Source organism: Impatiens glandulifera, chromosome 6 (assembly GCF_907164915.1).
Source record: "Impatiens glandulifera chromosome 6, dImpGla2.1, whole genome shotgun sequence".
Classification (NCBI taxonomy): domain Eukaryota; kingdom Viridiplantae; phylum Streptophyta; class Magnoliopsida; order Ericales; family Balsaminaceae; genus Impatiens; species Impatiens glandulifera.
The window spans coordinates 47,366,000-47,438,088 of NC_061867.1; positions in this window are offsets into that span (position 1 = coordinate 47,366,000).

The following is a 72,089-nucleotide window of genomic DNA, read 5'->3' on the forward strand; positions in this document are numbered from 1 at the left end:
ACTTAATCATAAGCTTTAAAATACTTAGAAAAATATTTATAAAACTCATCAAATTCATAACATAAAATATTTAATTTTAAAATATATAAAATCCACTATAATTAAATTAAGTAAATATGTATTGTGGGATGTAAATGTAATTGTAATTGGTATAATTTCTCTCGAAATGTGATTAACTGATATATACCATATTATTTAGGTAATTTGATGATTAACTTTAATATTAAATAAATTATGATATTTCAAGAAGTATGATTTAAGAGACTAAAGATGTTAGCATTTAATTTTCAGTTATAAAAATAAAATTTATTGTATTGAATTCAAAATAATAATATTTAATTATCATAATTAAGTGTCAAAGTGCTGGTTATTCATTACTTATATTTAACAAAAATAATTTTTATTATCGACACTATTTCATTGGTTTGCTCGGTTTATCTATTTCTTCACTTATTATTATTTGTGTGATTGTTGGATAATTTACATTAAAATTTTAGTCTTTATTTGACCCAGGCGTGACAAATTAACACCCATGCCTGACGATTCCATGATGAAGGTCCTAGTCAAGTCAGAAAATGGTCAATCGTGCTTCCAACACAGACAACAATCGCGGGACACTCACAGGCTAAATAAGAACGTATAGCGTGACGTGAGGTTTTGGCCTTCTTTCCAAGACGACAACGACGACAACATGAAAATTTTCCATCTTTTGAAGATGACAACTTTTCTGTTTCTCAACCAATTGTTTTCATTTAAAAAGAGAAATGATCGCGAAAGGGCCATGATCATTTCTCATAATTTCTTGCATGAAACTAGCGACTGAACATATCCGATTTGTCCGATGAATGTTTGAAATATTTTGAGAAATCGGGGATCTAAAGTTGTTTGGTGTTCATTTGATGCAAGGTTGTCCTTCACACTTCCATTACATCATTTGTGGTAGACGATAGAGGCTAGAGAGAGTTTAAAGAAGATAAAAAAAACTATTGTTGTTCTTAGAGCTCTCGATATTTTTTACTTTTGTAGTTAGAGTTCTATGTTCGTGTTCTAGTCAATTAGAGTGTGTTCCTAGACTCTTTTGAAAAATGTGTACCAATTTCAAGTAATGCTTCTTTCTCACAAGTATTTGCATTTTTCTTATAGTTTAGATTTAGAATATGACAACAACGTAGACGAATGCTTCTCTGAATAAATTGATACCAAAACTAAACACGAAACACGCGTTTATGTTTCAATTCATCTTTAAATGCATGTTATAAGATGAAATAAATCAATAAAGTGTAAAATAATATTCTTTAAATGGTGAAGAGTTTAAATTAGAGATCGTGTAACCAAGCACCGAACTTAGAATAAAATCTATAAAACGCGTTTGAACACACATTATATTTTTCTTTCATAATTTATCGATGAGTAAAATATGTGGCGACTCTACAAAAAAAGAAAAAACTAGTCCAAAACGAAAGTTTTAAATTCACTCTAGTTGCACCTACCATTTTAATTTATCGTTTCATCAAAATGATATCGTTCCTAAAACTTCATCTCATGTCGAAAATTTTCAATATAAGTTATTTCTACCTTTTTAGTTTTGTAGCTGTAAGTTATATGTATTTAGGTTTTTCAGTAAACAATTTCATGTGCAACTTCCTATAAGGCCATGTACATCGTCTTATAAGGCCACGTGCATCATATTTTGTGTTAAAAAAAACTTGTTTTTTCATTTAAAAATGTCATGTGCAGAACCTTATAAGGCCACGTGCAGCGCCTTATAAGGTCATATGCAACACATTTTTTCTGTCAAAAAAACATATTTAGCCTTTTCATTTAACAATGGAATGTGCAGCGCCTTATAAGGTACATCGCCTTATAAGGTCATATGTAGCACCTTATAAGGAAATGTGCAACACATTTTTCTATTAAAAAAATTATTTAGTTTTTTCAGTTAACAATGCAATGTGCATTGTCTTATAAGATAATGTGCAACACATTTTCTCTATTAAAAAAATATTTAGAGAAATGGAACTCTTTAATATATAATCTGACTGAAGATTGTTGATATTGTAATTAACTTCTGCAATATTTTATTTTTTTATTACCTAGTCATATGACATCTTAACGTGAATATGGGACTTTCCAGATCTTCATCCTTATTATTTAAAGTAAATATTTTTATATTTTTCGCATCAACATGACACTCAAAAACTTCCAAATAATGGGCAACCTTCTATTGTTAAAATAGACAAAATGGGAGGATAAATATTTGACAGTTTCAAACCTAGTAATACGCTGAACATATTTAAAATTTAATCGTTCAATTAACATATAATCTCTTTCACTGTTTATAATTTTCTTTCCTTGGTAAAATAGAACCAAGAATTTGTGGATTTCATGGAATGAATAGTCTACCGCTTTAATAGCACAATTCCAGGTCAAAGTTTTAAATTTTTTTATGACAATCACTAAAGAATAAAACATATTGTAGAATGTACTACATAAGACACATGGAGACTTATACTAGAGATGAAATAGAATGACATCATAACATTGTAATTTATACAGTTTTAACATGTTTGACTATTTGAGAATTCTCTATACTAATTTGTAAGACTTGTTTTTGTAAAAGTAAAGGGAATAATTTAGACACTTAGAATAAAATACCATGCAGTTATAAAGTTAGAGCTCAACACTTTTAGGAGATTATTGCCAAAAATAAGTAGTGACTTATACAAGAAGATCAATAAACGAAGGATGCAGTCGAATACATGAAAGTAGTGACTTGATGAAAGTTTGACATTTATAAAGTGATAGAAAAATTAAGTAGATTAATTTTGGAACCGGCCAGACAAACTAAACAGAAGTTAAACTTCATGTGCAGGTACTGAACAAACCGGAACCGGAAATCTTGCATCAATAACCAGCTGCTATTACATCAAAGAAACCGGCTTCAAGTGATCAAGACAAATGATCACAGGAACCGGCTTCACTTTCTCAAGCAACCGGTTAGCAAAGAACAGAAGACTACACTTCAACCGGATCATAATGCACAAAGACACAGAAACCGGAAAGTACAGAACAAAAGTCAGAAGATTCAAATCTCAAGAGTGACGTACTGTGACGGAAGAAACGTGTCTCGAAAAGATAAAAGAAGATCGGATCCGATCAGAAGCATGGGAGGAAAGCAATGATGCCTTGGTGATCCGATGCTGACGACCGGAAGCGGATGTTCAACACGTGTATCAATCTGAAAACCGGTTATGTCATCATCTGCTCAGAGTCACCTGCATGAATGCCAGGTGTTGAGGAAGTTGAAGCGTGCAAGAAATCCTCCTGCAGATAGGCGTGCTAATGATCAACCAATCCGCAAGAGAGAGAAGAAAGTAGCCGTTAGCTACTTTCAGCTATAAAAGGAAGATCAAACGTCTTCATTTAATGCAGCAGTGAAAACGAGAAATCGAGTAGTTGAAATTGTGAAAGTCATAAAGCATTCAATTCTAGAGAGATAAAGTTCTATATTCTAAAGTCGGTTTGCCTAAAACCGGAAGTTACTTGTGTGACATTGTATTGAGTTGTTGTATTACATCAAAGTGTGAGTTTGGTGTAACCGGTGAGTAGCGAAGTTGGGCTCGACCGGAAGTGTAAATTGTAACTCTAAAGAGTTAGTGGAGATCCTTCTCATAATCTGAGAAGAAGGGGTGACGTAGGAGGGTTTGCTCCGAACATCCATAAACAAATTTCCTTGTCTTGTGTTCTTTCATTTCGCTTTCATTTCCTGCTGTCTTACCATAAACCGCAAACCAATCATACTTCCAAAACCGGTCACTCATTCTCGTTAAACATCCTCCTCCTTAAACATCATCTAAAAGTCGCAAACGTTGCTTCAACCTGAAACAGACACTTCCGCCCTTGAACACCGGTTCAAGAGTCTGTGACAGGCTGTGCAGTGCTGAGAACGGTTTTAGTCTCTAACCGGACTATCACCAAGTTGTGTGTGTTGTTGTAAGCGGCCTCCCTTACTCAAAACCGGAATTCACCCCGGTCCTCCAAGGGCGTCCCCGATCCTAACAAGTGGTATCAGAGCGAGGTTCTTAGCACTCAAGCAACCAAAATGGTGGGAAGCATGACTCACAGCGACAAGCCGCCAATGCTAAACAGCGAAGCATTTAGCAGTTGGAAGAAGCAGATGTATCTACATCTGATAACGCTAGATGATGAGATGAGCCGAGTCCTGAAAGAAGGACCGATCAAGATTAACAAGGAGGAAAGCCAGTGGACAAGTGAAGATCGGAGAAGAAGCAACCTGGACAACCATTGCATGAGGCACATCTATAAAGCCATAGATAACAACACTTTGAACAAAATATCAGAGTGCGAAAATGCAAAGGAAGCCTGGGAAACGATCATCCAGATCCACGAGGGAAACGAAAGAACCAAGGAAAATAAAATCTTGGTGGCTACGCAGAAGTATGAGAACATAAGGATGAAACCGGGAGAAAATATGAAAGAATTTAGCAACCGGTTCACCAGCGTAGTAAGCGAGCTTCAGACACTCGGAAAGAAGTATGACAACCGAGAAGTGATAATCAAAGCTCTAAGATCCTTGCCAAGCACGTGGGATATCAAAACCATGGTGATGAGGGAATCCAACACCCTTGGGCAGATGAAGCTGCACGATGTGTTTGAGGACTTGAAAGCCTACGAGTTCGAGATCAATTCTCGGATCGAAGATGAAACATCAACATCTACTGCAACAAGAGCTTTGGTTACATCGGTGGAACCGGCGGCTCCAGTATCAACCGCACCGGCTCCAGTCAAAAATACCGATCAAATAACCGATGATGTGATGGCGATGCTAGCCCAGAAATTCGGAAAATTCATGAAGAAGAGCCAGCCACCATCTAACAATGACTTTAATTATAACTATGTAGATAAATCAAACAAAAGATGCTATAACTGTGATGGCTTTGGACATTTCAGGTCGGAATGTAGAAAACCAAGAAGAGATGATAGAAAACCGGAAGGAAACTATCAAGGGAATAATTATCAAGGCAACCGGTATCAGGGAAACAATTATCAAGGAAACAATTATCGGGGAAACAACAATAACCAACGAAACGACTACCGAAGAAATGATGATCAACGTGCTGATGAAGGAAAGGAGATCCAAAAAGCTCTCATTGCATCAGACGGTGGAAGCGAATGGGCATATTCCGACAATGAAGATGGTGATGAGAAAGTAACATGCTTCATGGCAAACGACGAAGAGGTATTTGATTTCTCTTCTGATGAATTTACTAAGGAAGATCTAGTTTCTGCACTCAACCAAATGGTTGCTGAGTTCAGAAATATATCTGCGTATATGCCAGCATCTGTAGAAACTAAAAACGAACAAATAAATGATGAAAACGATAAAACATATAAGATTAAAACACATGAATCGGATGAACTGTTCTCGGATGATGAGAAGACAGTTCAACCGGGAATGGAAACTAATGAGCGAGCAATGTACGTTACGGCTGCGTGGGAGAGATCACGTCAAGCAGTAAAACAAATGTGTAACTATAAACGACATCCGAAATGTAGATATGGTATCGGTTATGATCCAAGTAAACAAAATGAAGTAAAACAATCTAACGGGATGAAACTAACGAAAAATAATCTTCCGTTCATAAAATTTGTCAAAAGTTCACAAACAGAAAATGAACTAAAACCGGAAGAAACGCTTAAGTATGTAGGTCCCAACGAATCTGAAAAATGGCTTCATCCTGAGAGAAAGAAAGCCAACCGGAAACCGAATAAAAATAATAAAAACCGACATCAACGAAGTCCATCACCACATAAGGCATTCTTGAGCAATGACCAAGAAGTTAAGCCAAACATTATCAAAACAATAACCGGGAAAGTGATCCGACTAATTCAAGTCTGGATCCCAAAGGGACTAATCAACCATGGACCCAACTAAATGTGGGTACCAAAAAGTTGTAAATAATTATTTGCTGCAGGTTAGGAGGAGCAACCGGTTGAAGAATTCTGAATGGTACTTGGACAGTGGATGCTCAAGGCACATGACCGGAAACAAGGAGCTACTAACCGACATCAAGTATGAAACCGGAGCACTCATCACATTCGGGGATAACTCAAAAGGTAAAACTGTGGGAAAGGGTAAGATTGTCCATGGTGAACTTTCCATAAATAATGTGTTATTGGTAGAAAAGTTGAGCTTTAATTTATTAAGCATAAGTCAGATGTGTGATGTGGGCTATAAGGTTGAATTTCATAAAAACTCATGCTTAGTCAAGAATCAAAATGATGAAACCTTGTTAACCGGTAACCGGATAGGAAACATTTACAAAGTAAACTGGAAAACAGATTTCGAAAAACCTGTGTGTATGATAGCCGGAAATGATCCAAATTGGCTTTGGCATAAACGGTTAAACCACTTGAACTTCAAAACGATTAACTTTATTTGTTCCAAGGAACTGGTTCACGGTTTTCCAAATGTTAAATTTTCAAAAGATAAAGTATGTGCTGCATGTCAAATGGGAAAACAAGTGAAATCATCTTTTAAAAGTAAAGGAAATTATCAATCTGAAAGATGTTTGGAACTGTTGCACATGGACTTGTTCGGTCCGGTTAGAGTAACTAGTTTAGGAGGCATGCATTATACTATGGTAGTTATTGATGATTATTCTAAATTTACTTGGGTTACTTTTCTAGCTTCTAAAAATCAAGCTGCTTCAAACTTGATTAAACTGATTTTGAGAATACAAAATGAAAAATCTATTCGAGTAAACAAAATTAGAAGTGATAGAGGAACTGAATTCATTAATAGCAATTTAACTACTTTTCTTGATGATTCCGGTATTAGGCACGAGTTGTCTAGTGCCAGAACTCCTCAACAAAACGGCCTGGCTGAGAGAAGAAACCGAACTCTCAAGGAAGCCGCAAGGTCAATGATAGCTGATTCGGGTATCGCTCAAAAGTTTTGGGCTGAAGCTATCAACACTGCTTGTTATACACAAAATCGATCTCTAGTAACTAAACGGTTTTCAAAAACTCCTTTTGAAATCTATTTTGACAAAATTCCAAATGTACGGTATTTTCGAATTTTTGGTAGTAAATGCTTTGTTCACAATAACGGCAAGAAGTACTTGACTGCTTTTGATGCTAAATCCGATGAGGGAATAATGTTGGGATATTCAGCTGTAAGTAAAGCGTACCGAGTATATAATACTAGGACTTTAACAGTTGAAGAAACCGCACACGTTGTTTTCGATGAATCGGTTGAGCGAAACACTGCATTACCCTTCGACCTTCACAACAGAATGGAAAATTTCAATATCTATTCTGATGATGAAGACGAGGTTCCGGTTTTTAGACGTTTTGTCAAGGACCAAGCGGTTGATGTTGAAATTCAACCTGATCAAGCTGCCTTACCGCAGAAAGTTGACGCTTCAGTTTCTACTGAAGAAATCGGTCGGTCTGACTCTGTTCAACCTACCGATCATTCTAACCTTGATCAGCCAGTCGAAAGCTTGGTAGACACGTCTCGGATTAACCTCAGAAGGAACAAAAATCATCCTCTTGAACTAGTAATAGGTAACATATCCTCACCCGTCCGAACTAGGCAACAAAATTTGGATCACTATGGAAACTCTGCTTTCATATCACAAATTGAGCCGAAAAAGGTGGATGAAGCACTGTCAGATCCAGATTGGATCTTGGCAATGCAAGAGGAATTAAACGAGTTTGAGAGAAATAAAGTCTGGTACCTAGTTCCTAGACCGAAAAATAAACCGGTTATAGGCACACGATGGGTATTCAGAAATAAACTCGATGAAAACGGTTTAGTTACGAGGAACAAAGCCCGGTTAGTGGCTCAAGGCTATAAACAGGAAGAAGGCATTGATTTTGAAGAATCATTTGCACCTGTAGCTAGACTTGAGGCCATTAGAATATTTTTAGCATATGCAGCTTTCAAAAAGTTTAAAGTTTATCAAATGGATGTAAAAAGCGCTTTTCTAAACGGTAAAGTAAATGAAGAGGTGTATGTTAATCAACCTCCAGGTTTCAAAAATTCAGAACACGAAAATCACGTTTACCGACTGAATAAAGCTCTTTACGGTTTGAAACAAGCACCAAGAGCTTGGTACGATACTTTGACTCAATTTCTTTTTGATCACAAATTTACAATCGGTTCAGTAGATAAAACCTTATTTAAATTTGAAAGAAAGGAGCAAATTTTACTTGTTCAGATTTATGTTGATGACATCATATTCGGATCAACCGATCCAAAGCTATGTGACAAATTTTCGAAAATGATGACTGATAGATTTCAAATGAGTATGATGGGGGAAATGAGTTTCTTTCTAGGACTTCAGGTTAAGCAGATGGAAGCCGGAATCTTCATAAGCCAACCGAAGTACACAGCCGAACTGCTGAAGAGATTTGGGATGGATACTTGTGCCGAAGCGGCTACGCCAATGAGTCCTTCCGTGAAGCTGGACAAAGATGAAGATGGTCAAGCCGTTGACATCACAGCATATCGAGGAATGATCGGTTCGCTGTTATATCTCACAGCCAGCCGACCTGACATTCTGTTTGCGGTTGGAGTATGCGGGAGGTTCCAGGCAAATCCAAAGCAATCTCATTATACGGCGGCTAAGAGAATCTTAAAATATCTAAAGGGAACTCAAGAAGTGGGACTCTGGTATCCAAAAGACTCGAGCTTCAATCTAATAAGCTATTCCGATGCCGATTACGCGGGATGCAAAATCGACAGAAAGAGTACAAGTGGAACCTGTCAGTTTCTGGGTGACCGGTTAGTTACCTGGAGCAGCAAGAAGCAAACGTCCGTTGCAACGTCAACCGTAGAGGCGGAGTACTTAGCGGCTGGAAGCTGCTGTGCACAACTCCTCTGGATTCAGCAGCAACTCAGGGACTTCGGAATAGAAGCAAAGGAGTCGCCAATTTTCTGTGACAACACCAGCGCCATAGCAATCACATATAATCCGGTATTGCACTCAAGAACGAAGCATATCGACATTCGACATCATTTCATCCGGGAGCATGTTCAGGAGAAACACATCCGGCTGGAATATGTGTCAACCGAGCAACAAGTAGCGGACATCTTCACAAAACCGCTACAGGAAGCTAAGTTTTCACATTTTCGAAATATTCTGGGTCTTACTAATTTAAATCAATTGATATAATCATGATGCATGCTTATATACAAAACCGGAATATGTGTTTAGGGAGAAGCTAAAAACTTCTCAAACCATACTCAAATAGGCCATTAAATAAATCAAATATGCTAACCGGGAGGAAAACTCCGGTTATGCCCGATTACTTCAAATTTTCAAATCAAATGTATGTTTACTATGCGATTGAAATAACCAGGTTGAAGTGGATAAGAAAAATCCAAAATTGAACAATTGTTGATATTAATCAACTATTTTTCATAAACGGAAATATTCTACTAAAACCGGTCATGGAAAACCGCTTAGTACGTATGCACTCTGATCTGATGAAATGAATTTTTCCGGTTAACCTGAGATGACTAACCGAGTTTTCGTGCATGCTTTGATAAATGAAGCCTATGATAAATTAAAGACAAGTCTACCACAATCGAGATGACGACATATGTCCATCATCAAGAGAGGGGACTTACATCTTGTCAATAGATATCTTTCATCATTACTATCTTAGTAATTATTAGATTTACCTTGGAAATAACCATTAGTTACTTCAACAAGTTAAGTCTATTTAATAGGCAATGACATCATCAGGCATGCTTAACTTCATTTAATACCAAGCCGAATCCACGGGCTATATAAACCATGCTTAATCCTTGTGAAAACATCACAAGTTCACTATTCACAAGAATCATCCTTGAGATAAAACCCTCTTGTCTCTCTCAAAACAAACATGAACTCCAACCCTTTAGCCAAGAAGATCTTACTGGCAGATTTTGAATCAATCTACCAGTATGAGGACCATGAAGTCAAGGAGATGTTCTTAGCCATTGAAAGGAGCGGGCTAAGAAGTTTCCTTGAGAACAGGTTCATCATCGACTACCTTGTAGTTGAAGAACTGTTCGAAACCGCAAAAGAGGTGCATCGAGAGATACTCGTCGCACAGGTTTACGGGCAAAAGTTCCTCTTCAGCGAGACGGATTTCGCTGTATACTGCGGGTTACCCAATGAAGGGGTAACCGACCTAACCTATTCATCGGTGACAATGGAAGAGATGTGTCGCCGGTTTTCTGGATCTAACATCCCGGTTAAGCCCTGGGGTGCTAAGAGTAAACTTTCTCATAAGTACCAGATTCTCTGCGAGATTCTGGGAAAATCTGTGTTATGCAGAGAGAAAAGTTACTACTACACTCAGAGGGTCTTCGAGATGATGATAGCTGTAACGGTTGGGACACCGGTCAACTGGTCCTGGATCATCTTCAGCAACCTGAAGAGGATGATTCTCTCCAACAAAACCGGATACGCTCCTCAGCTGAGCGGTTTCTGCGCAAGTCTGGAGATCCATTCTGGAGCGTTCGTCACTCTGCATCCAAGGCACGTGCTCACCAAAGAACGAGTACAGGAGATGATCGACCGATGGGAAGCGGTTAAAGCGAGAAGAATTGAAGCGGCTGAGGCTTCAACCGCTCAAACAGCTGAATCATCGAACGTCTAAACCTGTCCTTTCTCTTGTCTTTCTTTTTCCTTACAAAACCGGTACTTTTGATGTACTACCGGTTTTAGACTTCAATTAATGAAATAGATTTCATTCCCTTTCCAAGTCAAAAATCTACAACATTCAATGCGTCGTATCAAAAATATATCATTACATTCTTGAAAATATAAACTTCAAAAGCATGCCTGAATTGATTTGACAAGACTTGCTTTTATTCTCTTGGAAAACTGCAAAATCATTAATACCTAAGCATAAACGGCTAGATTTTCAAATCCTAGCATTAAATGCTCTCATTCACTCCAGGCTATAAAAGGGGTTCAACCTCCATCTTTCAAATCACGCCTTCAAGCATTCCTCTCTCTAAGAATTCAAAGCTTAAGAACTCTCCTAAGTTTTCTTCACTATCTCTTCATCATGTCTACTGAAATCAGAAACACCTTGATCATCGACTTTGAGGACATCAAGCACAGTTCTTACTATGAATGCATCTTTGAACACATCATAGCTTCTGGCCTGAAAGGCTTCCTTAAGGGTTCGGACCTCATTCTCGTGGATGAGGTGTGCGAATTCTTCAACAACGGTCACGTTCTTGATGATGGCAGCATTCGCACCATCATTGATGGTCAATTCCTCCAGTTTTCTGAGGAGGAATTTGCCACTTTCTTTCACCTTCCAACGGAAGGTTTCTCCGACTTTCCGACGCCGCATCTACCGGCTAAGGAAATCTTCTTCAAGATTTTCTCTTCTTCCTATGCTCCGGTTAAGGACTTCGGGAAGAAGGAAGACCTCGCTCCCCATTATCAAGTCTTTCAAGACTTGGTCCAACGGTCTATCATAGGCCGAATGCCCAACCAAAACTACAGCCGGGAGGCATTCGACATCATGATAGCCATCATCCGAGAAACCGACATCAACTGGTCATCCTATCTATTCAATAAGCTGAAGCTGCTTATGACCGGTAAGAGGGGAAAGATCAGCTACGCCCCTCAGATCACCCGGTTTCTCATGTCCAAACGTCGCAACCTTGGGAAAGGTGTTCCGGTTGGATCTTTCAACACCATCACTATAGACATGATCTATAAGTGTATGTGTAGGATCAAGGAACGGTCTCCTCAGAACACCATCGACAAGTGGTACGAAAGAAGGCTGGAAGGAGGATGGTTCACCGAATAAACCTCTTTCTTTATTCTCTTTTCGGTTTCTGGTCATTTTGTTGTACGACCAGAACCGCTATTATGTCTCTCCTTTCCTATATTAATGAAATACTTTAGTTTTTCGACTCTTCATCCTCATTATTTCATTCCGGTTTCTCAAACTCACACTCAAAATTAAAGTTAACTTAACAATTTCCGGTTAACAAAATGTAACAGAAACCGGAATTTCAAGCAAAAATGAAAATCTGAAAATCATAACCGCCCATGGTTTTACCTTTCAAAATTTACCGCCCATCAAATTCCGCCTTTACCGCCGAAAGTTACGGCAGTAACTTTTGAAGGGGAAAATTGGCGCCAAAAACTTCAAGTCGACGGTTCATCTTCAAAACTGCCTGGAACCGCCATCTATATAAACTAAAATCAGCCCATTCAACATATGCGCTTTCTCTCTCTAAAGATTTCCAGAACTTCAAAGACTCTCTCTCTCCGATCATCATCAATCTTCATCTCCCTTTCTCAAAAATCATCAATGGATCTAGGCAAAGCCCCGTTTCAATGGATGTTGCAGGTTGATTTTGAAGACATCGACCAGCACGCTGAAGACAAGAACAAAGCTGTTCTTCAACTCCTTCGAGATTCTGGGTTGGAGAAGTTCCTCTCTGGTCCGTTCACCCTCTATCCGGCGGCAGTGACGGAATTCTTGGCGACGGCGACACTGTTGAAAAGAAAAGTATCGGCTACCGTCAACGGGAAGGCGGTTCTTATAACTGAAGAAATTTTCGCGGAGGCTCTCGGTCTGCCCAACACAGGTTCAGACCTAAAGTTCGACTTAACCGACGCAGAATCAAATGCTGCCCGGTTGGTTGTATCCCTTTCAGGTCAGGACCTGGTGCTCCACAACAGCCGGAAAATCAAGCTGAAACCGGAATACAAATGGCTAGTGACCATCATCTCCAAATCGCTCCAAGGAAAAGGAGGTAACTTCGATAATCTCACAAAGTTTAAACTCAGAATGTTGTTAGCCATCGTCCGCAACGATAAGGTGGACTGGGGATACGTGCTATACGAAGAGTTCTGTCAAATGGTAATCAAGAAAGAAGGCCGGGTGCAGGCCTATGCTATGCAAATCGTGAAGATTCTTGAGTTCCTTAATGTGGAACTAGGTGAAGGCGTACCGCTTCCGATATCCAACATCCTTGACTCTGAGTCAGTGGCAGAGAAACCGGAGAAGACGATCAAGCCAAAAACCTCAAAATCAAAGTCATCCAAGGGAGCCAGCTCATCGGTTCCGGTTGAAGAAGAAACAAGACAAAGGAAACCGTCCAGAAAAGCGGTTGAGGCAGAAGCTCAACCAGAACCGAAAAGGAGGAAGAAGGTATCAGCGAAAAAGAGCTCAAAGAAACCGGCGGACTCCGAGAGAACTCTTTCCTCAGACAATCCACCTGAAAGAACCGCAGATGTCTTCCAGCCAATCCCCATTAACACCGTTGTTCCAACTCCCATCCCATCCGATTCTCCAAAGCAAACCGAATCTTCGGGGAGCAAGGAGAACAAATCTAATTCTAAGGAGGAAGCAGAAGAAATTGTTCAATCTGCAACCTCCAAGTCTCCAAGCAAGCAAGCCGATGAAGTATTAGCCGAAGTGGGCTTGAATACTTCTGAAGCCATTCAGAATGTGGTCCAGGAGATCACAAGAGAAACCGAAGAAGACGACGCTTCTAGTCGTCGGAAGCCAGAAAATCAGGTTGAAGTACCTGATCAAACAGAAATCCAACCGGTCGATGAGACGACCAAGTCAACAGAAACAACACCTCCGGCTCAGGAGGAAAACATTGAAGAAAGGGAACCTTCCGGTTCCGCAGGAGACAAGGCAGCTCCAGAAGGTCCTACTCAGGCAGATAAAGGCAAGGGCATTCTGATTGAAGAACCAACTGAAACCGGAACGGGCACATTGCAGATTGACCCTCAGACTGAAGCCACAACCGAAGAAGAATACCCATATACTTTAGAGCAAGAAAATGAGTTGTTCGATGAATTCATCCAAGATATGAACAAAGGTGCAAGTGAGGCACTAGCTCCATATATGCGGTGGGTAAAGCTCCGGAGCGAGACCAAATTATCTGACATGCTTCCAGGTTTCAGTGGAAACAAGCAATGGGACGCTCTCGTCCAGCTAGAAGAGAGGGCACTCGAGTTGGCTAACACTCAATTGATCCAACCGGCGTTTTCCAAAGCTCCGGTACTTCTCGAAAATGTGCGGCTACAGGCAGTTGAGAATGCCTTTCAAGAAATCCAAGGAAAGGAGCTGGAACCGATTGAAATGAAGATGGCAGAGCGATTTATTGGAGTACGAGAACAGCTTCTGCAAAGATTCGAACGACTTGACAAGAAATGGTGGGACACTTGCCAACGACAATTCAATAATCCTGAGTTATTTCAGAGTAAGCCCTTCTTTATAACTAGTGAAACATCTGGCACTTCTGAAAACCGGGAACAAGAAGCCTCCCAACCGGCTAAGGCTCTGGACATCGAGCAGATCAAACAAGCAGTGGTAGACACAGCTGATTCTTGCCTTGGGAACTTTAAAGCAGTAACCGAAGAAAGAATCTCAGCGGCTGAAGATAAAATGGTAAACTCTCTACAAGCTATGATGGATACAACTATGCAATCAACAGTTCAAACTATGATTACCGAGTCTGTCAAGGCTGCAACCGCTCCACTTTTGGACATGCTGCAAGCCATGGCAATCCAGATCGGTGAATTGTCAAAAGTTCAAGTCGGCTCAACCCAAACCCAAATCGAGAAGGACGCTGAAACCGCTCGGAAGCTGCAAGAAGAAGAGATTGAAAGAGAACGGGTACAGAAGGAACTTGAAGATAAGGATCATGAGCTTGCCCAACAATGTAATGAAGAGGAGCAGGCAAACGCTCAGGAATCGGCACAGGGTCAATCATCCCACTCCATGAGCACAAGGAACAAGAACAAGAAGAAACGGAGTGCCATTAAAAACGTGATGAAACGGGCAGAACTGAAGACAGCCGAACCGGTTGCACTGAATGCGGAACCGCTGGATGAAGAAGAAGAAGAAGACTCGGAGGAACTCAACAGACGGAAAAGAAGGTCAACCGGAGAATCCACTGCAACTCCAAGCTGCAGACCTTTGACTGTTCCACCTCGTCCACCGCCAAAACCAATTTGCGCCAACTTCAACCTTAAGAAGAAGGTCCTCGGTCATTCAAGTGTATGGGCCGGTTTGGTAATCGATGCTGACAGACGTGCTAGAGAGCACAGAGCAAGAATAGAAGAAGCAAGGAAACGTCTGGACAAAGAACTGGAAAAGGAGCAAGACAAGGGGGGATCATCCAAGCCTTAAACTCTATTTCCATAATTACTTTAAACAATTATGTCTTTGATGTGTTTCAGAACTTGGTCACTCTTGCTATCTTTTGTGTTTTTCAAACATATTGTCTACGTTTTTCAAAACATACAAGTTCACCTATCTCTCATATTTTTCAAAACATACACTTATCAAAAATCAAACACATGTTTTTCAAACACGTTTCTCTCAAACAAAATCTTTAAAACCGGCCACACATTACAATTTTTGAATATTTATTCTAAATAATCAAAAAGGGAGAAATTGATAGAAAAATTAAGTAAGTTAATTTTCTTAAAACCGGCCACACATTACAATTTTTGAATATTTATTCTAAATAATCAAAAAGGGAGAAATTGATAGAAAAATTAAGTAGATTAATTTTGGAACCGGCCAGACAAACTAAACAGAAGTTAAACTTCATGTGCAGGTACTGAACAAACCGGAACCGGAAATCTTGCATCAATAACCAGCTGCTATTACATCAAAGAAACCGGCTTCAAGTGATCAAGACAAATGATCACAGGAACCGGCTTCACTTTCTCAAGCAACCGGTTAGCAAAGAACAGAAGACTACACTTCAACCGGATCATAATGCACAAAGACACAGAAACCGGAAAGTACAGAACAAAAGTCAGAAGATTCAAATCTCAAGAGTGACGTACTGTGACGGAAGAAACGTGTCTCGAAAAGATAAAAGAAGATCGGATCCGATCAGAAGCATGGGAGGAAAGCAATGATGCCTTGGTGATCCGATGCTGACGACCGGAAGCGGATGTTCAACACGTGTATCAATCTGAAAACCGGTTATGTCATCATCTGCTCAGAGTCACCTGCATGAATGCCAGGTGTTGAGGAAGTTGAAGCGTGCAAGAAATCCTCCTGCAGATAGGCGTGCTAATGATCAACCAATCCGCAAGAGAGAGAAGAAAGTAGCCGTTAGCTACTTTCAGCTATAAAAGGAAGATCAAACGTCTTCATTTAATGCAGCAGTGAATACGAGAAATCGAGTAGTTGAAATTGTGAAAGTCATAAAGCATTCAATTCTAGAGAGATAAAGTTCTATATTCTAAAGTCGGTTTGCCTAAAACCGGAAGTTACTTGTGTGACATTGTATTGAGTTGTTGTATTACATCAAAGTGTGAGTTTGGTGTAACCGGTGAGTAGCGAAGTTGGGCTCGACCGGAAGTGTAAATTGTAACTCTAAAGAGTTAGTGGAGATCCTTCTCATAATCTGAGAAGAAGGGGTGACGTAGGAGGGTTTGCTCCGAACATCCATAAACAAATTTCCTTGTCTTGTGTTCTTTCATTTCGCTTTCATTTCCTGCTGTCTTACCATAAACCGCAAACCAATCATACTTCCAAAACCGGTCACTCATTCTCGTTAAACATCCTCCTCCTTAAACATCATCTAAAAGTCGCAAACGTTGCTTCAACCTGAAACAGACACTTCCGCCCTTGAACACCGGTTCAAGAGTCTGTGACAGGCTGTGCAGTGCTGAGAACGGTTTTAGTCTCTAACCGGACTATCACCAAGTTGTGTGTGTTGTTGTAAGCGGCCTCCCTTACTCAAAACCGGAATTCACCCCGGTCCTCCAAGGGCGTCCCCGATCCTAACATAAAGATTAAAATTAATAAAATTTATATTTATATAAATAAAATTTTTAGTTTTAATAATCCATATGTTATTATTTATATAAATAAATGGCTTAGTTTAATAATCCATATTTGTTGTTAATTTTTTTAAAAGAATATGACCTTATATGGCGTAGCACGTGGCCTTATAAGGCACTTCCCATGACATTTACTTGCACTAAACATATTATTTACATAAGAAACTCTCAAGTCTTTATAATGTCCTTACAATGTACATAAATAAACATCATAATCTTATGTGTTGTGAATGTGATAGTAGACATTCACGTTTGCTTGTGTATTCGTTGTCGATCCTATCTGCGAAAGTTGAGATGATAGGAGAAACATCAATGAAGTGTCAAACATGCTCAAACTTTCATTTCAGGGATGTGGAGACGATGTTGACATTGAAGTTGTAAGCAAAAATAAAAACACAATTATAACACTTTTATTAAACATAACATAAATCACATAGAAAATAATTAAGATACTCAATAATGCAGCCAAACCATTTTTCCGAATCTTGAGGCCGATTTACTTACAATTTTCTCAATGAAAGTTTGTTTTCGAAAAACAAATTTTGCACACGATATTGTTAACTGAAAAAACTAAATATTTTTTTTATCTGAAAAAGTTATGCACATATGGCATTATAAAATGTTTCACATGACATTGTTAACTTAAAAGCAATATATAATTTTAACAAAAAAAAATGCGCTCGTAGCATTATAAGACGCTACACATACCATTGTTCACTAAAAAAACTAAATAAAAATTAACAGAAAAAGGTGATGAACAATGGACACTAGAATCTAGCAACCAAACTATAAAAGTAATAAAACGGTACATTTTGGGGTCAACAAATGATTTGTTTAATGCTTCATCTTTTGCGACATTGTCTCTATTGTATTCCGAAAATAAAATCTTAAAAGTTCATTATCTATATAAAAAAGTTTGTGCATAACTATAACTGAAAATCTTACCATTTAGTGAAAGAATTTGTCTTTGAATTCACGCAATGAATAAATATTGTTTTTTTTTTTGAAAAACGACTTATTGTCATTTCATTAAAAAATTCCAAAAACGGGAAAAAACCCACGAGTTTAAGAGATCATTCTAGACATGCCTATAATGATTTTGAAGTCGTAACATTCTAATTAAAAGTTAAAAATGTAAATGAATTATCTAATTACAATGTTTTCAATTCTAGCGAGTTCACTTAACGGTAAATTCCAGTTCCTGCAGATATTCCAGTTCTGCTATGTGCTTGTAATTCTTCTCCACGTTCCCGCGAGGGCGCTGCAATCGGAAATAATATCTTTTTATAACTCTTCAACGCTCCTGTGGGTTCTGCCATACACATTGCCAAATGTTATACACCACTACTCCAAATCTGCACTTGAACACGCTTGTTGTACATCTATTTCCATTGGATTTGAGTAATGTCGCATCTTTGATTTCATTACATTCGCTCAGGAAACAGATCAGCTCCAGACTTTTATAGAATTTATCTTAAAGCTCCGAAGCAATAAAGCAGCTCCCGAATATGTGATCTATGGTTTCTTCATGTCCTCTACATAGAAGATAGCTCGCGTCCGGGATGCTCATATACTTGCTGATACGATCACGAGTGTTGAGTCTTTCCTAGAAGACGAGCCATAGGATGAACTGATGTCGAGGGATAATCTTCGTTGACCATACAAGAGGAGCCCATTCTACTTTATGCGTTTTTTCCCGGGTTACCTCCCATATTTTCTTCGATACTAGTTTCCCATTGTCCTTAGCTTTCCATTCATGAATATCTAGATTGTCGTGTAGTTGTATGTTACTTATATGATCAAGTATACTCTGTCCTTTTGGATTTCTTCTTAGGAGTAAGTTCCGATTCCCGTCTTTAATGTCTCTGATTTTCACTTCTGTGTAGTCCCTTCTAATACGGGTATTTTGAAACTCCTCCTTGTGGATGATAAGCTGGTTTTCAAACCAGGGGTCGTGCCAAAATAGAGTGCATTTCCCATCTCCTAGCCGAATGTCATAAAGATCTACAATATTGCGTTCTAGTTTAAGAATCTTTTTCAGAGATCAACTCATACCTTCATGAATTTTGCAGGTCCAGATGCTGGTTTCGTATTTCATAAACCTCGTATGCACCCATTTGATCCATATTGACTCATGATTGCACTTCAAAGCCCACAAATTCTTGAAGGTGAGAGCTTTGTTCCACACCATACAGTTCTTCAAGATGATGCCTCCCTCGTCCTTTAGTTTGCAGAGAGTGGTCCATTTGACTTTCTTTCCTCCTCTTCCGTTACTGCCCTAGATAAAGTTCCATATCAGCGTGTCGAGCTCCTTCATTACCTTCTTCAGAATGACCATCTGCTGCGCCTAGTAGCCAACTATGCCTATGACCACGGTTTTGATAAGTTTGATCCTCCCTGAATAAAAAGTTTTTTTTGCTGCCCAGCCAGATATCGTGTGTTTTACCTTTTCAATTAGTGGCTTGAAGTATGAGATCTCGATCTGCTTCGTGGTTAACGAAATTCCTAAGTACCTTACGGGAAAACTTCCTTCCTTGATGCCCATGATGTTGAAGATGTCCTACTTTGTTTCGTTCTTCACGCTTCCAAAAAATTCCACACTTTTTCTTTCATTAATAGTTAAACTTGTAACCTCAGAAAAGAACGTTAGTGCAGCCCTAATAGTTTTAATGGAATTAATGTATGCGTGTGCTATAATGAACAAATTGTCAGCAAAGCATAAATGAGTTACCTCCTCTACCTCACAGAATGAGTGAAAGATGTATGGACAATTCTTTCGGAACATTGCGAAGATGCTCTCAAAGATCGCCATGATAGCTACGAAAAGGTAATAAGAGAGGGGGTCCCCTTGCCTTATCCCGTTTCCCCCCTTGAAATACCCTCTATGGACTCCATTGACGCTATCAACAAAGCAAGATGATGAAACGCACTGCATAATCCAATCAATAAAAATCATAGGAAAAGTAGAAACAACCAGAAAGTCCCGAATGGCTTCCCATCTAACAGAGTCGAAAACTTTCTTGATATATATTTTGAAAGCCACTCTTAGGGATATTTTCTTTTTCCGTAGACTTTTAAAAGACTCTAAATGAGAAGAATATTATGAGAGATTGTCCTACCGGGGATATATGTAGATTGGTTAAGATTTATAATTTTTCTTATGATATTTTAAAATCGTTTAGAAATGATTTTTGAAATTATTTTATAAATCACATTGTTGTAGGAAATTGGTCTGAAATCTTGTACTTCTCGGGTACCGTAGTTTTGGAGATCAAAGTTAGGACCGCTGTATTCCATTGTTTTAACATCTTCCTATTCTTGAAAAACTCTAAAACCCCATCAGTAACGTCTTTACCCACAATCGACCAATTGTCTTTGAAGAACTGTGCATTAAACCCATCATGACCCGGGCTTTTATTCCCATCAATACTAAATAGAGCTTCTTTAACCTCAACCCTCGTGACCACCCTTATCAGCTCGCAACTATCTTCTACAGAGATTTTCATATCAATAATCTGATACAAGGTATTCAGATGACTTTGATGCTGCTTTCTTGTACCCATAAGCTGCTTATAGAAATCGATAGCCAAATCTTGTACACCCTTTTGATCCTGAACATATTCACCATTATCATTATTCATCCTATATACATTGTTTTTCATGTTTCTAACCTTGCATTTTCTGTAGAAGAAAGTTGTGTTTTTTTCACTCAACAAGAGCCAACTCTGTCTTGATATCTATCTAACAAAATTCTCTTCAAGCTGACTCAACTTTTTGAAGTTTTCAAGCGCATTCCTTTCTGTTTCATTTAGTTTTACATCATTATCATCACTTAATAACCTTTTCTGAACTTCTTCCAGTTTTTCTCTAGCAGCCAAAACTCTATTGGAGATATTGTTGAATTTCTTCTTGTCAAAGCTTTAAAGATGATTCTTCAGAAGCTTAATAGAGTGAATGACTTCTAGATCTAGGATCTTTCTACTTTGTCTTCAATTTTAAGCTTGTACTTCTTTAGTAGGTCTTTTCTGACTTTGAACCTCTTCACTACTAAATTCATGTCTGTAATCGATTTTAATCCCATGGATTGGGTCATTTCGAATTCTAATGACATTGTTTTTTCAGTTCCTGATTGCATTCCTAGAATTCTGAAGAGTGACTCACAACCTATTGGAGTTCCATCAGCCCCAATTTTTCTTGTTTCATATGGGTCAAGTATTCCCGTCCTATAGATATTTGAATTTCAGAAACTTTAGAACTAGGACCTGTAGTTACATTAAGACTAGTTCTTTGATTAGTATTGGGACTAGTAGAGTTAGGACCAACAATAATATCATCCATAATAACATGACTTGTGCTAGTATCAGGACCAATATAGTCAGGACCAATAATGGTTGCACCTTTTTCATCAAGACCGGTAGTAGCAAGTCCGGTAGCTTGAGTAGTATCAGGATTAGTAAGTCCAGGACCATACTTAATATGGTCGATATGGATAAGTATGGTAGCATTATGAGAAGCTCTAAGACCGGTGTGGCTATGTCTAGCTTTATCAGAACCGATACCCTGACTAGGACTAACGTTTTGAACATGACCTATTCTTGAGAAAGTAGAATCCCTAAGACCGGTGCCCTGAACATGACCAATAGGATCAGCGTTAGCAGGGCCAGTTTGTACCCTTACCTACTTCATTCTTTTTCCTATCTTCTTCCTTAACTTTATATGTTCTTGCTTTTGGTTTCCTATCCTATCATTATCAGTGCGTTCATTTCTGTTAAGTTCAGACTTGTTCACATTTCTCTACACCTGAGCCTAGTAAGAGTCATTGATACCGCCTTCCTGAGCGTTGTTATTAGCCTTCAATTTTAGATTATTATTGACTGTACATTTATTCGTAGCATGTGTGAAAGTGCTACACCATATACATCGATTTGGTTTCCATTCGTATTGTACTCCAATGTCAAATAAATTTCCCAGTCTATCTTTAAGTTCGAGCTTAATTGGAAGAGAGCTACTTGGTTGAATTTCGACACTAACTCTAGACACAGATGCACACTCGTAGCCTTCCATTGCTGGGTCAAACATAAGTGGTTTGCCTATAATGCTTGAAATATAGGCTAGGACCATTGTGTTGCACAGATGTGGTGGAAAATTCTTGAGATTCACCCAGATTTGTTCAAGTTCAGGCGGTGTATGATTAGTATTAAGTTCCTCGCTCCACTTTTACAACTTGAATCTTTTTCCTCTGATAAAGGTATATTCGCTCTCTATGATCGACTTTATTTCGCTTCCATTCCTGAAGGATAGAAAGTAGAATTTGTGATCATTGATTGTGATCCTCTCCAGACCAAAGGATTCCCACTGACCCATCAATGTTCTTTTAACCTCAGCAAATGGTGCATTCATGTTTCCCATAAAGTGACCAAATATGACAAACTCCCATGCATTTACGCATTTTTTTTCAATTTCTAATGGGAGCTCAAACCGGTGTGGATGATCAAGTATAATTACCTTTGGGTATAAGGTGTCTATCTAGAATTTTCCCTTCTCTGGATTTTTCATGGTATTTCCATTCCACAGCTTTCCTTCTTGCCAAGTTTTGTTTAGGTTGCTCATGATTGTATACACCTTTTTTTTATTACATTTCGAAATTTCCTTCACGACGTCAACCGTCCACTTGATCACTTCATCATATTGGTCTTTGTTGAAGAGATTCGAATTCTTTAGATAGTGATTGTTAAAATGAGCATTCAAGTGATCATTTCTTTCCGAGGACATCGTAATCTCTTGTTTATTAATTTGGAAAAATAGCTTCTTCATTTGGGTTCTCAGTCCTGCCAAATTTACTATTTCATTTTTCTTTATTGACCACGTTGGACCAGCAATAGGATCCTTGTTATCAGCCTGAGTATTTTATTTGTCGGGAGTTGCAACAGTAGGAGGAGCTAAGGAGATGACTGTTTCAGGGTTGCTATCTTTCCTGACTTGTTTGTTCTTTTCGGCCCATCTAACCCTTGTATTTCCCACAAAACCGTTGCCTTCAATTGTTCCAATCTTCTATAGAATATCCCCTTCAGTGCTCTTCTCTTGTGTACCCGTTTTCCTCTTTTGAATGCTATCAATTGAAATTTATCAATTGGAATTTCAGGATCTAGATTAACGAGTTGAGAAAATGCACTCATTTTTAATATCTTAGGGTTAGCCTCGGGTGTCACGGGTTCCTTGGGATTTACTTCATCATTCTTCTTGGAACATGAGTTATTTGTCTTCATATTTTTCCTTTCTTTGATTTTCGAATCATTCTTACCCTTCTTAGCTGTTTTAGAATTATTCGATCCTATTACTTGACCGATCCTTTCAATTTCAGCACTTGTTTTGGAAGAACTATGCCCCTTTCTTTGCTTTTGGTTTGATCTTTGCTGCTGACATCTTCTTCATGGACTTATGATATTCAAGGTCACATATTATTGTTTCATCATAGTCGGTGCTATCGTCTGATTCCAAATTAACATACATGCTTTGGTTCTTTTGATTCGACCGGTGGCTCATAGCTTTGATTGTAGAGTTATAATCCTATCGATTATGACCGATAGAGGAAGCAATTGTATGACTAGAAACGTGAGTAGCACCAGGGCTTATGTGAGCAACCAGATTATCTTTTTCAGACCCAACCAAGCAAAAACCGTTGGCTAACCCCTTATCAGACCCTACCAAGCGAAAATCGTTGGTTAATTCTTCTAGTTTCATACATTCTTCACTTCTTATACCCTAACTTATATTCTAACCCAACTTATTTGTAGCTTCCATTAGATCCATACCCAGACCTAGATTTTCAAACAGATTGTCATTCACAGTGCCATCAACCAACGAATCAATATAATTCTCAGCCAAGCTTTCAACATTGACTATACCAATCAAGTTTAGTTCATCATCCTTTAGATCTATTTTATTAGACTTTTCTGATTTAGCTGAATTTATTTCCATGACCAGCTCCAACTCAGATCCATTTTCTTTAGTGTTTCCAAATTCTGTTAGACTATGTCCTTCAACAACTTTAGCTAAATGTGTAGGTTTTTTAAAAGATCATGCAATTTTAGCCTCGGTTTCAGAATCTTGGGTGCATTCAGTTTCTTCTGTCCAACCTTTTTTTAGCCTAGTCCATAGTCTGATTGTCTGACTTTCCATCTGATACTTAGTAGGGCAAGTAGACTTAGCATTCTGATCATCAATGGAACCCAAGACTTTCCGTTTTGCAACATTTTCATTGCAGAACAAGATTATGAAATTATGTCCTTCTTTGGACCCAATGGACTATGAGTAGTTGATATTTCCAACTCTGTAGAGGCAATTTCAATATGACCCATTTAATTTCCCAGCTCAACATCCTCTCTAGGAGGACTGGTAAGCTCTGTTTTTTGATCTTTCTCTACACGTGAATAACCCAAACTGTCATGTTTTTTGTTTCTGAAACTAACCCTGACCTTGTAATATTCTTTGAACCTACTGATTCTCGACCAACAGTCTTATTCAGCCCTGTCATATTTTCCTCAATAGGAACTCCAATACCAACTTTAGTAGGATCATTCTAAACAAACATAGATCTCAGCATAATGTTTTCACCCGATGCAGAAATAGACCCCAACATTGAGCTTTCAATAAGACTCGATAAACTTGTACAATTTATGTCATTTTCCTGCATTACCTTAGAGCCCTTTTGACAAATTATCTCCAATATCGGTACCGAATTTTCAGCACAAGCAACCCGATTGTCATCAGTTATAGTGAAACAAAATTTCAAATCCAATTTCCCAGCAGAATGACCAGTTAGGTCTATGGTACCAACCAGCGACCCTAACGGTCTATTATGTGTAGCAATTCCAATAACAATAGATATTTCTAGATTTAAAGTCCTATCATATCTATATGCAGTACTATCTTTTCATATCAATTCAATTCTATCATTTCTATTATGAACATGCATATCATTATAGTATGAATCCCCAATAGAACTATTCTTATATAATTCATCTATATGTGGAAAAAACTCATACCCGATGATCTATTTGGCATAGAATCAATAGGCGTATCTTCTCCATTTTTTAGGACTTCATCCATGATTTCTGGCTTCTGCTTCCTAGGATTGTTAAGAGACTTGTGAGTTCATATATCAGACTTAGCCTTGTTGTTTGTCGACGGCCCCTTCAGCACCTTCTTAGGATCATCAGGGAGGACTTGAAAGATGCCCCTTGCTCGAGTAACAACACTGGACAGGCATGTACTAGTCATTGGAAAGATCAAGCGCAAACTGCCTAATCTCAAAGGAGCCACAGAGGTTGGAATTCTGCCGCAAAGGGTGGGCGCAAACAACACGATTGGAAACCAATCGCATTGGAACAGGGCTTGAAGATAATTACTCAAACAAGAAAGAGTTTAAGCAATTTTAGAACGGTCTGTAGCTACGAAAGCTTCCTCTAGACCGAACACTTGATTCAAACGGCGAGAAATAAGTTCAGTGGAGACCTACCCGCGCCTCGCGGTGTGGTTTAATGTCCCGACCGAGATCCGAACTAACCTGTAAGCGAAAAGTGAGGATATGAGGGCGACCAATACAAATTCGACTTCAAGTCTCTACAGAAGGGGTTTTTGACGAAATGCTCCGGTCGACGGTAGGAGAAGATGACCGCGACCGTTCTTTGCACAACAGAACACGTTCTAGAGGGCGCACGACAACCGATCGAAGGTGCTGGAGGATGGCGGCCGACTTCCAATGTAGAAGCGCGGTCGCAGCGAGAATCCGTGTTGTTTGTGTCGTTCCTGCCAATCGTGCCGATCGTGCCGATTGTGCCGATTGTGCCGATCGTGCCGATCGTGCCAACAACGACCCAAATATTCGATCCAGAAACTAAATTTGCGATATCTCCCAATTCCTCCGGCTAAATTGAAATTCCTTCGGTCATATTGTAAGGGGGAAAGAGACGCGCCTGCTGAAGAAATTTGAGATAATTCCAACGTCGGAAGCTCCGACAGCGTTGATGTGCCTGTTTTGCACGAAGTGAGAAAATAAATCTCTAGAGAAAATTTTTCTCTCTAGGTGAGGTTTAGGGTTTGGAGACGATATTTGCTGGAGAGATTTGAGAGAGGGAAACTATTTGACGAAATTGAGCGGGAAATGAATTTAGAGAATATTTTTTTTAATTTCTCTCTCATGCAAACGTGAAAGTTCATGTCGGATTCGTGACATTATTTTCGTTACAATCTCATTGTCTCTATCATTTCTCATATTTTTAGGTCAGGGTGATTGTAGATCAGATTACATCAGATTTTTGAATAAATTTAAATTTAGCTCTATTAGGTCGATTATACTCAATCAATACGTTACATGTTTCTCTATAACTGACTAATTGAATAATTCATATATTGGGTTGGAATAATAATTATTTAGATATCTCACTCTATACATCTAATAATTATATAAATGTTTTAAATTAATTTTAAACAAAATTAATTATAAAACAATTTAAATAATTTTTGAAACCCGCATCATTTCTTTTGCAAGAAGGTTAATGACAATGGTAAAACCAACACGCTTATTCTTTAACAAAGAATGCATAAGCCTAATAAGGGATATTTAGAAATAACATCTCTGTTTTATTTATTCCTATGTTAGCATACACAAAAGGTTGCCGCATAACACGTCAATTGGTATCCATCATAAGTTAAAAGGGTGCATACGATTGTGATTTCTTCCAACAATTAGTATATAAATTAGCATGTTTAATTTAGAATAAAGACAAAAATGTCATCCAGATTCTCTTTAGAGATTTTTCATTTCTGTTTTTGCCATTTTTTGTCGAGGCTCGGATAACTAGATGAAACTTGTCCAAGAGGACGCATTACATGATTAGATGAAGGCGGGTAGGAGGGCGAGCCATCTGCGGCTACATCATTTCAAGAAAGGGGGATCTGTGTACAAGCCTACCTGGACGGTAGCTCAGGTAACCTAAAGGGAATTAGCGACAATATATTTTCTTTGTTTCCTTGATATTCACCGGTAGAAAAAGGGTCGTCTATAACGAATGTCAATAACGGGTATATAAGGCCGTTACAAATACTTCATATCAGTAACGGCTCTATGAGGCCGTTACAGATACTAAATATATGTAACGACTTTAAAATGTCATTACTAATATAGTATTTGCTCTTAGAAAGGTCGTTACTAATACCATAGTTTTCTTACCATTTTTTTAAACAATGGTATTAATAAAAGTTTTAAGGAATGTCATTACAAATTGTGTAGAAGTATCTGTAACGGTTTTCCAAAGAACCATTACATATACATTGTTTGTCGTTTTATTTTCCGAATTAATGAAATTTCGTTACGAATAGTATAAAAGTATCTTTAACGGTTTTCCAAAAAAACGTTACAGATATGTTGTTTGTCGTTTCATTTTCCGAATTAAAGGTATTTGTAACTGCTCTTTGTAATGTCGTTATTATATACAAGGAGTATCTGTAACGTCTATATGCTAATGCAGTTACATATGCTCATTAATGTAATGGTTATTCCTTTAATTTACCTAAATTTCTTTCTTCTTTCCTCCATTGTCGCTGTTTCTGCGCTACTACTACCGTTGTTCCTGCGCTCTTTTTATTAATTTTAAATACAAAAAATTATTTTAATAATTTATCTTTAATAAATATCAACTAATTATTTTAATCAAAATATTATATATTTGTATATATTTAAAAACGATTCAAAACCCAATATAAAACAAGCTCTTCAACATATTATACACATGTATATATCTCAAGTTATTAATTAGAATGCGTTTTAAAAAATAATAAAAAATAAGTTATTATGCAATTTATAAAACTATTATTATTATTTTTTAATTTTAAAATATAAAATTTTATTAATTTCGTTTCATATAATGTTGTTATTGCATCGATTTAAGACCTATCTATCTCTATATATATCGAGTTCTCACACCAACAAAATATATATATATATATATATATACATATTAAATTTACTTGTCTATTTAGTTCTTAAAAAAATTGTATCGATAAGTTGTAATAAGTTAACGTGTTTGGTGCGAGAACTCGGGAGTTTGTAATTAAACAATATCTATATTTATTTTTATTTATCAATGAAAAGGAATTAATCACCTTATTTGATATTGCAGGACATTACATAAAAATAATATAATTTAAGTACAGATTGCAGAATAACCATAAAATATAGCATTACTGAAAATAAGTGCACCATAACACTGAGCAGCTGTGATCAAAATTTCATGCCTTTCTTCAACTGGATTTCTGTATTGGTCATAAACTCTAATTTCAGATACAGTACTTGTTCCATTTTCATGGGCATATAGTCCATTTCCCATTTGAGTAGTTGTGTGGTGACCTTCATTTTCTTTATTAAGAATCTCTCCACCAAAATCCACTCTTTCAGCATATTCACTCAATGAAATGAAGAGATTCTTAGGAAAATATCCTATGAGAATACCATTTACCTCTAGCCACCAGTGTCCATTCACACCATCCTGTAAAAAAAGATTTGTTAAAAAATAATTAATATATATTAGGCCGCAACCCATCAGTCAATCTTCTGGTTTAGATTTGCAATTAAATACAGTTTTATTTTTTCAATAAATCTTTAAATCTGTTTCTTTTGGCTTTGAGTAGTGCTGCTTCTTTGATTTCTTTTCATTCCTTCGTCAAACTTATCAACTTAAGGCTTTTAGAAAATTTGTCCCAAATTTCCAATACTATACTGCAACTCCCAAACGAGTGATCAATGATTTCTTTACTTCTGTTGCATATAAGACAACTCATGTCCGGGATGCTCATATACTTGTTGATACGGTCACGAGTGCTGTGTCTTTCACAAAAGGAAAGCCATAGGATGAACTGGTGTCGATGATTGATCTTGGTTGACCATACGAGAGGAGCCCATTCTACTTTTTGTGTTTTTTCTCGGATTACCTTCCATATTCTTTTTGAGAGCAGCTTCCCATTGTCTTCTAGCATTCCATTCATAAATGTCGAGTCTGTCTCGGAGTTTTATGTTACTGATATGATCTAGTATCCTCTATCCTTCTGAATTTCTTCTCAAAAGCAAGTCATAGTCCGCGTCTTTTACGTCTCTAATTTTCTTCACTACGAAGTCCTTTCTGATACGTGTATTTTTGAACTCCTCTTTGTGAATGATTGACTGATTTTCATACCAGAGATAGTGCCAGAACAAATAAGAAATTTAAATTATTAAAAAGTATGCAATACCTCTTAATATTCGCAGTAGATAATGATTTGAAATTAAGTAGAAAATGTATAAAGAATAAAATTATAATAACGAATATATTAATAATATACTGTCAAAACAAAAAAATTATGTCAAATTATGTATAAATTAAAAATTATCATATATATTATAACCTACGGATAAATAAAAACAGATAAATAATATAAACAAGAAAGTATAAGAAAAATAATTAAACATAAAATATTTCATTTTCTAATCTTGTTTAAACAAAATAAATATTTGAAAAATACTTTTTAAAAATGTAGAAGTTGTTTAGAAATACAAGTATTTAGTGTAAATATATTTTTACACACCAATCAGTATTAATTCATCGTCTTTATCAACCTATCTATTACCCCTACATATTTTGCATCAACTAACTGAATTCCTACCATTTTATATAATTAAGCATTATTTATTATCTAATTTTTTATAATTTATTCAAAACAAATAAAATATTAATTTATCATCATTATTTATTCTTATCCTCACTAAAATTTTCACCAACCAACGTGTTATTACTTCCACAACTATATATATATATAATTATGGTTAATTTAAAAGTGTCTAAATTATCGGGTCGAGAACTCTATGGTTAATTTGAATATGTATGTGAGAGTAAATGAATAATTGGATCGGAAAGTAAATTAATCCGCTCATAAATTTGTAACAGTTAATTTTACAAAATAAAATAAAATATATTATATAAACATTTCAAAATTACAAATTAAGAATTTCTTAAGTATATATTTTAACCAACTAAGTTAATAACACTTTATATTTCAAATTTAACCAAAATTTGGATGAATGTACCTTCCTTATTATATTTTTAATATTTTAATAATATATATATATATATGAATTATTTTGAAAAATTATATATATATATATAAATTAATTATTATTATTTTTTTATTATTTGATTCTTTTTTATAGTTGACACGAGAAAAATAAATAATAATTTTTATACTTAAAAAAAATTAACTTATTAATAAAGAGGGAAATATTATTTGTGAATTTTATAAAAAAAAAATTAAAATTTTAATATTTATTAGTTTACAAAAATATATATGCATACATAATTATAAATAAAATTTATCAATCACAATAGGTGTAATGGTTAATAATACTATTTCTTAACAGTAGATTTCACGGCATGATCGTCACGATCAACACGAACGACACAATCGGCACGATCAACATGACTGGAACGAACAACACAATCGACACAGTATCAAGGTCGCGGTTTCACTTGCTGTGGTCTTGGTTGCTAGTCGCTTAGAGTCGTTTGTCAAATCAAAAATGTGCGCACGATCGACACGATCAACATGATCAGCACAATCGACACAATCGGCACGAACGACACGGTATCGACTCTAATAACTAGATTGGTCATTCATATGCGAAGATTGGTTGGAAGGTTAGGGTTTCTAGTTTGCCATATTCTGTAATAGTTAGGGTTTTTAGTGTACCTTATTCTGTTATTGCTCTATTTTGTTGTTGTATTCTGTTATTCATCAAAATGGGAAGAAAGAAAATGAATAAGAATAAGGAAGTCATATAATTTGTGATGGAAAGTTTAAGGAAGGTAGCTGAAAAAGAAATCGATAGAATTGCTGAAGAAATTATTCATGAAAAACAGGAATGTAACAAAGATAAAAAACCAATTATTAATTAAATTCTGAAGAAAGTGCAGTAGGAAAACATGAGAAAATTGAAGGAATATGGAAGGTTTGGTATAATGAAAGAGCAAACCTGTTTGGACTTAAAAATCAAATCACAAAGCTACTAATGCATGCAAAGAAAGGCGAGATTGTGTTCAACAAAGAGAAAATACAACAAACAACCGTCCAATTAAATATACATTATCTTCAAGATTCAAACCTACTGAAGAACGAATAATACGAAAAGATATTGAACTGCTCAATGAAAACAATGAGGGAGCTAATGAAGTCCCCAAATTCAAAGAAAAATGTGGAGGAAAAATGTGTCAAAGAATGAGAAAATGTAGTTGTTGGAAACTACAAAGGAAAGAACCGTGTATCTTTCACAGATTCTAATGAATCATTAATGAAACAATGGGGGCAAAAGAGACTAGAGAAGGTTTCTACAAACATCCATGATCTCTATTTTCTACAATTCAAAAAGAAATGAACTTGGATGATATTCTGAAAATTGAGCATACTTATATTGGATCCAACTATATGAAGTTGGAGAGATGGTATGAAGAATTGAGCCTTCTAACAAGCCAAAGGAAACAGCCCCCATATAGTTCAAACTTAGGAACACCCCAACACACATGTATAATATAGAAGCTCTAAGTCACTTTGTTAGTCTATTTGGGAAACCATTATATATAGACCCAATTATAGAGGGAGGAGAGCACCTTACTTTTACTATAATAAGCATTTAAGTGTATCCTCAAAGTACACTGCCAAAAAACATGACAGTTGTTGATAGGAAGGGAAAGAGCACAGTCATGGAAATCTCATATGAATGGAGGCTAAACAGGTGTGCTTTCTGCAATACTTTCCAACATATTAGTATTAAATGTGCAAAAACAATTGCGAAGAATAGAAAATCATGAAAGCCTAGGAAGCAAAAAAGTACGAAAATTAAACGGTAGAATCAAGAATGGAATAGCATATTGTGGATGTCAATGATAGTGTTAAAAAAGACAAAAATTAGGAAAATACAGAGGAAGAAAGTAAGAAGGATTCTGAGTAAAAGGAAAGCAACAAAAGAAAGAGACTAAAGGGAATCAAGGTGAAGAGGAAAATAAAATTTTCTGAAATGCAAATGATTATGATGAAAATGGAAGATGAACCTCAAGTTATTGTTGAGGAAACTCAAGAGAAAAACATCGAAAATTTCAAAGCTGAAACAGAGAATTATAAAGTCGATAAAAAATATTCCAAAATAGATGCGGAGTCTGAAGTTGAAGCTGAAGATAAGGAAGACAAGAATATAGAAATTCAAGTTGAAGATTAAAAAAGGTAAAAACCTTGAAATTTTCAGAAATAATTCTTTCTATCAAATTAGAACAGACTCGTACAAAGAGAGATTTCAAAATGAGAAACAACAATACACATCATTATCTTCAATACAATCTCTTTTATCGTTAGAGGAAAAGAAAGAGGAAGGGGAATAATGCATCTCAATAAAAATAGATGGCATGCGAAAATCCCAATCTAGGATGGTTATGTTTGAATGTAGTCTTTTTTATTTGTAATCTCTGTTTTTTAGAATGTATGAATGCTACTAATCAGTTTTTTTAGGGTCTTTTGATTGTAATCTTTAATCATAGTTAATGTTTCTCTAGCTTTGATTTCTGACTCTCCCACTTTTAGGATTTTAATGAAATGGTTTTAACCGTTTTCAAAAAAAATAATAATAAATAAATAATACTCTTTCATATAATTTCTTCAAATTTTCACCCCCATAAAATTCAAATATTTGTGGTGTAATCTAATATGTTGAAAAAAATAAAATAATTTATCCATCTTCTCTCTCCTCACACTTTTTCATTTTTCCATTCAATAATGTGATGCAATTTTATTCTCTCTTACATTCTCTTCCCCAATTTCCCTCCCCTATTACTCATCTAGTATTAAATTTTTTGAAATAAAATATTAACTGAATATATATCTCTTCCTTATGTATGTATGGTAACCCTAGAATTGATATTGGAATTGAGGGTTTAATTTTAATTCTTAAGTTTTATAGACACTTTATTATTAAGAATTAAAATTGAATTAAAATTCCAATAAAATTTAATCTTATGTAATTTTATAGTTTTCAATTCTACTATTTGGTTAGAATTGTAATTATAAATTTTATATTTTTTAATATTTTTTTAAACAAAATAATTTATTATTTTATTATTTAAGATATGATTAAAATTTTCAATCCAAAATTATTTTTGGAATTTAGGAAGTTAGAAGATGTTTTTTTTTTAATTTAATAACTTAACATTTTGAATTAATATATATATATATATATATATATATATATATATATATATATATTAATTTAAGAAGTTAACATGTTGAATTGATATTTTATTTTTATATTTAGGAAGTTAAATAAATATATGAAGTTAAAATGTTGAAACCATATTTTTTTAAAATGTTAAAATTTAAAACTCTTGAACCTTGCTAATAAGTTGTGTCAAATTTATATTTTAATAAAATAAATAATATATATTAAAATTATTTTATTATATTATTTTTTACCAATATAAGAATTGAGATTGAATTAAAATTATATAATTTTTCTAAACTTAGGAATAAAATTGTAATTCAATGTTAATTCTCATGTAATTAAAATTAAAATTTAAATTCAAATGCCAATTCTATTTTCAATCATCCAAACATATTTTTACTTGTAATTTGTATTATAGGTATATTAAGATTATTTATTTTTTTAATAAAGGAGAACTAGTATGACAACCACACAACCATAACCCTCATTTAAACTCAAAGCGCTTATAGATGGAATCAAACTAATGACATTTTGATATATCTTAATACGCATCTTACTCCAGACCTACTTTGGTGAGATATGTAAATTAAAATTATATATAAATGATAATAATAAAAAAAAATGAAGAAAAAGAAATAAAACAAAGTAAAAAGAATGTTCAAAATTAAATTATTTTATTAATCTATGTAATGTAGTCTACCCATTCTCACTAGAGTTTTTACACTGATATCTTTTCAATATTGTAAAACAATTTTAATGATCCATTTTCAATCTTGGAAAACATATTTTTCAATAGCGAACGTTCAAAATTAAATTATTTTATTAATCTAAGTTATTTAACTCTAACCCTTCTTATTAGGTTTTTACATCAATGATTTCTTTTCAATCTTGGAAAAACATATTTTGATGATGTCTTCTCAATATTAGAAAACAGATTTTTCTCAATATTATAAAATAGATTTTTCTATATTTACTCAATTTGGTCCGAAAATATATAAGTTTTTCAATATGTAATCAAAATAGAGTTATGATATATTAAAAACCGATATATTATAGTCTAATATATGATTCAGTCAAATAACTCAACTAAATCAATGAATATTTAAACAATTTTGAAATTTTAAAGATTATCAGTTTTGTTTTAAAATTATATTTTGTTAGGATCGGGAGCGCCGATAGTGGATCGGGGTCTGCCTAAGGGGGGTCGCCTATAACAAACACACATACAATTGACACTAATTCAGTTAAAGATTAGAACCGTTCTTAACACCACACAAGTTGTTACAAACTCTTGAACCGGGTTCAAGTACGAAAATAGTTTGTTTCAGCTTGAAGCAACACACACGGGTCGGTTGGAGAAAAGAGTAGAGAAGAATCGGTTAGAATGAAGGAAAACCCGGTTCGGTTAGTTAAATAGTAATTCGGTTGGGTTGGAATAAGTAGCGATTCGGTTCGGTTGGAATAAGGGAAAACCGGTTCGGTTGATTTAAGGGAAAACCGGTTCAGTTAGTTTGGTGACCGAAAAATAAATGAAGAACACAAGACACAAATTTTTATGGATATTCAGAGCAAACTTTTCTACGAACCCCTTCTTCTAAAACAGTGAGAAGGATATTAACTAAAGAATATTCCACAACACAATACACAATACGATCGAGTCTTATTTACTGCTCGTCGATCACTTTACAATACTCACACAGTATTGTAATACACTTTTACAAATATATAAATACACAGAACTTTTCAGTTCGTTCTCATCACTCAATAGCTTGGTAGATTTCTCAAGGTATGTTCGCAAGAGTGAAAGGATCACGCAAGAAAATTTTCTCTCTCTAACTTTGTAATTTGATAGCACGTCCTGGAGCGTCTTACTGTTCTTCAGCTCTCCAGCTTCTTCCTTTTATAATGGAAATATGACAACGGTCATATTTCTCTCTCATCCGGTGATTGGTCAGTCGTGCCGGTTTGGATTAGGTAACTTGCACGCTCTGTCTTTGTACACATGAAATCTGTGTAGTGGGCGGCCGCCTGCCTCTTAAAGGTTACTTGTGGACTTAGGTAAGGTCAGATAATCATTATCCTGCCCCATACCTAGTTTCAGAACCCTTTTGCATATTCCCAAAATATTTTTTTGTCTTAACATGTTATCTTAAATGTATTAATTATCGTTTAGATGATCTTCCCGTTGGAGATATATGGTAGTTTTATGTTTTTCAAGGGGTTGAACCAGCCGGATATGTCCAACCGTATATTTTCAGTTTACAGTTCATTTAATAACCGGAGCTGAAGGAATTTAATTAACCGGTCATGCTTCATCATAATACCAGTTGACCGATCTTTACTTTAGGAGCATTAAGTGTCGGTTGACCGATCTCCTCCTTAGGAGCAAGCATTAAATTTCGGTTGACCAATCTCCTCCTCAGGAGCAAGCATTAAATGTCGGTTGACCAATCTCCTCTTCAGGAACATTAAATGTCGGTTGACTGATCTCCTCTTCAGGAGCATTAAGTATCGGTTAACCGATCTTTCATAGAGCCGAAGTCGGACTACCGGTCAAGCTATCAAACCGATATCATCTGCCGAACCGATCGCGCCTACATGGAAATTTCGGTATTTTGCTTAGTTTCCCTGAGATAACAAAAATTTTAATATTATTTGCAGCCGGTGAGATTCAATCCCTAGTCACTCGTGTGACAGGCAGGAGTGTTTACCAGTACATTACAGCACCTTCTTGTTATATTTAAACCAATTAATATACATGATATGACTTAGCGGTTTAACATATATATTTATTTGAACTTAGTTTTATCTATTCATTAAACTTTTCATAAGTTCTAACAATTATATTCTAACAATTTCTCATTTTTTGATTATTTAGAATAAATATTCAAAACTTGTAATTGTTGACCGATTTAAAGAAATTGTATTTATTTGGCCGGTTGAAAAAGTTGAGGAAAATTATAAACTATTTTTGTATGTTCTAACTTATTTAATTTGTTAAATATTAAGTTTAAATTATTGTTATAATATATATTTAAAATATGAGAAAGAAATGAGAAATGATTTGGAAAGGGAATTTGAGGGAGTGAATGATGTTGCGCAATTTAATTAGCCAAAAAAATAATAAAATTTCTCTTTCTTCTCTCTTCATCTGTTATCATTTTTCCAACTATTGTCAGTGATGTAGAGACACATCATTCCCTCCTTCATTCCCTTCTCAAATTCCCTCCCTCCCTCTGTCACTCCTCGAAAGAAATATGTATATGAATAAATAAAATAAACCTTTTACTATTTTTTTAGTTATTCTTTATTGATAATTATATTTGTTAAATATTTTTTTTAATTATTTCCTATTTCATGCCACATTTTATAGTTTAAAAAAAAAAATACTATTTATTATTTAAACTTGATTTTTATATATTTTTTAATAAATTAACATTTGTCTAGAAATATTATTGGGTTTATATTTTTATACTTAATTTTGTTTGATTAAATCTTTTACAACTTCAAATTATGTAGGATATTTAAAAAATATATCAAATTAACCTAATATTCTTTTATAAATCTTAATAGTAATGTTTGGTAGATGGTAGAAAGAGATATAAATTATACTAATAGTGTTATAATTATGGTTAATTTTAAAGTGTTTTGATCGAGAGTTTAGGTGAATTTGTATATATTTATAATGAAGTTAAATGAATATTTTAGTCGGATAATAACTTGGTCAAACAATAAATTTAAAAGAGTTAATTTTAAAAAATAAATAAATAATTTTAATATATTTTTTTAAATAGTTTAATATTTTAATATTTTTATAACCATAATTTAATTAATTATTATTTTATAAATTTACTTTTATTATAAATACTATTGTTTATTTTATATATTATTTTAATTTTATGTTTATTTTATTATAATTTTTAATAATATTTAAATTAAATAAATATAATTTATATTATAATTAATTTTATATTATAATTAAAATAATAATAGTACAATCATTTATATTATTAAACAATATTATTTATAATATAAATAAATAAAATAATAATAATAATTTTAAATTCATATTTATACAACTTATACTTTATACGGTATATCAAACACTTAATTATAAACCATATACTATTTATTATAATTTATACCAAACACTTAATTATAAGCCAAATCCTATTTATTATAATTTATACCAAACATCAATAAACTATGCCACTTATATTACCGTATACTATTTATACCTCATTACAATTTATACCATATATAATTTCCATTACCTACTAAACTTGTTATATTCTCAATATTTTAATAATCTATATATATTATATATATACATGAACTATTTTTAAATATTATATATATAAATTAATTAATTAATTTTTATTATTGGTCTCTTTTTTATAGTTGACACGAAAAATAATAAATAATATTTTTTATACTTAAATTATTTTTTTAACTTATTAATAAAATGAGAAATGTTATTAGTGAATTTTATAAAAAAAATCAATTTTATTGATATTTATTAGGTTACAAAATATATATATATATATATAATTATAAATAAAATTTATCAATCACAGTTGGTCTAATATTTAAAGTGACCATCTTCCACACTCGAAATTACTCTCACATATATATTAATAGAGAAGAGCGATAAAGAGAGGGAATTTGGTGAGGAAATGACTTGGCATCACTTTCATCATTGGTTGAAAAATGTAAAAGTGGGAGGAAAGAGAGAAATTATTTGATTTTTTCAGCGAATAAGATTATGACACATTATTCCCTCACCAAATTCCCTCATCTAATCATTTCTCATATTAATAATACTTCTACAAATTTTCACCAAAATTTGTATTTATGTAAATTATAAAAAAATAGTTAATTTATATTAATATAATTTTATATGAATTTATAACTCAAGTATTTGTATTTACCGTGAATTATAAAATAAGAAGTAATGAATTATAAAAAAAAAGTGATAAGGAGAGGAAAATTGAGAGAGAATGATGTGTCACCACATCACTAGTTGAATAAAGGATTAAAGAGTGAAGAAAGAGAAGAGAGAAATTTTATAATTTTTTAAGTGAATCATATTGTGCCACTCAATTCTCAATTCTAAATTCTCTCTTATAAAAAATAGTTAATTTATATTTTTATAATTTCATATGATTTATTAATTTATAACTAGAGGATGAATAAGGTAATAAGTTATTTTTATTCATTTACCTTAGATTTAATAATCAATAATTGAGAATTATAAATACTTATTTTTCTTTATTGAATTCCATCGGGATGGCTCATTGCAAAGAGTCCACTATAATATTTAGATCAAAATATGTTTTAATCTTACTTAAAACTTTCAAATAGTATCAAGACAAAAGATGGAGAAAAATTGAAAGAATGAAGGAGAGAAAATAACGCAATCTAATTGGTTGAAAAAAATAAAATAATTTTTCTTTATTCTCTCTCGTCAAATTTTTTTTTCAACCATTAAGAAATGTCACGTCATTCTCTCTCAAATTCTTTCTTAAATTTCTCTCCCTTATTACTCCTCTTGTATCAAATAATAATTTTTTGATATGAAATATTAATTAAATATTTTTTTTTTGGAAAAACGACTTAGCGTCATTTCATTAAAAATTCCCAAAAATGGGAAAAAACCACGAGTTTAAGAGATTATTCTAGATAGGTCTAGAATGATTTTGAAGTCGTAACATTCTGAGTAAAAACTAAAAAGCTAGAAAGTTAAAAACGTAAATCAATTATCTGATTACAATGCTTTCAATTCTAGTGAGTTTAAAAAACGGTAAATTCTCGTTCCTAAAAATATTCCAGTTCTGCTCCGTGCTTGGAATTCTTGTCCACGTTTACGCGAGGGTGCTGCAATCCGATACAATATCTTTCCATAACTCTTCAACGCTCCCGCGGGTTCTGTCATATATACCCTTGCATTCCGTTCTTGCCAAATGTTATACACCACTGTACAAAGCCGCACTTGAACACGCTTGTTGCAAATCTATTTCCCTTCGCTTTGAGTAGTACTGCATCTTTAATTTCATTCTATTCGCTCAGGAAACTGATCAACTCTAGGCTTTTATAGAATCTGTTCCAAAGCTCTGAAGCAATACAGCAGCTCCCGAATAGGTGATCTATGATTTCTTCATTTCCTCTATATATAAGACAGTTCGTGTCCGGGATGCTCATATACTTGTTGATACGATCACGAGTGTTGAGTCTTTTCCAGAAGGCGAGTCGTAGAATGAACTGGTATTTAGGGATAATCTTCGTTGACCATACAAGAGGATCCCATTCTACTTTCTGTGTGCTTTTTCCCGGGTTACCTCCCATATTTTCTTCGATGATACTAGCTTCCCAATATCTTGTTTTTTCTTTAAGGGTGTGTTGGGTAACCTTTGGTATTGGAGTTGACATTGAAATTGGAGGGTTCAATTTCAAATTTTATGTTTGTATACCTTTTATTATCAAGAATTAGAATTCAATGGAATTAAATCTAGTGTAAATTGATAGTTTCCAATTCCACTCTTTTTAGGTTTGAATTGTAATTATTTTTTTAATGTTTTTCTAACAAAATAACTTAATTATTTTGTCATTTAAAATACAATAAAAAATTTTAATAGATATTTTTTTTTTTGGAATTTAAGATGTTAGAATGAATATTGAACCGATGTATTTTTTTAATATATGAAGTTAACATGTTGAAACGATATTTTTTTTAATGAAAATTGAAACTTAAAAAAAATTCTTGACCCTTGATTTATGCTAATTAGTTATGTTAAATTAATATTTTAATAAAATAGATAATATATATTATATTATTTTTAATCACAGTAAAATTTTTGATTAAATTACAATTTTATAGTTTTCGAAACACATAAGAATTGAATTGTCATTCAATGCTGGAATGATTTGAAATTTGAATGTCAATTCTCATAAAATTAGAATTAAAATGTCAATTTCAATTTTACTCATTCAAACATATTGTTGTTACTTGTAACTTGTATTATAGGTAAAGTATAATAATAATAATAATAATAATAATAAAGAAAGAAATAAAAGGAAATAAAGAAAATATAATATAAGAAAATAAAGTAAAATGAAAGTTCAAAATTAAATTATTTTATTAATCTCTTCTCAATATTGTAAAACAGATTTTAATGATCCCTTTACAATCTTAGAAAACATATTTTTATAAAAAAAACGTCAAAATTAAATTATTTTGTTAATTTAAGTAATTTAACTTTAACCCTTCTTCATTAGGTTTTACATCAATTAAGTTTTTTCAATCTTAAAAAATAGAATTTAGTGATACCTTAACATCTTGGAAACAGTTTTTTCTCATTGTAAAATATATATGTTTTCTATATTTACTCATTTTAAACTGAAAAATATATAAACTTTTTAATATATAGTCAAAATAGAGTTATAATATATTAAAAACTTATATATTATACTCGAATATATATGATTGAGTCAATTAACTCAACTAAATCTATGCATATTTAAACAATTTTGAAATTTTAATGTTTATCAGTTTTACTTTTAAACTATATATTTAATTTGTTAAATATTGAGTTTTAACTATTATTATAATATATATTTGATATATGAGAAAGAAATATGTATATGATTAAAAAGTAAACTTTTTACTATTTTTGAGTTGTTCTTTATTCTTTATTCTTTATTGTTAATTATATTTATTAAATAATTAATTTTTTAAGTATTGTCTATTTCATGCAAAATTTATTTAGTTTAAAAATTATTTATTATTAATATTTTTAAACTTTATATTTATATCTTAATTTAATAAAAAAATCACCTGTCTAGAAATATTATTTGATTTATATTTTTATACTTAATTTTGTTTAATTAAATCTTCCACTGCTTCAAATTATGTAGAATATTTGAAAATTATATCAAGTTAACCGAATATTCTTTTAAAAATCGACAAAGTCTAAAATATAACTTCATTTATCGTAGATTTTAAATTTATATTAATGTTTGGTGGGTGGTACAAAGATGTATAAATTATACCAATAGTGTTATAATATGTTGTGTTTTTATTGTTTTATTATTAATATAAATTTATATCCCTATATAATTTATACATCATATTTGGTATAAAACAATAACTAGTCCCCTAAACACAACATAATTCTTATATTACTTAATTTTAATTTCTTATTATACTTTATTAATATTATATATAACTTATTATTAAATAATATATTAATTATATTTTATTTAGTTTTAATATTATTATTAAATATAATCATTTTTTAATTTTTTCTTAATACAATATTTTTATAAATAATTTAAAATAATAAATAATATTATTTATAATATAAGTAAATAGATAAATAATAATAATTTTAAATTAATATTTATACAACTTATACTACATTCTTTTATTTATATATACATATATATATATATATATTTATATATTTATATATCCGACCCTAAATTATAAACCATACACCATTTTATAATTCATACCAAATATCCATAACCTATACAATTTATATTATCCTATTTGGTTACAATTTATACCTTTATACAACTTATACTTTGTAGGTACCAAACTTGGTGAAATACAATACATAAACATATTTAACACTTATTGAAAAAATAGTTATTACACTTAATCATTTATATCATAAGCTTTAAAATACTTAGAAAAATATTTATAAAACTCATCAAATTCATAACATAAAATTTTTAGTTTAAAAATATATAAAGTTCACTATAAATAAAATAAACTAAATATGTATTGTGGGATGTAAATGTAATTGGTATAATTTCTCTCGAAATGTAATTAACTGATATATACTATATTATTTAGGTAATTTAATGATTAAATTTAATATTAAATAATTTATGATATTTCAAGAAGTATGGTCTAAGAGACTAAAGATGTTAGCATTTAATTTTATGTTATAAAAATAATATTTATTGTAATGACTTCAAAATAATAATATTTAATTATCATAATTAAGTGTCAAAGTGTCGGTCATTCATCACTTGTATTTAACAAAAAAATATTTTTTTATTGTGGACACTATTTCATTGGTTTGCTCGGTTTATCTATTTCTTCACTTATTATTATTTGTGTGATGGTTGGATAATTTACAGTAAAATTTTATTCTTTATTTGACCCAGGCGTGACAAATTAACACCCATGCCCGACGATTCCATGATGAAGGTCCTAGTCAAGTCTTAAAATGGTCAATCGTGCTTCCAACATAGGCAACAATTGCGGGACACTCACGGGCGAAATAAAAACGTGTAGCGCAACTTGAGGTTTTGGCCTTCTTCCCTAAGACGACAACGACAACATCAAACTTTTCCATCTTTTGAAAAAGATAACTTTTCTGTTTCTCAACCATTTTTTTTCATTTAAAAAGAGAAATGATCGCGAAAGGACCATGATCATTTCTAATAATTCCTTGCATGAAACTAGCGGCTGAACATGTCCGATTTGTCCAATGAATGTTTGAAATATTTTTGAGAAATTGGGATCTAAATTTGTTTGGTGTTCACTTGAGACAAGGTTGTCCTTCACACGTCCATTACATCATTTGTGGTAGACGGTCGAGGCTAGAGAGAGTTTAGAGTAGATAAAAAAAACTATTGTTGTTCTCAGAGCTCTCCAGATTTTTTACTTTTGTAGTTAGAGTTCTATGTTCGTGTTCTAGTCAATTAGAGTGTGTTCCTAGACTCTTTTGAAAAATGTGTACCTATTTCGAGTAACGCTTCTTGATCACAAGTATTTGCATTTTTCTTATAGTTTAGATTTAGAATATATGACAACAATGTAGACGAATGCTCCTTTGAATAAATTGATACCAAAATTAAACACGTGTTTATCTTTCAATTTATCTTTAGATGCATGTTATAGGATGAAATAAATCAATAAAGTGTAAAATAATATTCTTTTAAACGGTGAAGAGTTTAAATTAGAGACTGTGTAACCAATCACCGGACTTAGAATAAAATCTATAAAACGCGTTTGAACACGCATAATATTTTTCTTTCATAATTTATCGATGAGTAAAATATGTGGCGACTATAAAAAAGTCAAAACTAGTCCAAAACGAAAGTTTTAAATTCACTCTAGTTGCACATACCATTTTAATTTATCGTTTCATCAAGATGATATCGTCCCTAAAACTTCATCTCATGTCGAAAATTTTCAATATAAGTTATTTCTACCTTTTTAGTTTTGTAGTTGTAAGTTATATGTATTTAGGTTTTTTTAGTAAACAATTTCATGTGCAACGTCCTATAAGGCCATGTACATCGTCTTATAAGGCCACGTGCACCACATTTTGTGTTAAAAAAAATTAGTTTTTTCATTTAAAAATGTCATGTACAGAACCTTATAAGGCCATGTGCAGCGCCTTATAAGGTCATGTGCAACACATTTTTTCTGTCAAAAAATATATTTAGCCTTGTCATTTAACAATGCAATGTGCAGCGCCTTATAAGGCCATATGCAGCGCCTTATAAGGCCATATGCAGCGCCTTATAAGGCCATATGCATCGCCTTATAAGGTCATATGTAGCGCCTTATAAGGGAATGTGCAACACATTTTTCTTTTAAAAAAATTATTTAGTTTTTTTCGGTTAACACTGCAATGTGCATTGCCTTATAAGGAAATGTGCAACACATTTTCTCTATTAAAAAAATATTTAGAGAAATAGAACTCTTTAATATAGAATCTGACTAAAGATTGTTAATAATTTAATTAACTTCTCCAATATTTTATTTTTTAGTTACCTAGCCATATGACATCTTAACGTTAATATGGGACTTTGCAGATCTTCATCCTTATTATTTAAAGTGAATATTTTTATTTTTTTGCATCAACATGACACTCAAAAAATTCCAAATAATTGGCAACCTTCTATTGTTAAAATAGACAAAATGGGAGGATAAATATTTGACAGTTTCAAACCTAGTAATACGCTGAACATATTTAAAATTTAATCGTTCGATTAAAAAATAATCTCTTTCACTATTTATAATTTTCTTGCCTTGGTAAAATAGAACTGAGAATTTGTGGATTTCATGGAATGAATAGTCTACCGCTTTAATAGCACAATTCTAGCTCAAGGTTTTAAAATTTTATGACAATCACTAAAGAATAACACATATTGTGGAATGTACTACATAAGACACATGGAGACTTATACTGGAGATGAAATAAAATGACATCATGACATTGTGATTTATACAGTTTTAACATGTTTGACTATTTCAGAATTCTCTATACTAATTTGTAAGACTTGTTTTTGTAAAAGTAAAGGGAATAATTTAGACACTTAGAATAAAATACCGTGCAGTTATAAAGTTAGAACTCAACACTTTTAGGAAATTATTGCCAAAAATAAGTAGTGACTTATACAAGAAGATCAATAAACAAAGAATGCAGTCGAATAAATGAAAGTAGTGATTTGATGAAAGTTTGACATTTATAAATATTAAAATTAATAAAATTTATATAGTAGTCTTTGAATTCACGCAAAGAATAAATATTGGGTTATTTTTTTTGGAAAAACGACTTAGCGTCATTTCATTAAAAATTTCCAAAAACGGGAATAAACTCACGAGTTTAAGAGATCATTCTAGACAGGCCTAGAATGATTTTAAAGTCGTAACATTCTGAATAAAAGCTAAAAACGTAAATGAATTATCTGATTACAATGCTTTCAATTCTAGTGAGTTCAAAAAACGGTAAATTCTAATTCCTGCAGATATTTCAGTTCTGCTCCGTGCTTGAAATTCTTTTCTACATTCCTGCGAGGGCGCTGCAATCCGATATAATATTTTCCCATAACTCTTCAATTCTCCTGCGGGTTCTGCCATATACCCTTGCATTCCGTTTTACTAAATATTATACACCACTACTCTAAAGCCGCACTTGAACACGCTTGTTGTAAATATATTTCTCTTGGCTTTGAGTAGTACCGCTTCTTTGATTTCATTCCATTCGCTCGGGAAACAGTTCAGCTCTAGGCTTTTATAGAATCTGTCCCAAAGTTCCGAAGCAATAAAGTAGCTCCCGAATATGTGATCTATGGTTTCTTTATTTCCTCTGCATAGAAGACAACTCGCATCTGAGATGCCCATATACTTGCTGATACGATCACGAGTGTTGAGTCTTTTCTAGAAGGAGAGTCATAGGTTGAAATGGTGTCAAGGGATAATCTTCGTTGACCATACAAGAGGAGCCCATTCTACTTTCTGCGCTTTTTCCCGGGTTACCTCCCATATTTTCTTCGATATCAGCTTCCCATTATCCTCAACTTTCCATTCATGAATATCCGGCCTATCGTGTAGTTGTATGTTATTTATATGATAAAAAATCCTTTGTCCTTCTTGATTTCTTCTTAGGAATGAGTCCTGATTCCCGTCTTTAATGTCTCTGATTTTTGCTTCTGCGCAATCTCTTCTGATACGGGTATTTTGAAACTCCTTTTTTGGATGATAGGCTGGTTTTCGAACCAGGAGTTGTGCTAGAATAGAGTGTCTTTCCCGTACCCTAGCCGGATGTCATAAAGATCTGCAATATTGCTTCTTAGTTTAAGAATCTTTTTCAGAGACCATCTCATACCTTCATGAATTTTGTAGGTCTAGATGCTGGTTTCGTATTTCATAAACCTCGTATGCATCCATTTGATTCATAGTGACTCCTGATTGCGCTCGAAAGCCCACAGATGCTTGAAGGTGAGAGCTTTGTTCCACTCGATACAGTTCTTCAAGCCGATGTCTCCTTCGTCCTTTAATTTGTAGAGAGCGGTCCATTTGACTTTCTTTCTTCCTCTTCCGCTATTGCCCCAAATAAAGTTCCTCATCAGCGTGTCGAGCTCTTTCATTACCTTCTTCGGAATGACCATCTGCTGCGCCTAGTATCCAACTATGCCCATAACCACGGTTTTGATAAGTTCGATCCTCCCTGCATAAGAAAGTTTTTTTCTACCGAGCCAGATATCATGTGTTTTACCTTTTCAATCAGTGGCTTGCAGTGGGAGATCTTGATCTGCTTCATGGTTAACGAAATTCCTAAGTACCTTACGAGAAAACTTCCTTCATTAATGCCCATGATGTGGAAGATGTCCTACTTTGTTTCTTTCTTCACGCCTCCATAAAATACCACACTTTTTCTTTTATTAATAGTTAAACTTATAACCTCAAAAAAGAACGTTAGTGCAACCTTAATAGTTTTAATGGAATTAATGTCTGCGTGCGCTAAAATGAATAAATCGTTAGCAAATCATAAATGAGTTACCTCCTCTACCTCACAGAATAGGTGAAAGATGTATGGACGATTCTTTCGGAACATTACGAAGATGCTCTCAAAGAAGAGAGGGGGTCCCCTTGCCTTACCCCGTTTTCCCCCTTGAAATAGCCTCTTTGGACTCCATTGACGCTAACAACAAAGCAAGATGATGAAAAGCACTGCATAATCCAATCAATAAAATTTATAGGAAAAGTATAAACAACCAGAAAGTCCCAAATGGCTTCCCATCTAACAGAGTCAAAAACTTTCTTGATATCTATTTTGAAAGTCACTCTTAGGGATATTTTCTTTTTCCCGTAGCCTTTTAAAAGGCTCTACATGAGAAGAATATTATGAGAGATTGTCCTGCCGGGGATAAATGTAGATTGGTTAAGATTTATAATTTTTCCTATGACATTTTTAAATCGTTTAGAAATGTTTTTTGAAATTATTTTATAAATCACATTGTAGTAGGAAATTGGTCTGAAATCTTGTACTTCTCGGGTACCGTAGTTTTAAGGATCAAGGTTAGGACCGCTGTAATCCATTGTTTTAACATCTTCCTATTCTTAAAAAACTCTAGAACCCCATGAGTAATGTCTTTACCCACAACCGACAATTGTCTTTGATGAACTGTGCATTAAACCCATCATGACCCGGGCTTTTATTCCCATAAATACTAAATAGATCTTCTTTAACCTCAACCCTCGTTACCACCCTTATCAGCTCGCGACTATCTTCTACAGAGATTTTACTATCAATATTCTGATACAAGGTATTCAGGTGACTTTGATCCTGCTTTCTTGTACCCATAAGCTTCTTACAAAAATTGAAAGTCAAATCTTGTACACCCTTTTGACCCTGAATATATTCATTATCATCATTCTTCAGCCTATATACATTGTTTCTCATGTTTCTATCCTTGAATTTTCTGTAGAAGAAAGTTGTGTTTTTGTCACCCAACGAGAGCCAGCTATGTCCTGATTTCTGTCTAACAAAATTCTCTTCAAGCTGACTCAGCTTCCTAAAGTTTTCAAGTGCATTCCTTTCTGTTTCATTGAGTTTTACATCACTATCATCCCCTCATAACCTTTTTTGAACTTCTTCCAGTTCTTCTCTAGCAGCCATAACTCTATTTGATATATTGCTGAATTTCTTCTTGTCAAAGCTTTGAAGATGATTTTTCAGGAGCTAAAGCTTCTTAGAAACCCTGTAATGTGGGATTCCCTAGCATTTGTAGACCATACACTTTCGAGAATACCCTTGTATTTGTTATTTTCCATCCAGAAATTGAAAATTTTAAAGGGCCTTTTAACCTTTCTCCCTTTCCCCAAAACAATTTAATCGGGCAGTGATCAAATATTCCCGGATTCGGAACGTGAAGTTGACTTCTCGAAAATTGGTTAATCCAGTTCTTATTTACTAGACATCTGTCAATTATACTTATTATAATTATCTCATTCCCTCTCGTAGAAGACCAAGTGAAGAAATTTGTAGAATTGGTAGGCTCGATACAACCCATATCTCTGATGCAGTTATTAAAGTCAAGCATATCCCGAGTTATTTCAAATTCTAGGCTACGATCAGATTTGTTTCTGGTTACGTTGTAATCACCGAGGACAACCCAATATTTATCACTACCGATCTAGTTTCTAAGACAATTTTAGAGGAGTCTTCTATCAGTGCTTGATTTGCTACCATAAACAATAGGAAGATTAAACACGATTCCTGTGATTCTGTCTTTGACCTCCACTAGGAATGCTTGATCATTGAAAAGAGAGCCCTGACCTTAGCAACTTTGTTATCCCATATAACCCATATTATGCTTGTTTTGTCATTTGAAGTGTGAATGATTTCCCAGCTGCTATCAATACACAACTTGCTAACCTTCTCAACGTTCCGGTTTTTGACTTTTGTCTCAAGAATACCCATAATAGTGATCTTCTGGTTCTAAACGATCCTCCTGATTTCTTTGCATTTTAGAGGGTCATTGAGTCCTCTTATGTTCCATGTAATTATATTCATGAATAGATATAAGTGTTGGGTTCCTAACTTTCTAGACTGTCCTGGACCTCTTCATTAGAGAAATCGTAAGCATCACTTTCCTCGCTATCCTCAATGACTATAACTTGATTACATGGAATACTATTGTCATTGAGTGTGGGTTTCCTCACAAAGATTTCATCTTCTCCCGCTACAGAATTAGTGGCTTCTAGATCTACAATCTTTCTGCTTTGTCTTCGATTTTCAGCTTGTTCTTCTTGAGTAAGTCTTTTCTGACTTTGAACCTCTTCACTACTGAATTCATGTCTGTTATCGATTTTAATTTGCTCTACTTCAAAACCAAGGCTCACTGCCTTATTCAAGACCAAATTATCTTCTTCTACACTTGATCTTTTGATTTCACAAATCCCAATATTTCTCAGTCATTTCTCAAGAGCTTCCTTATTGCTTATTAGTTTTTCAATATTTTTTTGTCCAGGATTCTTCTGTTCATTATCTTAAAAGGTGGCTCTAAGTCCATGAATCGGATCATTTCGAATTCTGATGACATTGCTTTTTCGGTTCCTACTTGCATTCATAGAATTGTGAAGAGTGGACTCACGACCTATTGGAGTGCCATCAGATCCAATTTTTCTTGTTTCATATGGGCCAAGTATTCCCTGTCCTATAGATCTTTGAATTTCAAAAACTTTAGAACTAGGACATGTAGTTACATCAAGACTAGTTCTTTGATCAGTATTGGGACCAGTAGAGTTAGGACCAACAATAGTATCATCCACAATAATAGGACTTGTGCTAGTATCAGGACCAATATAGTTGGGACCAACAATGGTTGCACCTTTTTCATCAGTATTGGTAGTAGCAAGTCCGGTAGCTTGAGTAGTATTAGGATCAGTAAGTCAAGGACCATGCTTAACATGGTCAATATGGCTATGTACGGTAGCATTATGAGAAACTCTAAGACTAGTGTGGCTATGTCTAGCTTTATTAGGACCGATACCCTGACCAGGACCGACGTTTTGAACATGACATATTCTTGAGAAAATAGAATCCCTAGGACCGGTGCCCTGAACATGACAAATAGGATTAGCGTTAACAGGGTCAGCATTTACACTTACCCACTTCATTCTTTTTCCTATCTTTTTTCTTACCCTTATATGTTCTTGCTTTTGGTTGCCCATCCTATCATTATCAGTGCGATTATTTCTGTTAAGTTCGGACCTGCTCACATTTCTCTCAACCTGAGCCTAGTTAGAGTCATTGATACCGCCTTCCTGAGCATTGTTATTGGCCTTCAATTTTAGATTATTATTGAATGAACATTTATTCGTAGTGTGTGTGAAAGTGCTACACTATATACATCGATTTTGTTTCCATTCGTATTGTACTCCAATGTCAAATAAATTTCCCAGTCTATCTTTAAGTTCAAGCTTGATTGGAAGAGAGCTACTTAGATGAATTTCGACACTAACTTTAGCCACAGATGCACGCTTGTAGCCTTTCCATTGGTGGGTCAAACATAAATGGTTTGCCTATAATGTTTGAAATATAGGCTAAGACCATTGGGTTGCATTGATGTGGTGGAACATTCTTGAGATTCACCCAGATTTGTTCAAGTTCAGGTTGTCTATGATTAGTATTAAGTTTCTCGCTCCACTTGTACAACTTCAATCTTTTTCCTCTAATAAAAGTATATTCGCTCTTTATGATCAGCTTTATTTCGCTTCCATTCCTAAAGGATAGAAAGTAGAATCCGTGATCATTGATTGTGATCCTCTCCAGACTAGAGGATTCCCACTGACCCATTAACGTTCTTTTAACCTCAGCAAATGGTGCCTTCATGTTGTCCATAAAGTGACCAACTATGACAAACTCCCATGTCTTTACGTATTTTTCTTCAATTTCTGGTGGGAGCTCAAACCGGTGCGGATGATCAAGTATAATTACCTTTGGGTATAAGGTGTTTATCTGTAATTTTCCCTTTTCTAGATTGTTCATGGCATTTCCATTCCACACCTTTCCTTCTTGCCAGGTTTTGTTTGGGTTGCTCATGGTTGTATACACCTTTATTTTATTATATTTCGAAATTTCCTTCATGGCGTCAACCGTCCACTTGATCACTTCATCATATTGGTATTTGTTGAAGAGATTCCAATTCTTTAGATAGTGACTGTTGAAATGAGCATTCAACTGATCATTTTTTTCCCAGGGCATCGTAATCTCTTGTTTATTAACTTGGAAAAATAGCTTCTTCATCTGGTTTCTCAGTCCTGCCAAATTTGTTATTTTATTTTTCCTTATTACCACGTTGGACCAGCAGTAGGATCCTTGTTATCAGCCTCTGTATTTTCTTTGTTGGGAATTGTAGCAGTAAGAGGAGCTAAGGAGATGACTGTTTCAGGGTTGCTATTTTTCCTAACTTGCTTGTTCTTTTCGGCCCATCTAACCTTTGTATTTCCCACAAAACCGTTGCCTTCAATTGTTCCAATCTTTTTTAGAATATTCCCTTCAGTGCTCTTCTCTTGTGTACCAGTTTTCCTCTTTTGAATGCTATCAATTGGAATTTTAGGATCCATATTAACGAGTGGAGAAAACGCACTCATTTTCAATATCTTAGGGTTAGCTTCGGGTGTCATAGGTTCCTTGGGATTTACATTAGCATTCTTCTTGGAATTTGAGTTATTTGTCTTCATGTTTTTAATTTCTTTGATTTTCGATCCATTCTTACCCTTCTTAACTATTTTAGAATTATTCGATCTATTACTTGACCGATCCTTTCAATTTTAGCACTTGTTTTAGAAGAACTATGCCCCTTTGCTTTTGATTTGATCTATGATGTTGACATCTTCTTCAATGGACTTATGATATTCAAGGTCACATATTATTGTTTCATCATAGTCGATCCTATCGTCTGATTCCAAATAAACATGCTTTGGTTCTTTTGATTCGACCGGTGGCTCATAGCTTTGATTGTAGAGTTATCATCCTATCAATTAAGACCGACAGAGGAAGCAATTGTATGACCAGAAACATGAGTAGCATCAGGGCTTATGTGATCAACCAGATTATCTTTTTCAGACCCAGCAAAAAAAAAAACCATTGGCTAACCCCTTATTAGACACGGCCAAGCGAAAATTGTTGGCTAATTCTTCTAGTTTCATACATTCTTCACTTCTTATACCCTAACTTATATTATAACCCAACTTATTTGTAGCTTCCATTAGATCCATACCCAGACCTATATATTCAAATAGATTGTCATTCATGGTGCATCAACATACGAATCAATATAATTCCTAGCCAAACTTTCACCATTGACTGTACCAATCAAGTTTAGTTCATCATCCTTTAGATCTATTTTATTAGATTTTTCTGATTTAGTTGAATTTATTTCCATGACTAGCTCCAACTCAAATCCCATTTCTTTAGTGTTTCTAGATTCTGTTAGACTATGTCCTTCAACAACTTCAGCTAGATGTGTAAGTTGTTTAGAAGATCCTGCAATTTTATCCTTGGTTTCATAATCTTGGGCGCATTCAGTGTCTTCTGTTCAAACTTTTTCTAGCCTAGTCCATAGTATAGTTGTCTAACTTTCCTTCTGATCCTTAGTAGGACAGGTAGACTTAGATTCTGTTCATCAATGGAACCCAAGAATTTCAGTTTTGCAACATTTCCATTGCAGAACAAGATTATGAAATTATGTCCTTCTTTGGACCCAATAGACTTTGAGCAGTTGATATCTCCAACTCTGTAGAGGCAATTTCAATATGACCCATTTTCCCCAATTCAGCATCCTCTCTAGCAGGACCGGTAAGCTCTGTTTTCTGATCTTTCTCTGCACCTGAATAACCAAAACTATCATGTTTTCTTGTTTCTGAAACTAACCACGACCTTGTAATATTCTTTGAACCTACTATTTCTCGACCAACAGTCTTATTCAGCCTTGTTATATTTTCCTCAATAGGAACCCCAATACCAACTCCAGTAGGATCATTCAAAACAGGCATAGAGCTCAGCATAATGTTTTCACCTGATGCAGAAACATACCCCAACATTGAGCTTTCAGTAGGAACCGATAAACCTGTACAATTTATGTCATTTTCCTGCATTACCTTAGAGCCCTTTTGACAGATTATCTCCAACATTGGGACCGAATTTTCAGCACAAGCAACCCGATTCTCATCAGTTTTAGTCAAACAAGATTTCAAATCCAATTTCCCAGTAGAATGACCAGTCAGGTCTAGGGTACCAACCAGCGACCCTAACGGTCCATTCTATGCAATAATTCCAATAACGATAGATAATTCTAGATTTAAAGTCCTATCATTTCTATATGCAGTACTCTCTTTTCCTATCAATTTAATCCCATCATTTCTATTATGAACATGCATATCATTACAGTATGAATCCCCAATAGAATTATTCTTATATAATTCATCAGTATGTGGAAAAGAACTCATACCCGATGATGTATTTGGCATAAAATCAATAGGCGCATCTTCTCTATTTTTTAGGACTTCATCCATTATTTCTGGATTCTGCTTAATGGGATTGTTAAGAGACCTGCGAGTTCGTCTATCAGACCTAACCTTGTTGCTTGTCGACGACCCCTTCAGCATCTTCTTAGGATCATCAGGGAGGACTTGAAGGACGCCCCTTGCCCGAGTAACAACACTAGACGGGCGTGTACCAGTCATTAGAAAAATCAAGCGCAAACTTCCTAATCTTTAAATGAGCCACAGGGGTTGGAATTCTACCGCAAAGGGTGGGAGCACCGGAATAGGGGCTTGAAGATAATTTCTCAAACAAAAAGGGTTTAAGTAATTTTGGAACGATCTGTAGCTACGAAAGCTTCCTCCAGACCGAACACTTGATTCAAACAGCGAGAAAGAAGTTCAATGGAGACCTACCCGTACCTCGCGGTTGGGTTTGATGTCCCGACTGAGATCCGAACTAACCTCTAAGCGAAAAGTGAGGAGAGGAGGGCGACCGACGCCAATTCCATGTCAGGTCTCTGCAGAAGGGGTTTTTGACGAAATGCTCTGGTCGAGGGTAGGAGAAGATGGCCGCGACCGTTCCTTGCACAACAGAACACGTTCTAGAGGGCGCACGACAACCGATCAAAGGCGTTGGAGAATGGAGGCCGACTTCTGATGTAGAAGCGTGGTCACGGTGAGAATCCGTGTCGTTTCTGTCGTTCGTGTCAATTGTGTCAATTGTGCCGATTGTGTCGATCGTGCCGATTGAGCCGATCGTGCCGACAATGAGCGGGAAATTAATTTAGAGAAGATTTTTTTTTTAAGTTCTCTCTCATGCAAACGTTGATGCTCATGTCGTATTCGTGGCATTATTTTCGTTACAATTTCATTGTCTTTATCATTTCTCCTATTTTTAGGTCAGGGTGATTGTAGATCAGATTACATCAAATTTTTGAATAAATTTTTATTTAGCTCGATTAGGTCGATTATACTTAATCAATACGTTACATGTTTCTCTATATCTAACTAATTGAATAATTCATATATTGGGTTGGTATAATAATTATTTAGATATCTCACTCTCACTCTGTATATTTAATAATTATATACATGTTTTAAATTAATTTTAAACAAAATTAATTATAAAACCATTTAAATAATTTTTGAAACCAGCATCAATTCTTTTGTAAGAAGGTTAATGGCAATGGTAAAACCAACACGCTTATCCTTTTAACAAAGAATGCATAATCCTAATAAGGGATATTTAGAACTAACATCTCTGTTTTATTTATTCCTATGTTAGCATACACACAAGGGTTACCACATAACACGTCAATTGGTATCCATCATAAGTCAAAATGGTGCATACGATTATGATTTCTTCCAACAATTATTATATAAATTAGCAAGCTTAATTTAGAGTAAAGACAAAAATGTCATCGAGATTCTCTTTAGAGGTTTTTCATTTCTTTTTTTGTCATTTTTTGTGGAGGCAAGCTTGGATAACTAGATGAAACGTCTCCAAGATGACGCATTACATGATTAGATGAAGGCATGTAAGAAATGAGTAGAACATAGAGTTAGGGGAAATGGAGGGCGAGCCATCTGGGCTACATCATTTCAAGAAAGGGTGGATTTGTGTACAAGCCTACCTGGACGGTAGCTCATGTAACCTAAAAGGAATTAGCGACAATATATTTTCTTTTTTTCTTTGATATTCACTAGTAGAAAAATGGTCATCTATAACGAATGTCGACTCTATGAGGCCGTTACAGATACTAAATATATGTAACGACTTTATAATGTTATTACTAATATAGTATTTTCAACGGCTCTTAGAAAGGTCGTTACTAACACCATAGTTTTCTTACCATTTTTTTAAACAAGGGTATTAATAAAAGTTTTAAGGAATGTCGTTACAAATAGTGTATAAGTATCTTTAACGGTTTTCCAAAGAACCGTTACAGATACATTGTTAGTCGTTCAATTTTCCGAATTAATGAAATGTCGTTACAAATAGTATAGAAGTATCTTTAACGATTTTCCAAAAAAACGTTACAGATATGTTGTTTGTCATTTCATTTTCTGATTTAAATGTATTTGTAACGGGTGTTTGTAATGTCGTTACTGATATACAAGGAGTATCTGTCACGTCTATATGCTAAGGCAGTTACATATTCTCATTAATGTAACAGTTATTCCTTTAATTTACCTAGTTTTCTTTCTTCTTTATTTTTTCTCTTTTCATCTTTCTTTCTTCTTCCCTCTGTTGACACTGTTCCTGCACTACTACTGTCATTGTTCATGCGCTCCTATTATATCGTTGTTCCTGCGCTCCTATTATGTCGTTCTTCGATCGGCTCCTATTATGTCGTTCTTCGTTCCGATCATTCGTTGTCAGGTTAGTCTATCTTTTTTTTCTTCTTTCTTTGCTCCTGTGGTTAGGTTAGGTTATATATATATATATATATATATATATATAAATTAGGTTAGATAGGTTAGATTAAGTTCGATTATTTTTGATTCTAGATAGATAAGATAGGTTAAATTATTTGTATATTATAAATGTTAGATAGGTTAATTTGTTAGAATATAATTTTAATCCAGGTAAATTTACTAAGTATAATTTAACCAAGTGTAAATTTTCCGATAAGCTGATGAAAGTCCTAAATCGTGATGTGCATTCGGTATTTTATTATCGTATTATTGAGAAAAAAACTAAACATATATTCATTATTTCTTACTTTCTCTAACTGTTATTTTTATTTGAAACTCAAACATAATTTATTTTTATTAAAATATGCTCAAACTTTGAATTACATTGTATTTGCAAAATTTTATTAATTTACTAAAAAGTAATATTTAAGGGACCCAAAAGTTAGGAGGTGATAAATATATTACTTAGTTTGATATTTTAGGTTATTTTAAGGTTTCTCTTATAATTGTTTTAAAAAAATTATCACATTAATATTATTTTAATCATTAAATTATTTAAATGATTTATCAAAATATCTAAATATTTTATTTTTATTAATTTTAAATTTTAAATACAAAAATTTATTTTAATAATTTATCTTTAATAAATCTCAACTAATCTTTATTTTAATAAAAATATTATATATTTGTATATATTTAAAAACGATTCAAAACCCAAATATAAAACAAGCTCTTCAACATATTATATACATGGATATATCTGAAGTTAGTAATTAGAATGTGTTTTATAAAAAAATTAATAAATAAGTTATTATGCAACTAATAAGACTATTATTATTTTTTTAATTTTAAAATATAAAATTTTATTAGTTTGGTTTCATATAATTTTGTTATTGTATCGATTTAAACCTATCTATCTCTCTATAACGAGTTCTCGCAACAACAATATATATATATATATATTTTTTAAAATTTACTTGTCAATTTAATTCTTAAAAAAATTGTATCGATAAGTTGTAATAAGTTAACAATATCTATTGTTGGTGCGAGAACTCGATAGTTTGTAAATAAACAATATCTATATTTTTTTTTATTTATCCATGAAAAGGAATTAATCACCTTATTTGATATTGCAGGACATTACATCAATATAGTATAATTTAAGGACAGATTGCAGAATAACCGGGTCCTCCATAAAATATAGCATTACTACAAAAAAGTGCACCATAGTATGGAGCAGCTGTCATATAAAGTTCATGAATATCTTCAACTGGATTTCTGTATTGGTCATAAACTCTAATTTCAGATACAGTACTTGTTCCATTTTAATTGGGATATAGTCCATTTCCCATTTGAGTAGTTGTGTGGTGACCTTCATTTTCTTTATTAAGAATCTCTCCACCAAAATCCACTCTATCAGCATATTCACTCAATGAAGTGAAGAGATTCTTAGGAAAATATCCTATGAGAATACCATTTACATCTAGCCACCAGTGTCCATCCTCACCATCATCCTGTAAAAAAAATTGTTCAAACATAATAAATATATAGGGCCGCAACCGGAAATTTGAGCAATTGACCCTAAAAAGAGGCCTAAATGCATTTGGTGAGGGTGACTAATTTAAATAGCGCTGGTGACCCTCTTTTTTTTTTTCCTGACGAAAATGCCCCTATTGCGTCACGCATCCTCAGGTTGCGTGACGCAATTTTTTATTTTTTTATTTTTCAAAAAATTTTAATTATGAAATTTTTTGGACGAAAATGCCCCAGTTGCGTCACGCAATCACCGTTGCGTTACGCAATCGCGTGACGCAACTCCAGTTGCGTCACGCAACAACGTCACGCAACCCCAGGTGCGTCACGCAACCCCAGGTGCGTCACGCAACCCCAGGTGCGTCACGCAACCGCGAGACGGAAAAAAAAAATTGAAAAAAAATTAAAAAAAAAATTCGGTTGCGTTACGCAACTGGAGTTGCGTTACGCAAGGGTATAATTGTCATTCTTCCCTCAATTCAGCCTATTTTTAGGGTCACATGCTCAAATTCCCCGCCGCAACCCATCAGTCAATCTTCTGGTTTTGATTTGCAATTAATTACAGTTTTATTTTTTCAATTATAATTTAAATTGAAATGGCCCAATAATTATTAATTAAGGCTCCCATTTGAGACATTTTAACTTTTTTTCAAATGAATAAAATGTTAGAGTTGTTTTTGTTATAACTTAATAAATTAATTATTAAAAGTTTATAATACGTTTGAATGGTTTCAAAATACTAGTTAGATTTACCTTGTAGACCATAATTGTTAGGAAAGTTAATTGCCCTCCAAGAGTGGAAGGAGAAATGGGTTGACCAGGTTGAATGCTGAAATCAATTTGTACAAATCCAACTCAATCATGGTCATAACAACCTGTAGTATTGTAATTATCTCTCGGTATAAACAATAAAACAATTCTATCAATTTAACGAATATTTGGTTAAATTGATTAATCCTCACATACACATCCACTTAAAGGCTTGTTCGGATTCAAATTTTTTAAATAACATGTATTATATAAAATGTAATGATCGGTGATAATGTTAAAGATATTAGAAAATTTGGGTAAAAAATCTATGAGGTATTAATATATAATGATAAAATAAATAAAAATATTATTTAAAATATATGGTATTTTAATATTTTGGTTAATGATTTAAGTAATATTATTTAGAGGGAAGTAATAAAATAATATTTAATTATGTTAAATTATTTTAAATAATTCTATCAAAAATGTCCTACTTACTATCCAAAATATGAAAAATCTTGGTTGATCATCACCGTATCTTCTTGGATAAACCTTGGGGAGTTTCAACAACAAAAATAAAACTAGTTAATTTCTTTACTATAATTTCTAAATTCTCATGTTGAAACAATTTTATACTTACTATCCATCCGACTTCAATGATATTTATGTTTTCATCATTTCCCGAACCAATCCATATTTGAGTTAGACTAAATTCATTATGTTCGACTTCAGGTTTCCATACCGTAAACGTTACACTTGCTCCAAATAAGCGACCAAAACTTTTGACTATAGCGTGCTTGGATGAACAATAGAAAGAAGGATATAAAATATCAACATATACAATATTAATATTTTATTTTTCTAAAGTGCAATTATTGTAGGTTGGTAATAATTCTTATACTATAAAACAAAACTAAATATATATCGCTGAATTTTGAAGTTATTTTTTGTATTGATAATGCTAATAGGTTTGAATGCTTTATTAAATGAAAGTTGAGTTGAGTTCTTTGATTAGCTCGTGCACCAGTCCGCCGCCTACATATAAGCTACTATTGAAATGAAGCGAAGGGTGTTTTCGAGTGATAGAATTTGTACTCTTTCTAATGGGAACAGTTCCTTCTGGGCATTTTCCGTATTTTTTCCATTCTTGAGAAATTTCTCCATTGGATGTTGACTCCATTTTGATTTCGACGGGGTAAGAGCTATGTTCTGTCTAGTTGAATTTGAATTATCAAAGATTTGTATAAGATTAATTTGTTTTTCTTTTTCCTAGTATATATTAATGCATTAGTGTATTTTACTAGATCGGGAACTCAAACTATCTTTGAAAGAAAGAATCAAATATTTCATATGAATATTGATTAGATGAAATATTGTTCTAAAATATATATTAACAAATTTATTAACATTTTTCCGTTCAAAGCGAACTTCACTACATTTCTAAATGTTTTAAAATAAAATTGATAAATTCAATCAATAAAACAAAATTAATAATACCTCTAAATCTTTAGTATTATCATCTATAGGACGGATGGTTGGATGCAAGTTGATTATTGATGTTAACACAATCAATCACATCATCACCCTACAAAATAAATGATTTAAGAAAATATAATAAAGATGATAAATAATCCATATATACATAAAATTTAGAATTGGACAAGAATTATAATGAACCTCTATGGTTTGAACAATGGTTTGAACAGTGTCCTTGTGCTTCAAACCCCTTGAACTCTTTGTTGTCCCAGACACATAGTATATGAATTTCCATGTTATCAAGGTTACTAGAAATATTGAAAAAACAATATTAATATTATGTTTCTTGAGAGCCGTTAAAGAGTTTATATTAAAAATGGTTTCTTAAGTTCCTTACTATTTAAATATAGATTGATTAAACAATAACTAGACTTTATAATAACTTATTTCTTCTACTTTTGAATTTTTTCTTTCTAATTCTTGAAATATTTTATCTTTTATGACCTGTTTTATTAAAAAGTTTTAATTGCTCAATTGTGTAATTTGTAGTTTAACTTTGTGTATTTTTTTAAATGAGTCTTGAACTTTAAATTTTGATATATGTGTCTTAAATTATTATAATTTTTTTATCATACATACTATACTAATTTGTAAAAAAAAATTGATTGGTTCGTGAACTTATTTACGTCGTTACTTATTGTTATAATATTCAAATATGTATATCTTTATAATATCTTGAATGAATAAATAATTATTATTTATATGAAATATTTATTTTTAAAAAAAGAATTATCATATTTTTTTAATAATATAGTTTTTTAAATGTTATAGATGTTATTTTATATTATTTGTAATGATAATCGTTCTAATTATTTAGTAGAGATTCTTCAATAATAGTTTGATTTGATTTTCTTAATCAATTATTATTATGAAATAAAAATATATTGTACTTATCTTGAATAAATTGATTCTTTATTGGTTGATATATTAAATTTTTATAATTAATTATTTACTAAAAAAAATTGATCAACAATAATTAATTTAATATGATATAGTAAATTTAACTATACTATAATATATGTATTTAATTAATAAAAATTATCCCATAATATTTTATGCATTTCAATTATATAGTTTTTCAATCAAAGGTATCAAAACCTTTATTTTACAATTAATTCTTATTGGTAAACTCATTTCTAATAGTCTTTTCTTTTATTTATGTTTAATAATAGTCATTTTGTATAATCGATTTTATTAAATTAATAATTAAAATCATATTATTAAAATTGTAATATATAACCTATTAATTAAACAAAATCCGACCAATTTATATATATATATATATATATAAATTAAATTAATTAAATTAGACAAAAATGTATACTGAGTTGTTTATTTTTTACCTAAATAGATAATAAATAAACTTCTTTTTTACTTTTGGAAAACAAATTAGCATTATTTTATTATAAATCTCAAAAGTGGAAGAGGGTCAAAATTAAAGTTAGACAATCTCTATTTTTTATTAAAAGATGACAAACAACGATCCTAAAGTTTCTCATTGGAAACAACAAACACACAAAAATTATAGTAAAAAACAACAAAAGCATACAAAGCCTACAGTTTTAAAATTCTGATTCTGGTGTGAACTTCCTTTTTTACTACTCTTACTCTGTTTAGAATCCCAATTTGCATTCCTCCAAACCCAATTTGTATTCCTTGAATTCCAACAATTATATTTATGTCACATCCTCACCTGTTTGACTCTAAGCTTTACTATCAGTGATTGAATTGTTGCATATGATATTGTTTTTTTGTGAGCTGTGCATTCAATGACTTCAACTTTGCCTGAGTTGTTTCGATCTACTTTTATAGTCTTCTATTTACTTTCCTCCACTTCTTTTCTATCACTTCCATCTGCTAATTTTTCATTTCTTTCATCCCCTGATTCTTCACATTTTTTCCTCTAATTCTTCTTCATTTTCATCCTCTAATTCTACTTCTTTATCTGATTCTTCATCTTCTCCTTCCTCTAATTTTTCATCTTCTACTTCTTTTGAATTCTCAACATTTTCATCTTCTTCTTCATCTTTAGTTTCCTCCAGATGTTTTTCAGTTCCTTTTCAATTTCATTTTCCTAGACTTTCTCATTCTGCTCCTGAACTTTTAGGCTATAATTCTGTTGCTGAACTTTTAAAATTTTTTGTTGTTCTTCAATTGTTTTTTCACATTGATTACTCACATGTTCAAAAGTATTGTAGAATGCACATCTGTTTGGCCTCCATTCTATGAAATATCCATGGCTGTGGGCTTACCTCTTCTGTCAAGAACTGTCATTTTTGTTGGTAGAGTACTTTTAGGGTGCAATTCAATGTTTATCCTAGCGTATGTGATGTGTTCTCTTTTTTCTGTGATTGTGTCCATATACAATGGTTTTCCCAAAAGTATTCGGTTACAACTCGAGGTCCAAGAAGGGGGAGGAGGGCCGAGAGATAACTTAGAGCATCAAGTTCCAAAATATTCAATTCATAGCCCCAAAAAGTGGGGTGGGCATCAGCATTTAAAGAGGCTGGTTTACCCAAAAGTATTCGGTTACAACAAACTTTCAAGATAACATAATTCAGTTCAAGAGAAATAATAGAGAAAAGAAACAAAACAGAATTATTCCATAAAAAACATAAACTGGCTCATATGCACACTTGGGCCGAGAGACGGGTGCATAAAATATTTTAGGACCGAGGTTTTTGATGAGTAGACCGTAACATAATCTCCCCCTTCGAGGTTCGTCGCCCTCGACGAAAAGAACTGGACAGGTCAACCTCTAATGCACATCTTCAATCTTAAAAAACTATTGCTTCGGTCGGGCTTCGTCACATTCAACAAGGGTCGTTGCATAAGACCGTATTTTCTCAAAAAACTTTCGGCAGAATCGCTTCAGTAGTGGAACTGGCCGGGTCCTTGCGGTGTTTTGCGCTTTCGGGTCGCTTGCCACTCCGCCCATGTGAGGAATTTCTGTGCACCTAAGGTCGAGTTTTTCAGTGTTTAGAGCTGGCCTTGGTTGCTGCAATGTCCCCAGCGCCTGGGGCAAAAATCCAGGCCAAGTCTTTTTCCCGAACCAGCATAACAGCAGCATCGAAGGAGCCATAGTTTCTAATTAGATCGTTAAGAATATCTTCTAAGGTCATTGCCGCGAGTGAAACAGTTTGGCCTTCGGTCTTACTCTTTATTTGCATTTTGGCAGCAACAATATATTCATCTAGGGTCTTTTCCAGTTGGTTTCCATGCATCAAACTGGCCTGCGACCGAGGAATTCCCTTTAGGACCGTGGTTCTATCTTGCTTCTCATAGGATAGGGTCAGCTTTTCAAAGTCCCAAGAAGACGGGCCTAGAGTAATCAGCCATTCAATTCCCAACACAATATCATATCCGTCCATGGAAATTACCTTCATTTCTGTTTGGTATTCATTGTCTTCCATCGACCACTTCAAGTCCTTGCAAACACTAGAATATAACACATTAGACCCATCGACCACTCTAACCGATTGCACCTGGGTTGCTATGCTTTTGTGGTCTATTTTCTCCAAAATCCCGCTATTGATAAAATTGTGGGTGCTGCCTGTATCGATCAAGATCACCACCGGCAGGTTCCCAACTTTGCCAAGAATCTGGAGCGTTTGGAAAGCTTTAGACCCGGTCAAGGCATGTAAAGATATGGCTGTTTCATCCCTTGGGCCGAGCAATGAAGGTAGATCATCCAAAACAGGTTCTTGGTCGGGTTCTTGATCTTCTTGATTGGCCGAGACCATAAATAACTTTGACTTACACCTATGGTTTGGTTGCCATTTTTCATTACAAGAGTAGCATAGGCCCTTCTTTCTCTTTTCATCCATTGAGGCTGGGTCTAATTGCTTAACATGGACCTGGTTTGCATTTGAAGAGGACCCATATGATGAATTCTTGAAGTCGGTATTGGTGCTCGGCCCGGCTGTGTTGATATTGGACGGTGTGGGTAGCAACGATGCATCAGTGTTGTACAAGTTACCACTGCTCATTAAGGACTGATATGTTGCTTCTTGGACTTTATCCATGACCATTTCTTCGTTTAAAGAATCTAGGAATCGCAACCTGATGCAGTTCGCAATCTCTTCCCTTAGACCGGACAAGTAGCAATCTATGACATATTCTCTTGGCATGCTGTAGAGTTTTTGAGAGATCGACATGTATCACAGATTATATTCTTGAACCGACCCAACCTGTTTTAAATTCATCAGCTGTCTCATTGGTGTGTCATGTATAGATGGCCCGAATTGAGTCATAAGGTCTCTTTCGAACACGTCCCAAGATAAGGCTTCCATATGATTTCAGTTTTGAAGATATGACCCGTACCACATTTTTGCTTCGCCAGAAAAATGAATGGGGGTGATTTCTAATTTAGTGGCATCCTTAGTTTTGTTCACCCTGAAAAATTGCTCGGCAGATATTAGCCAACCCTCGACATCCGACCCATCAAACCGAGGAAAATCGACCTTGGTTAGCCGAGTAGGAGGAGCATAGTGTTGGTCGCGGTTCTGGACAGGATGCGGGGGCCTAAATGGTGAAGGACCGTGGAAAGAATTATCATCATAAGGTCTGTGGCGGGGTTCTTGCACGTTTCCAGATGCCCCGCTCTCAAACGCTGCCATTCTTTCTTCAGGCGCATCAAATCTTCGGTCTATGGTAGCTTGCATCGCAGCTGTTTGTTGGGACAGGTTTTCAATGAGGGCCTTGAGCGCATCCATTTCTGATTGCTGACGAGTTTCTACCATGTTGAGAATCGGTCAGCTCTGATACTAAGATGTTAGACTTTAAATTATGACCGAGCCTTTTGAGTTCTTTAGTTCAAGAAACAAATTCTTGATTGTAGGGACCAGGGACGGAATTCAATTCTCAAGCGCAGCGGACATAGAATGAGATGAGAATTCGAGGTTAAGGAGAGAAGAGACAAAGGGGAGAAGATAATACCACTAGATTACACCTAGCGGTCCAAGAAGGGGGAGGAGGGCTGAGAGATAACTTAGAGCACCAAGTTCCAAAATATTCAATTCATAGCCCCAAAAAGTGGGATGGGCATCAACATTTAAAGATGCTGGTTTACCCAAAAATATTTGGTTACAACAAACTTCCAAGATAACAGAATTCAGTTCAAGAGAAATAATAGAGAAAAGAAATAAAACAGAATTATTCCATAAAAAACATAAACTGGCCCATATGCACACTTGGGCCGAGAGACGGGTGCATTTTAGGACCAAGGTTTTTGATGAGCAGACCGTAACAGAATGTTTGAAATATTTTGAGAAATCGGGGATCTAAAGTTGTTTGGTGTTCATTTGATGCAAGGTTGTCCTTCACACGTCCATTACATCATTTGTGGTAGACGATCGAGGCTAGAGAGAGTTTAAAGAAGATAAAAAAAACTATTGTTGTTCTTAGAGCTCTCGATATTTTTTACTTTTGTAGTTAGAGTTCTATGTTCGTGTTCTAGTCAATTAGAGTGTGTTCCTAGACTCTTTTGAAAAATATGTACCGATTTCAAGTAATGCTTCTTGCTCACAAGTATTTGCATTTTTCTTATAGTTTAGATTAAGAATATGACAACAACGTAGACAAATGCTCCTCTGAATAAATTGATACCAAAACTAACGAATGCTCCTCTGAATAAATTGATACCAAAACTAAACACGTGTTTATGTTTCAATTCATCTTTAGTTGCATGTTATAGGATGAAATAAATCAATAAAGTGTAAAATAAAATTCTTTAAATGGTGAAGAGTTTAAATTAAAGATCGTGTAACCAAGCACCGAACTTAGAATAAAATCTATAAAACGCGTTTGAACACGCATTATATTTTTCTTTCATAATTTATCGATAAGTAAAATATGTGGCGACTCTAAAAAAGTCAAAACTAGTCCAAAACGAAAGTTTTAAATTCACTCTAGTTGCACCTACCATTTTAATTTATCGTTTCATCAAGATGACATCGTTCCTAAAACTTCATCTCATGTCGAAAATTTTCAATATAAGTTATTTCTACCTTTTTAGTTTTGTAGCTGTAAGTTATATGTATTTAGGTTTTTTTCAGTAAAAAATTTCATGTGCAACGTCCTATAAGGCCATGTACATCGTCTTATAAGGCCACATGCATCATATTTTGTGTTAAAAAAATTAGTTTTTTCATTTAAAAATGTCATGTGCAGAACCTTATAAGGCCATGTGCAGCGCCTTATAATGTCATATGCAACACATTTTTTCTGTCAAAAAACATATTTAGCCTTTTCATTTAACGATGTCATGTGCAGCGCCTTATAATGTCATGTGCAGCGCCTTATAAGGCCATGTGCATCGCCTTATAAGGTCATATGTAGCACCTTATAAGGCAATGTGCAACACATTTTTCTATTAAAAAAATTATTTAAATTATTTAGTTTTTTCAGTTAACAATGCAATGTGCATTGTCTTATAAGGCAATGTGCAACACATTTTCTCTATTAAAATAAATATTTAGAGAAATGGAACTCTTTAATATATAATCTAACTAAAGATTGTTGATATTCTAATTAACTTCTCCAATATTTTATTTTTTTATTACCTAGTCATATGACATCTTAACGTGAATATGGGACTTTACAGATCTTCATCCTTATTATTTAAAGTGAATATTTTTATATTTTTCGCATCAACATGACACTCAAAAAATTCCAAATAATTGGCAACCTTCTATTGTTAAAATAGACAAAATGGGAGGATAAATATTTGACAGTTTCAAACCTAGTAATACGCTGAACATATTTAAAATTTAATCGTTCAATTAACAAATAATCTCTTTCACTGTTTATAATTTTCTTGCCTTGGTAAAATAGAACAAGAATTTGTGGATTTCATGGAATGAATAGTCTACCGCTTTAATAGCACAATTCCAGCTCAAAGTTTTAAATTTTTTTATGACAATCACTAAAGAATAAAACATATTGTAGAATGTACTACATAAGACACACATGGAGACTTATACTGGAAATGAAATAGAATGACATCATAACATTGTAATTTATATAGTTTTAACATGTTTGACTATTTGAGAATTCTCTATACTAATTTGTAAGACTTGTTTTTGTAAAAGTAAAGGGAATAATTTAGACACTTAGAATAAAATACCATACAGTTATAAAGTTAGAGCTCAACACTTTTAGGAGATTATTGCCAAAAATAAGTAGTGACTTATACAAGAAGATCAATAAACGAAGGATGCAATCGAATAAATGAAAGTAGTGACTTGATGAAAGTTTGACATTTATAAAGATTAAAATTAACAAAATTTATATTTATATAAATAAAATTTTTATTTTTAATAATCCATATGTTATTATTTATATAAATAAATGGTTTAGTTTAATAATCCATATTTGTAGTTAATTTTTTTAAAAGAATATGACCTTATATGGCGTTGCACATGGCCTTATAAGGCACTTCCTATGACATTCACTTGCACTAAACATATTATTTACATAAAAAAACTCTCAAGTCTTTATAATGTCCTTACAATGTTCATAAATAAACATCATAATCTTATGTGTTGTGAATGGGATAGTAGACATTCACGTTTGCTTGTGTATTCGTTGTCGACCCTATCTGCGAAAGTTGAGATGATAGGAGAAACATCAATGAAGTGTCAAACATGCTCAAACTTTCATTTCAGGGATGTGGAGACGATGTTGACATTGAAGTTGTAAGCAAAAATAAAAACACAATTATAACACTTTTATTAAACATAACATAAATCACATAGAAAATAATTAAGATACTCAATAATGCAGCCAAACCAATTTTCGGAATCTTGAGGCCGACTTACTTACAATTTTCTCAATGAAAGTTTGTTTTCGAAAAACAAATTTGGCACACGATATTGTTAACTGAAAAAACTAAATATTTTTTTATCTGAAAAAAGTTATGCACATATGGCATTATAAAATGTTGCACATGACATTGTTAACTTAAAAGCAATATATAATTTTAATAAAAAGAAAATGTATTGCGCGCTCATAGCATTATAAGGCGCTACACATACATTTGTTCACTAAAAAAACTAAATAAAAATTAACAGAAAAAAAGTGATGAACAATGGACACTAGAATCTAGCAACTAAACTATAAAAGTAATAAAACGGTACATTTTGGGGTCAACAAATGATTTGTTTAATGCTTCATCTTTTGCGACATTGTCTCTATTGTATTCCGAAAATAAAATCTTAAAAGTTCATTATCTATATAAAAAAGTTTGTGTATAACTATAACTGAAAATCTTACCATTTAGTGAAAGAATTTGTCTTTCAATTCACGCAATGAATAAATATTGGTTGTTTTTTGAAAAATGACTTATTGTCATTTCATTAAAAAATTCCAAAAACGGGAAAATACACACGAGTTTAAGAGATCATTCTAGACAGGCCTATAATGATTTTGAAGTCGTAACATTCTAATTAAAAGTTAAAAACGTAAATGAATTATCTAATTACAATGTTTTCAATTCTAGTGAGTTCACTAAACGGTAAATTCCAGTTTCTGCAGATATTCTAGTTCTACTATGTGCTTGGAATTCTTCTCCACGTTCCCGCGAGGACGCTGCAATCCGAAATAATATCTTTTTATAACTCTTCAACGCTCCTATGGGTTTTGCCATACACGTTGCCAAATGTTATACACCACTACTCCAAATATGCACTTGAACACGCTTATTGTAAATCTATTTCCCTTGGATTTGAGTAGTGTCGCATCTTTGATTTCATTCAATTCGCTCGGGAAACAGGTCAACTCCAGACTTTTATAGAATTTATCTTAAAGCTCCGAAGCAATAAAGCAACTCCCGAATATGTGATCTATGGTTTCTTCATGTCCTCTACATAGAAGATAGCTCGCGTCCAGGATGCTCATATACTTGCTGATACGATCACGAGTGTTGAGTCTTTCCCAGAAGGCGAGCCATAGGATGAACTGATGTCGAGGGATAATCTTCGTTGACCATACAAGAGGAGCCCATTCTACTTTCTTCGCTTTTTCCCGGGTTACCTCCCATATTTTCTTCGATACTAGTTTCCCATTGTCCTCAGCTTTCCATTCATGAATATCCAGACTGTCGTATAGTTGTATGTTACTTATATGATCAAGTATACTCTGTCCTTTTGGATTTCTTCTTAGGAGTAAGTCCCGATTCCCATCTTTAATGTCTCTGATTTTCACTTCTGCGTAGTCCCTTCTAATACAGGTATTTTGAAACTCCTCATTGTGGATGATAAGCTGGTTTTCGAACTAGGGGTCTTGCCAAAATAGAGTGTATTTCCCGTCTCCTAGACGAATGTCATAAAGATCTGCAATATTGCGTTGTAGTTTAAGAATCTTTTTTAGAGACCAGCTCATACCTTCATGAATTTTGCAGGTCCAGATGCTGGTTTTGTATTTCATAAACCTCGTATGCACCCATTTGATCCATAGTGACTCCTGATTGCGCTCCAAAGCCCACAAATGCTTGAAGGTGAGAGTTTTGTTCCACTCGATACAGTTCTTCAAGACGATGCCTCCCTCGTCCTTTAGTTTGCAGAGAGTGATCCATTTGACTTTCTTTCCTCCTCTTCCGTTACTGTCCCAGATAAAGTTCCATATCAGCGTATCGAGCTCCTTCATTACCTTCTTCAGAATGACTATCTGCTGCGCCTAGTAGCCAACTATGCCTATGACCACGGTTTTGATAAGTTCGATCCTCCCTGAATAAGAAGGTTTTTTTTGCTGCCCAGCCAAATATCATGTGTTATACCTTATCAATCAGTGGCTTGAAGTATGAGATCTCGATCTGCTTCGTGGTTAACAAAATTCCTAAGTACCTTACGGGAAAACTTCCTTCCTTGATGCCCATGATGTTGAAGATGTCCTACTTTGTTTCGTTCTTCACGCCTCCATAAAATGCCACATTTTTGCTTTCATTAATAGTTAAACTTGTAACCTCAGAAAAGAACGTTAGTGCAACCCTAATAGTTTTAATGGAATCAATTTCTGCGTGCGTTAGAATGAACAAATCATCAGTAAAACATAAATGGGTTACCTCCTCTACCTCACACAATGGGTGAAAGATGTATGGACGATTCTTTCGGAACATCGCGAAGATGCTCTCAAAGATCTCCATGATAACTACAAAAATGTAAGAAGAGAGGGGTCCCCTTGCCTTACCTCGTTTCCCCTCTTGAAATAGCCTCTTTGGACTCTATTGACGATAACAACAAACAAGATGATGAAACGCACTTCATAATCCAATCAATAAAATTTATAGGAAAAGTAGAAACAACCAAAAAGTCTCAAATGGCTTCCCATCTAACAGAGTCAAAAGCTTTCTTGATATCTATTTTGAAAGCCACTCTTAGGGATATTTTCTTTTTCTCGTAGCCTTTTAAAAGGCTCTACATGAGAAGAATATTATGAGACATTGTCCTGCCGGGGATAAATGTAGATTGGTTAAGATTTATAATTTTTCCTATGACATTTTTAAATCGTTTAGAAATGATTTTTGAAATTATTTATAAATCACATTGCAGTAGGAAATTGGTCTGAAATATTGTACTACTCGGGTACCGTAGTTTTAAGGATCAAGGTTAGGACCGCTGTAATCCATTGTTTTAACATCTTCCTATTCTTGAAAAACTCTAGAACCCCGTTAGTAACGTCTTTACCCACAACCGACCAATTGTCTTTGAAGAACTGTGCATTAAACCCATCATGACCCGGGCTTTTATTCCCATCAATACTAAATAGAGCTTCTTTAACCTCAACCCTCGTGACCACCCTTATCAGCTCGCGACTATCTTCTACAGAGATTTTCATATCAATAATCTGATACAAGGTATTCAGGTGACTTTGATGCTGCTTTCTTGTACCCATAAGTTTCTTATAGAAATCGATAGCCAAATCTTGTACACCCTTTTGATCCTGAACATATTCACCATTATCATTATTCATCCTATATACATTGTTTCTCATGTTTCTAACCTTGCATTTTCTGTAGAAGAAAGTTGTGTTTTTGTCACTCAACAAGAGCCAACTCTGTCTTGATATCTATCTAACAAAATTCTCTTCAAGCTGACTCAACTTTCTGAAGTTTTCAAGCGCATTCCTTTCTATTTCATTTAGTTTTACATCAATATCATCCCTTAATAACCTTTTTTGAACTTCTTCCAGTTTTTCTCTAGCAGCCAAAACTCTATTGGAGATATTGTTGAATTTCTTCTTGTCAAAGTTTTAAAGATGATTCTTTAGGAGCTTAATAGAGTCAATGGCTTCTAGATCTAGGATATTTCTACTTTGTCTTCGATTTTCAGCTTGTTCTTCTTTAGTAGGTCTTTTCTGACTTTGAACCTCTTCACTACTAGATTCATGTCTGTAATCGATTTTAATCCGCCCTACTTCAAAACCAAGGCTCACTGCCTTATTCAAGACCAAATTGTCTTCTTCTGCACTTGATCTCTTGATTTCAAAAAAACCCAAGATTTTCTAGTCCATTCTCAAGAGATTCCTTATTTCTTGTTAGTTTTTCAATGTTTTTTTGTTCAAGATTCTCCTGTTCATTATCTTGAAAGGTGGCTCTAATCCCATGGATTGGGTCATTTCGAATTCTAATGACATTGTTTTTTCAGTTCCTGTTTGCATTCCTAGAATTCTGAAGAGTGACTCACAACCTATTGGAGTTCCATCAGCCCCAATTTTTCTTGTTTCATATGGGTCAAGTATTCTCGTCCGATAGATATTTGAATTTCAGAAACTTTAGAACTGTAGTTACATCAAGACTAGTTCTTTGATCAGTATTGGGACTAGTGGAGTTAGGACCAACAATAATATCATCCACAATAACAGGACTTGTGCTAGTATCATGACCAATATAGTCGGGACCAACAATGGTTGCACCTTTTTCATCAAGACCGGTAGTAGCAAGTCCGGTAGCTTGAGTAGTATCAGGATTAGTAAGTCCAGGACCATACTTAATATGGTCAATATGGATAAGTATGGTAGCATTATGAGAAGCTCTAGGACCGGTGTGGCTATGTCTAGCTTTATCAGAACCGATACCCTAACTAGGACCAACGTTTTGAACAGGACCTATTCTTGAGAAAGTAGAATCCCTAAGACCGGTGCCCTGAACATGACCAATAGGATCAGCGTTAGTAGGGCCAGTTTGTACCCTTACCTACTTCATTTTTTTATATCTTCTTCCTTACCTTTATATGTTCTTGCTTTTGGTTTCCCATCCTATCATTATCAGTGCGTTCATTTCTGTTAAGTTCAGACTTGTTCACATTTCTCTACACCTGAGCCTAGTTAGAGTCATTGATACCGCCTTCCTGAGCATTGTTATTAGCCTTGAATTTTAGATTATTATTGACTGTACATTTATTTGCATGTGTGAAAGTGTTACACCATATACATCGATTTGGTTTCCATTCGTATTGTACTCCAATGTCAAATAAATTTCCCAGTCTATCTTTAAGTTCGAGCTTGATAGGAAGAGAGCTACTTGGTTGAATTTTGACACTAACTTTAGACACAGATGCACGCTCGTAGTCTTCCATTGCTGGGTCAAACATAAGTGGTTTACCTATAATGCTTGAAATATAGGCTAGGACCATTGTGTTGCACAGATGTGGTGGAACATTCTTGAGATTCACCCAGATTTGTTCAAGTTCAGGCGGTGTATGATTAGTATTAAGTTCCTCGCTCCACTTGTACAACTTGAATCTTTTCCTCTGATAAAGGTATATTCGCTATCTATGATCGACTTTATTTCGCTTTCATTCCTGAAGGATAGAAAGTAGAATTCGTGATCATTGATTGTGATCCTCTCCAGACCAAAGGATTCACACTGACCCATCAACCT